The sequence below is a fragment of the Lagopus leucura genome, unplaced genomic scaffold, assembly GCF_019238085.1.
Source record: "Lagopus leucura isolate 7727_CA_CO unplaced genomic scaffold, USGS_WTPT01 Super-Scaffold_100009, whole genome shotgun sequence".
NCBI classification, from domain to species: Eukaryota; Metazoa; Chordata; class Aves; order Galliformes; family Phasianidae; genus Lagopus; species Lagopus leucura.
In genome coordinates, this window is record NW_024962266.1 from 27,935,855 (window position 1) to 27,996,802 (window position 60,948).

The 60,948-nt window shown below is 50.2% G+C and overlaps 4 protein-coding genes across 7 annotated transcripts in view; 2 read left to right on the forward strand and 2 right to left on the reverse strand.

The window, feature by feature from the left end:
• LOC122181270 (interleukin-12 receptor subunit beta-2-like) overlaps positions 1–12,074 on the forward strand; it is a 14,082-nt gene extending 2,008 nt beyond the window's left edge. The window contains exons 5-15 of the mRNA XM_042873668.1: positions 66–202; positions 743–887; positions 3,555–3,634; positions 6,009–6,228; positions 6,719–6,919; positions 7,723–7,824; positions 7,909–8,064; positions 8,873–9,010; positions 9,365–9,449; positions 10,266–10,365; positions 10,661–12,074. Of these exons, the coding sequence (XP_042729602.1) occupies positions 66–202; positions 743–887; positions 3,555–3,634; positions 6,009–6,228; positions 6,719–6,919; positions 7,723–7,824; positions 7,909–8,064; positions 8,873–9,010; positions 9,365–9,449; positions 10,266–10,365; positions 10,661–11,173 (1,877 nt within the window). The 3' untranslated portion in view covers positions 11,174–12,074. The remainder of the gene's footprint in view (positions 1–65; positions 203–742; positions 888–3,554; positions 3,635–6,008; positions 6,229–6,718; positions 6,920–7,722; positions 7,825–7,908; positions 8,065–8,872; positions 9,011–9,364; positions 9,450–10,265; positions 10,366–10,660) is intronic.
• A 5,489-nt stretch (positions 12,075–17,563) lies between these two features.
• SERBP1 (SERPINE1 mRNA binding protein 1) lies at positions 17,564–33,534 on the reverse strand. Of its 2 annotated transcripts, XM_042874172.1 has the most exons (10): positions 33,046–33,534; positions 30,135–30,291; positions 28,980–29,117; positions 28,768–28,863; positions 28,146–28,220; positions 25,636–25,813; positions 22,632–22,679; positions 20,101–20,274; positions 19,129–19,167; positions 17,564–17,992 (listed from the first exon to the last, which is right to left on the reverse strand). In XM_042874172.1, the coding sequence occupies exons 1-10, from the start codon at positions 33,425–33,427 to the stop codon at positions 17,936–17,938; spliced, it is 1,344 nt and encodes a 447-aa protein (XP_042730106.1). In that variant the 5' UTR covers positions 33,428–33,534; the 3' UTR covers positions 17,564–17,935. The 2 variants fall into 2 exon arrangements, with proteins under 2 accessions (XP_042730106.1, XP_042730107.1); XM_042874173.1 differs by lacking the exon at positions 22,632–22,679 and having other exon boundaries at positions 28,768–28,839; positions 33,046–33,533.
• Positions 33,535–38,658: 5,124 nt separating this feature from the next.
• Positions 38,659–40,189, forward strand: GADD45A (growth arrest and DNA damage inducible alpha). The gene is made up of 4 exons (XM_042873828.1): positions 38,659–38,765; positions 38,856–38,957; positions 39,049–39,262; positions 39,417–40,189. The coding sequence occupies exons 1-4, from the start codon at positions 38,722–38,724 to the stop codon at positions 39,528–39,530; spliced, it is 474 nt and encodes a 157-aa protein (XP_042729762.1). The 5' UTR covers positions 38,659–38,721; the 3' UTR covers positions 39,531–40,189.
• Positions 40,190–42,137: 1,948 nt separating this feature from the next.
• On the reverse strand, positions 42,138–60,648 carry GNG12 (G protein subunit gamma 12). 3 transcript variants are annotated; one of them, XM_042873615.1, is made up of 5 exons: positions 60,596–60,648; positions 54,190–54,248; positions 53,457–53,556; positions 44,722–44,838; positions 42,138–44,070 (listed from the first exon to the last, which is right to left on the reverse strand). In XM_042873615.1, exons 4-5 carry the CDS (start codon positions 44,815–44,817, stop codon positions 43,945–43,947), a joined length of 222 nt encoding a protein of 73 aa, XP_042729549.1. In that variant the 5' UTR covers positions 44,818–44,838; positions 53,457–53,556; positions 54,190–54,248; positions 60,596–60,648; the 3' UTR covers positions 42,138–43,944. The 3 variants fall into 3 exon arrangements, with proteins under 3 accessions (XP_042729549.1, XP_042729551.1, XP_042729550.1); XM_042873617.1 differs by having other exon boundaries at positions 53,438–53,556; XM_042873616.1 differs by lacking the exon at positions 60,596–60,648 and adding an exon at positions 54,755–54,851.
• Positions 60,649–60,948: the final 300 nt, after the last annotated feature.

The window sequence follows — 60,948 nt, forward strand, 5'->3', positions numbered from 1 at the left end:
CCTTTACTTGCTGTGATGCACATCTGAGTGCTGCTTCTTTGTTTTGTTTCTGTTTTTGCTGCCAGTGAAACCACATCCTCCAAACCTTTTAGTGGAATTTGAAAACTCTGCAACAAACTGCACCTTGTTCTGGCACAGTGAAGTCCGAGGGCAGCACTGCAGAGCGAGATACCGTCCAGTTAGCAGTTCCACCTGGAACATGGTAATCCTCTTCTGAAGAATAAATTAAACTATGATCCTTGGATGCTCCTTTAATATTGTTATTTCTCTCTCAGGTCTGCTCTGTAGCATCTTAATTAAGAAAAACTATTGCCCGCTCCTCTAAGCCTCTACTGCTGGTCTGATACTGCAGGTATCAGATAAGATATCTGATAAGATAACTGATAATGAAGGTGCAACACTTAGCATGAAAAAAAGAAACACAAAACAACCTGCCATATATCAAGTATAAAGCACAACAAATCAGAGCTTATTTTGGCACACCACTACTAAAACATGGTCATTTCTGCTCATTGTAGCTCAAGGCTTTGGGTGCACATTTTCCAAATGCTTGTGTCTTCTTTACTGCTGGTTAGAATCCTTAGCTTGTATTTTAAGTGCTAAAATGAAGGAACTGCTTGAAGTTGAGTAAAATGCATGAACATAGAACTCCTTATTAACTCCTGTAATAACATATAGGAGTTAATATAAACTCCTGTTTCCCTGTGAGCTTAATGTTACATGTCCTTTATCTTCACTGAAGGTTGAAAATTTAGAGACTGAAAAATGCAGCCTTCAAGGTCTGGAGCCTCATACAGAGTATGAATTTCAAGTGAGCTGTAAAATTCATCCTGAGAGGGGACTGTGGAGTAACTGGAGTGCATTCCAATCCCAGACTCCAGAAGCAGGTAATATGATTTGTTATACCAAGCCTATGTAGCTAATGAATCCTAGAATGGCCTGGGTTGCAAAGGAGCACAACGCTCATCAGTTCCAACCCCTGCTGTGTGCAGGTCACCAACCAGCAGCCCAGGCTGCCCAGAGCCACATCCAGCCTGGCCTTGAATGCCTGCAGGGATGGGGCATCCACAGCCTCCTTGGGCAACCTGTGAACAGTGCCTCACCACCCTCTGGGGGAACTCAGAACACTGTTTGCTTTTTGCTCCTGGCTAGAATCTGTAAATCCAGAAGGGAAGTAAACTTCTATAACAGAACAGATCCTTTTTGTGAACGGAAAACAATCAGTTCACGTTTCTGATGAAGCAGGAATTTCAGGAGGTCACTGAGAAGTTCTGAAGGATGTATTCTTTCCACATGATTGAAGGTTGGAGGAATTTTCTGTGCCTTGCGCAGCGGGTTTGCAGCCTGTCACACTGCTGCACATCTGGAAAAGCCAGAGAAATCTGTGCTGCTTAACTGGGAAAAGGAAAACGTTTCGCATTGGTTTCTATCAAAGCATTTGCAGAATTACTGCAGCAATCCCACACAAAAGGCAGCACGGCTGGCAGGGGACACTCAGTCACTGAGGAACATCACGTTTGGGACACACATGTTGGGTTCATGAGCCTGCTGGACACTTTGCTGAGGAGCTGGGCCCAGAAAACTGCTTCTTCTGATTCAGTTCAGTTACAGGTTGTGACAAAATGGTTTAAATCTGCTGATTCATCTTTTCCTGAGTAAAGAAAATATTTTGTTTAGAGAATTGCCAGCTAGCTCTCTCCTCTAAACAGTGCAGTCACTGGAGATCTCTGCAGCCTTAATGGGTGAGGACTTGGCATTTCACAGTGCTACCCCATCACGAATGAGAACATGAGAGCACAGCATTTCTGCTTGGTGACACTGCACAGCAGAGTCCAGGGGACGCAGCACAGACACGAGCTCAATTCTCCTCTTTTACACCAATTCTAACACCAGAAGCCTTCGGTCAGATGCAGGTCCTCATCTGCACACCCAACTCCTGCATGTTCTTATGGAAGAAGAAAGCTTCTCAAGAAGAATCTCAGCGCAGATGCGTTGCCTTCTTTGGCATCCCCTCCTTTCATCTCATGGTTGGCTTTCATTGCTCTTTTCTTGTGAATTACTACCAGCTCTCCAGGCTCCTCCATCTATTACTCATGCTGTTTACCACTTCTGCCAGCAACAGTTTCTGTAAGAAGCATTGATTGATGCAAAAGGTGCGAACTTCTTCCCTCCCCCACCTTCCTCTCAACAGTTTTCTTAACCTTTTCAATGCACTCAGCGTTGCTATGGTGTCTGTGGTCATCACCCCTCTTTCCCCAGCCAGTGCTGCAGAATAAGACTCTCCTCAACGGCTCAGGGAATGTTTCTGATGAGGGAGGTGAGGCTGCAGATGATGAGCAAAACGTACATAATTCTTTCTCTTCTTCAAAATAGCTGAAGTTTTCACACTCCTTTGGCCTCCAGTGAATTCAAGACTGCACCTTTTATACTTAGAAGCTGGTTTTTTTTCCCATGTTTTCCAGGCCACAAAACTTGCTTTCTGCAGACACTTCAGTGACGTGAGCCTTTCTTTTCCACCTGATTTCTGTGGTTCATGTGTGAAAAGAGCCTTAAAATCTGGGCTGCCGTTCCACAGATACAATCTGTTTTCTTCCCTCCTGCTTTGAACTTGCCCCCTGCTCACACTGAGTGCATTCTGCTTGCATTTCTTCTGTGCATCCCATGGTTTCATAGAATCATAGAATCAAGGCTGGAAACGACCTGCGAGATCAAGGTTTGTTTTCTGTTGTTTTCTTTCTTTTTTTCTATTTCCACTCACTGTTATAAGCAGGGCAAATAGTTCTTAACATTGCTGGCACTGAGGATTTTTTCTGTCTTTGCATTTAAGAAATAGCAGACAGCCTCAGCCCCAGTCTAAATAGGGCTGTGCATCAGTTGCCTGCTGTTAGGTTATTAGAAACGCTTCTTTGATTTTGATGAGTTGATTGTGCTCAAGGACCTTGAGGAGCCAAGCTTTGTCACACTGCCTTTCTTCGTATCTCTTTATCCAACTCCGAATTGTTGCAGCACGTTGTTTATTAGCTTTTGCAGTCAAAAACAGTAGGGTTCAGTGAGTATCATTTTAAACATCGAGGGATTTCAGGAAGCATCTTCCTTGCACCTTCATCCACCTCAACTTTTGTGCAAAGATGAGAGCTAATACTGTCCCTTTGATTTATAGGCTTTCTTGGAAGTCAGTGGTTCCTAAGTGCAGAATAAAGGCTCAGGCAGACCAGAACCCCTCTTACTGAGATGGTTTCTTCTTTGTGACTACGGCCATTGGGCAGTCAGCACTGCAGCTGAACTCCAGCTGTAATAGCAAATATAAGCTCAAAATACAAAACGATGCTTTTAGGACTACAGCACTTGCATGATCTCTGAGGTTCCAAATCACAGAATCACAGCATCACAGAATTGTAGGGGTTGGAAGGGACCTCCAGAGATCATCGAGTCCAACCCCCTGCCAAAGCAGTTCCCTACAGCAGGTCGCACAGGTCGGCATTTTGTGGACTATTTGATGTCTTGTTTGCTTCGAAACACCGTCATTAATTCTGTTTCTTTTCTTTCCCAACCAGTGCCTACTGGGCTCTTAGATGTCTGGTACAAAAAGCAGGATATAGACTCTCAAATGCAGAACATTTCTCTTTTTTGGAAGGTAAGTTAAGGGAAACTTGGCATATGCAGAAATAATGAGCAGCTTTGGAGGGGGAACCATATGTAATGTGTTTGCAGGAAAAGACTTAAACCAGGGCACAGCAGTGCTTTGTCCAGAGCTATGTAATTACTCAGAATAACTCTACTACCCGAGACCTTCCTCATTTTCTACCTTATTGTATACAGTCAGAACACAAATCATTGGAGGAAAGGGGGATGCTGTGCCCCATGTGATCAGTAGGCAGCTACTTCACATGCGTGCCTTGGACTATGAACTCCTTTTAGAGGAGCTTCTGCTCTGAGATGAAAAGCAGGGTGATGAAGAACGGGGGAGACAGAGGAGCTGAGTCATTCTAACTGGCTCTCCCTTAAGGTAACCAAATTCTGTACAGCTTTTAAAAGGCTGGATATAGCCTGGGTGATTTCAACTGCTCTGTCCACATTGGTGCTTTGCCCGTGGTCAGCTGAATCCCTTGTTATACTGCAGAAGCAGACAGAAAACATGTCTCTGTACAGGTGTGAAGCAGGAGATGGGCACACACAGAATAGTTGGCCAATGATACAGCTGTAGATCTGAAACTGGACAAGCTCAGAGCAAGTGTTTCCATACAGAAAGGGCAGAGCTTTCAGAAAGATGGTGAATGAGGCCCTAAAAGAAAGTGACTTTTTCCTTATCATAAAACCATAGAATGGATTGGGTTGGAAGGGACCCCAAGGATCATCAAGTTTCAGCCCCCCCCCGCCATGCAGGGCCACCAACCTCCACATTTCACAGCAGCCCAGGCTGCCCAGGGCCCCATCCAACCTGGCCTTGAACACCTCCAGGGATGGACGGGGCATCACAGCCTCTCTGGGCAGCTGTTCCACCACCTCACTGCTTTCATAGCAAACAACTTCCCCCTGACATCCAACCTACATCTTCCCTCCTTCAACTTCAAACCATTTCCCCATATCCAACCTAAATCTCCCCTCTTTAAGTTTGGAACCATTTCCCCTCGTCCTATCAGCACAGACCCTGCTGCAGTGAAAGTAAGTTTGTTTTTAGGCAGCAAGGAGCTGAAGAGCTTCACTAGACTGGAATTACACAGGAAAAATCAGAAATAAGAAATAGATATGCAACCTCTAGAAGGAATCTCAGCTAAAATGTATGCTCTTGTCACTACCATTAGGGAATTAATTCACTTCAGTTACAATTTTGCTTTAAAACAAACAAAACCAGCAATCAAATATGAAGACATCTGACACTACATAGAAGAAGGTAATAGATTTAATGAGGGAGAGACTGCAAGGGTCCTTCTTTCTGAGAGCTGCAGCTGGTTGTGGGGAACTCCATTTAGCAGCTGAACACTACGAAATGGGAAACATCTTTGTGCAAGCACCAAGTTGTTGGAAAGCCATGTTTCTTTCCACTTTTAAGAGAGGAGAAAGTAAAAACCAATTGTTTGTTACCAAAGAACATTAGCTGGTATTTGCTATTGTCCAGCAAGTGATGCTGTCGCTGTAAGGAATTTCTTTACTATGATGGGAACAAAAAGGGAGGAATAAATACCTTCAAGTGAAAGCTCCTCTCTTAAGGTGGGTAGCTTGAGCATTCGAACTAGGGAGGAGCTTTGAAGCCACCATCTGCCACGAGCCTGTATATTAAAGGGCTGATAGGGGCAGACTGATGGTAGCACAGAGCTGGTAGCAAATCTGGTGATCTTTCTGACTTTTTAATGATGATCACCAGCTCCTAGGAGGCACTGAAACCTTACTTTGGACTTAATCTTTCCTGGAAAGGAAAAAAAAACATGTTGATTCATTCATGCCAGGAAATAACAAGCGTCCCAACCGCCTTCACGGCAGGTTCTGAAATGAGGCTTTGCCTCCTTCATCGCCTCACGTGGAAAAGGCTCTGCAGTTGTTGCTCGTTGGGAATCTCACAATGAATGGGCAAAAAAAAAAAACCATCCGCAGGCAGATGTGTGTGAGCTCCTCCTTGCTCCGGAGGGTCTGTAAGTGTAATAGAAATCTCTCTTCTGAGAGAAGGCCTGGTTCTAAGCGGATGGAGGATTTGGTTCCTGGTGGCCAAATCAGCTGAACGAACCACTCACTGTCGGTGCCTGAAGAGAAGCCTTTTGTTTTCCTGCACTTAACCCCCATGTGGAACGCTGATACTGCAGCTATGTGACACACGTTCGTCCTGCAGAGAGGCAGCAAACCTGGAACAGCTGGCTGGCTGAGCACAGGAAGCCAAACCAGTGCCTCCTTCCCTGAGCAGCTTTAAAACATCAGTCTGGTACCATCAGAATTTTCTGCAGAACGATCCATGTAAATCCATACAATTCCAGGCTTTTCCCTTGACTAAAAATGTACCAAGCACATCTTCTTTGCAGGCTTTGCAGAAGTCAGAGGCAAGAGGAAAAATCCTGCGTTACACAGTGACCTTTGAAGCACTAAGCCATGGGGAGCCCAAAGCAACAGAAACAAATGTGACCACAGAAACCAGTTATACCAAAGCTGCTCCAAGGATGGACTACAAGATAACAGTCACTGCTGATAACTCGAGGGGAAGCTCACCTCCTGCATCCATCCTGACCAACCTGAGCATCCAAGGTAAAGCCTTCCACTGTTCTCAGCCACTGGAAATCACCTCAGCTCTGCTTTGCACTGCTCACAGTTACGTACCACAAAAGCATTCAGATTCTGCCACTTGGTGCTCCTTCGTGTTGATCTGCACACATCTCCAGGGATCCACAGTGACCGCAGTTCAGATCCACTCACAAACGTGGTCAAGGACTGCAGTGTGGTTTCCTGATGAGCCAAGTTGCCCTGGATCAGCACTGCCATAACTTTAACCCCTCCTGCTGACAGTGCAAGCCACCCAGGCGCCTGACAAAGCAGACATCTAACTATGAAAAAAAAGAAGAGTATTGGCTTCTTTTCATTTGTTTTGTGTGAGGGAAGGCAGAACTGAAGGGAGCGTGATGGTAAGGGGTGAAACGTGGTAAAAACCAGGTATCAAACTTACCACGTCACCTTAAGGCTGAGGCAAATCTGTGCTGATGGTGTGGTTTCTGTTTGGCTGTTCTCTCTCCCATGACAGATTTACCCTCTCCTCGGAACGTCTCTGCTGTGGCGATGGGAAATAACAGCATCTTGGTCAGCTGGAAACCTCCCATTAAATCCACTGCATCCATCAATGGGTATGTTGTGGAATGGATAAACACCCACAGGAAGAGCAGCCTGGAGCCCCATCCAAGCTGGATAAGACTTGTTGCATCCAACCTGTCTATAGTGATACCAGGTGAGCAGCACAGACAAGCAGGATATTGTTGATGTACTATTTTAATTGTGAAAGCCTTTTAAGGAACAAGTCAGACTCTAATTGTTACTAATTCAGCATAAGAGACTGTCACGTTTAAAGCCTGTTACATGGGAGGAAAAAAACGAGTGGTTTGGCAGTCCCTCAAATGAGATTTGCCTGGTAAGTGGAATGCCTCAGAAAAAAATAAATAAAATCAGTCCTTCTGAAACGCAGTAAGACAAAGAACAGAGATTTAAGAAGAGAATCATAGAACGGCTTGGGTTGGAAGGGACCTCAAGGATCAAGAGCATTCCCATCTCCTAGTTTTCATAGAATCACAGCATGGCCTGGGTTGCAAAGGAGCACAACGCTCATCAGTTCCAACCCCCTGCTGTGTGCAGGTCGCCAACCAGCAGCCCAGGCTGCCCAGAGCCACATCCAGCCTGGCCTTGGATGCCTCCCATTGTTGGTCACTGACCCAAACGGAACTACAGCAGCAATATTCTTTATCCTAGATGGCTTCAAAGTTACAATTAGAGTGCTGCTGCTATTCCAGTTAGTCCTTCCTATGTTGTGTTGGTGCTGTGCCTCCCAGGGTTTTAAATCCCTGCTCTCAAGCAAGCAGGAAAAAAATAACACATTCATGCCATTACTTTGTACCCTGCTTTAAGAAAGGGAAACATTAATTACTGTCGCTCTTCCATAACCCACGTTAAGGCCTGGGGACAGATCTGAGCAGGTGAATATTTTAGCCCTAACTGTGAGTATTTTAATGGGATAATTATTTCTGTTTCTCCATGTAGAGCACATAGAAGATAACGTGTGCTATCACATTAGTGTGTTTGCGCTGTATCAGGACAGAGCTGGGCAAGTCAAATCAGTGAGGGGATACTCGAGAGAAAAAGGTAATGCAGTAATTCTCTTTCACGTCGTTTAAAGCCAGCTTAAACTGCTCAGCATTAAAAGTTGCACGTTATGTTGTTTTGTAGCACCATCAGCTGGGCCACAAGTGTCCACAAAGCCTCAGACAAACGGCGTCTTGGTTTGGTGGGAAGAAATCCCTTCCCACCAGCAGATGGGCTGCATCACACAGTACAATATATACCTGCAAAAAAAGAACAGTAACGTGGATCCTTATGTCTACGGTAGGAACCTGGTGAAAACAACGTGATGTGCAAGTGCTGTGTATTGAGGGGAGAGGGGTGGTGAAGAAAGAGGCTGCAGGAAGGAGCCCCAGGCAGCTCACCTGGCAGCAAGATCCAGTTCTCTGCTACAGCTGCTCATGAACAAGGCTGCATTTTCATGCTCATACATTAAGGTAGACAATTCTCAGTTATTCTGAATGAAAAAAATTCTCCCCCCCCTTTTTTTTTTTTCTTTTTGTTATTTTCATAAGTCAGAGCGCTGTAATTATCAGCAGGGTGCAAATAACAGACTTGCTAAGAGCTGTATTCAACAAACATCAGCACGGTGAGACACAGCAGGTAACAGGCACTGCCTTCCTGCACTTGGATGCCCTCCCTGTGCACGGCTTTTTTCTCCACATGTGTAACTCCTATGCTTCCCTCCAGGACAAGGAATGCTTTTTCTTCTCTTATTCAGGAGTTGCACAGCAGCTTTTAATGGATGTTTTGTAGTTCCACCATGCAAACCTCATTTTAGATTTGGACACTGATTTACCAAACTACAATAATCCAAGGACAGGGCAGCCAGTGCTGTGCAGCATCTGTTCTACTGTGTGCAGTGGGACAGGTCTCAGAACAGCCCCAATGGCCTGAGCTCTCTATAGCCCCTCCTACAGCCCTTCCAAGGACTCAGTGACAGACAAGGAGGTTACTTACAGCAATAGAGAACTTCTGCACGTTCCGCCTTCTGGAAACACAATTCTTAGAGCTAAATGCAGTAAGAACACATGCTAGGATTTTTATTTGCTTTTCCCTTTTTCTCTTTCAGCCATTTGTAATACGACATCCCAGCATTCGTTTTACATCACAGACCTACAGCGTGGGGAGTGTTATGTCCTGTGGATGACAGCACTGACAGATGCTGGAGAAAGCCCCTGGGGAAACAGCGAGCTGGTCTGCTTGGAAAGTAAGGAGCCTGCTGGGGGAGAGGGACCAACAGAGTCCTGCGTGTGGTCCCTGCTTCTGCGCTGCCCAGGGGCTGCAAAAACAAATCTGTGCCCTGTGTCAGTGGGAGGTGCAGTTCTAGAAGGTCAGCAATCACGTATTTTGGATTATGCACTGCCTACCTCAACAGTTGTAGACATTCTAACGTTATAAAGTACTGTTGTGCTCAAATGTCAGCGCTTCATTCAGATCCCTGATTTAAAACCTAAAACTTCTGGTATTCTTTACAAGCTCAAGCTATGAGTGCTGTCCAGACTGAACTAGAATAAACTTTTCCTCATTAAAACAAGGTTAAAATGTCTGTTCCTTGTTCCAGGTGCGGTGGACTGGATTATTGTGCTCACCTGCAGCTTCTTCATACTCTCAGCCTGTATTTGCTCCCTGCGCCCTGCAAGAAAACTGTGAGTGGATCGATGCATTGCATTCCAGTAACACGTGGGAGTTTTGCTAGAGGGCACATTAACGTGCTCTGGGGACATTTTGGGGAACAGGGAGGATTGTTTTGAACAAAGGTTTTGGATAATGAGAGTGGTAACAACACCACACTGTGTTAGGAGATAGCTATAGATAGCTATAGTTCACATCATGAGTTTGTAACAGAGATCTTAAGGCCAGCTTCCACTGAACCCGAGCTGGTACAAACCTTGGTCACTTCCTGAGAAGGAAGTCAGAGCCTGTGACAAAAAGCCCTTTTTCTTTAAAGCAACATAAACACGTCCCCAACCCGATTTTCCAGTGCTGAGTTCATGGCCGTGCTGAGCACGCTCTGCTGTTAGTCATGCACACCTAATGAGGGCTGGCTGCAGGACGATGCTGTGCTGCACTGGTTTTTGCTAAGTCAGTACTTGCTCAGTGTTACCTCACTGCTGGCTTTGCACCTGGAAATATTAGCATCTGGAACAGCCAAAACCAAACACGCTGGAGACTACAGACCAGTGGGCAACAATATGTGCTCATAAGTGGAGTCCTGGCCAGAAGCATTTGAAAAAGTGGAAACTCGACGATGCGCAGTCTCCAATCAGCCAAAATTGCTGCGTCCTCAGAAACTTGGGCAGGCTCTGCCAGTCCCACCCAGCCTGAGTTTCTGCTATTCTGTAGCAACGCAGACTCATTACGCAGAATCTTCAGTAATTGCACTCACAAACAGCACATTCCAGCTCAGCAGAACTCGCAGGTATTGGCATTTGTGCTTTTAACTTCACTTGTTCCATCCGCAGATTACTCTTGCTCTTTTCTGCCGCTGTACCTCAGTGGTACAACAAAGCCATTCCAGATCCAGCTAACGCTACATGGGCTAAGAACGACAAGTCTAGGAAGGTAAATCAGACCTTTTTTTTTTTCCTTCTAACCCCATCATCTTCGGCAGAAAAAGCAGTCAGAGCTATGCAAATCAGTCACCTCTTAACAGAGCAAGTCCTGCACTTTCTGGCACGGAAGCAGCTCCATTCTGTATTGTGTTACACGTAGTGTGCATCACACACAGACTGCAGAACTGTGCAGGGCTATTTGCTGCTTAGCAGTGGTGGAGATGCCTGCATTTCGGGGCTGGGTGGGAGGGCACAAGGCACCGAGTGCAGGATTAATGAGTGCTGCTGTATGCGTGCCCCCCCAGCAGGGTGAGCTGAGCGTGCCTTCCAGTCTGCTCTTACACAACACCAGCAGCTTTGAAGAGCCTGAAACAACAGAAGTAGAGGAAAGCTTTGTGCAGACAGACTGCCAGGTTTTCCAGGACAGGCTCATCTTCAGCAGCAGCAGCAATCGTGACTGGCAAATGAAAAGCAGCTTTGAGAAGCAGGAGTCGGAGTACAGGCCTCTACCCAGCACCACAGATGGAGATGGTTATGAGCATCAGCTTCCCGACTTGTACAAGAAGATGGTGCTGGAAGTGACAGAGCAAACACAACCCATTTCTGAGTACATTGCTACTACAGTTACTGACAGAGCTACAGCCTACCTGCCCTCAGCCATCTCACCACTGGTCACAGACACTATTGAAGAAGACCCTGAACTTGAGTATAATCCCATCTCTGTCTTCCCAACAACTTTTTTGCCACCAGAATTTTCCTACGGAGGGAAACTGAATTTGGATACGGTGAGACTGAACTGCAGCTCTTTCACAAGGTAGGCTGTCAGGGTGGCACATCAGCCTGGCCTGGATGTTTGCACTTTAGCCAAGTACTGCAGTGTGTTTCGTTGCAGCTAGGACAGCAACTTGCACGTCACACCTTCAGGTAACACAACCCAACTCACAAACCTTTCACAGTGCAGCAGCTCTTCACACAGAGCACGCTCAAGGTAGAATTAAAGACAAAAATCCAAATTGCTGGGGCTGTCAGCAGGTTTCTCGAGATTAATTGCTCAGGCTGCCTGCAGAGAGCTAGAGCTGCCTCAGGTTCCTGCCCCCCTGCCTGAACACAAGGCTGGTTTGAACTCCACCAGACAAGCTAAAAATCATCCAAAATATTGCTCGTCCAGGAACAGCAAGGATGTATTTCAGTAAGGTCAGACCTCAGCAGCTGACCAGGTCATGGTTGCACTGCGCTCCAGCTGCACACAGCAGGTCAGAAACGCGACATCTGAGCATCTTTTGCCAAGCCGACATGCTCAGTACCCAGCAGACAGCATTCCTCACTACTGCCTTCATACAGACACACCTTTCAGCCCCACTGACAATGGTGCTACAGCCCCACAGGGGCACTGAAGGATCCCTAACTCGATTGAACTTTGCAGCCCTGCTGCAAAACCAGTCAGAGCAAACCTGCCTTCAGGGCTCAGCACAGAAGGGATCCTCACCAGAAATAAAGAAGCAGGCACCATGTGCACACAGTAAGTCAGATGGGCTGCTGAGAATTTTAATGATTTATTGAAGTATTCTAATTACAGGCTTGAAGTATGTGTTACACATTTAATGACTCTGTTTACTACGTGCGTATATTATTTATAAATAGAATGTTGGAAACGTGAAATTTGGTTGTTGTTGTTTTCTATGGTCAAGCTCAAGTGCTAGGCTGCAGGCAGGCACAGAATAAAGCACCTTTAATGACAAAGCTGGGGGTTTGTGGCTGGAGAAGGTTGTCCAGATTTGAGCTCATCTGGAGCAGAACGCTTTGCCTCCTCCCATGAGGATTCAGGTGGCTGCTCCCACCCACAGCTGGCTGGCTGAACAAGCTGTTAAGCAGTGGCATAGACTCAGCACAAAAGCCTTGCATGACACTCAGTGCACCTGTACTAAAAGAGCCATGAGGTGACCCTTAGCTGCAAGCATCACCCTTCTAAACTGCAACACAAACATACCTGCATCTCGAGGCTGCTGCTTCGAGACCACATCCTTTCCCACTGCATTTCACTTGAAATAAAAAAGTAAACTGAAGCATTAGGGAGATCTCTACTTGCTGTTTTCTACAGGGGGTCCACAAACTCCTGTGATCCAAATCCAAACATTCAGCACGATACCACTGTGATTTTTTAACACCTGAACACACTGCCTTCTAGCTTGGTGCCAAAACACAAAAGCTTATTAACACCACTACATTATGGCGTTCTCTGCCTGTGTACTGCAGCAGTAGCTCTGCAGCAGGGCACCCACAAAAAGGCAGCGCATGTGCCCAGCACCTGCACTGTGCCAGAGAAACAAGCATTGCATCACAGTGCTGCCCTGGAAAGTGGCTTGATGATAAGAAACTGAGGAGTAAGGAAACGCTGAACAAAATTCCTGCTCACGGAGCTTCCCAAAGCAAAGTGCTTTGGAGAGCCCAAGAAGTAACACCGCAGGTACTAGCAACAGGACAAGCTGCATGAGCACCAGCATGCTGCCCTCCAGCACCTTGTGCTGCTTCAGGGCTCCTCTATAGCACTGAGACCAATTTTGAAGTGCTCCTGGCAGTGTTCGCCTGGTCTGCCTGTGCTCAGTGTGTGCTGCTGCCTCTCAGCACTATGCTCACCTGCAGCAGGATGCAGCCAAGCCCCTTTGCAGACAAGGCAAGGGATTGCTCTCACTATGGGCCATTCTTCCCATCAATGACCTCAGCAGTCCTCTGTGGATGGGAATACTTACCTTTGCTGTCCAACCATGTGACACGGGCTCACCACGCTCATGGCAGGCGCTGTGCATTGAAAAAGTGATTTCCAGAGGTAGCAACAGATGCTCACAGCCAGGCCTCTTGTCCAGGAGCAGCACGCACACATCTCTGTCAGGACAGCCCCCCAAGTCTGCCCCACCGCAGCACCAACACAAGGTGCTCCCACAATTTCCATAGGGGTGCCAGAACAGGATTTGTTGATGTGCAGACTTGCAAATCAGATACAAGGAAGCTTCACAGCAGCTCCTGCAGTGCAGCCCATGTCACAGGATTACCAGAGGGTCAGCTCTGAGCTGTATTTCAGAATGGCGTTTCCTCTTTGGTACTTGCTCATAGCTCACTCCTGCCTCCCTGCTGGCCAGGAGCTCTGGGCTCAGCTGCTCACGGCCACACTCACACAGCACAGCAGAGGGAAGATGCATTTCCATAGGAAAAATGGCTTTCAGCAGCGGCCCAGAAGCAATCTGCAGATCAGCTGCCTCCACTTGGCATCTTCATCCCAAACCAGCAAACGTGCACTGCCATCCATTACTAAACAAAACGGCTGCACGCAGGCAGCAATGGCTGTTCCATCCAGCCCTGCACTGCTGCCACCCCCCAGCAGGCTGCAGCCTGTATCACACACCCTCATCACCAAGCCGGACCTTCAGCCGCTGCTTTTTCAGAGAATAGAAGCAACGCTTCTACTTGCTCTCCATGCAAGACAGCAGGAATCTATTTCCTCACCTCTAACTCAGTGCTGTGGCTCAGAGCCAAGACCAAGCAGCCTGCTCAGCAGGATCTACAGATCCCTTCTCACACTGTTATGCAGAACTCCTGCCTGCAGAACGGAGCAGCCTCATCTCACGCCTATCTGTCCATAGCTGAGCACCAGCACTGCCCAGCTCCACTCCTGCAGCATGCCCAGCATCACCAGCTCACAGGGCCACAGCCCAACAGCCATCAGAACAGACACTGTAGGTACCAACCGTACCACCGAGCAGGAGGCAGCTTTATCAGCAAGAGCTTAGCAGAAAGGGAGAACAGCTGTGGTGCTCCACATCCTCCTCATTCTTCGCTATCAGGTATTTCACCTATGAAGATAATAAGCAAGGTGGGCAAGGAAACCACACGCAGAAAGGCCTCCACCAAGGCAACAAAGCACAGCTGCCCAGCTCTGCACAATGCTGCTCACCTGGGAAGCATGCAGAGTTTTATCTTTTTTTTTTGTGGCACTTTACCAACTCCACAATTACACTTCTGGGGTCTGGCAGCTCGTTCCAAGTCCTGGTCCCCAGCCTGGTGCCCACATATCTCCCACCTGGGAAGGCTGCCTGTGTGCCAGCCAGGAGCACACTGCTAGTCCTTGGGTCACACCTCAGCACCAGAGCAGCACTGCGATGCTCTCCATACTCCATCAGCAGCAACCTTTGCAAACACACTCGGGTGCCCATCACAGCAGACTGCTATCTCCAGACAGTTGCACAAAAGCACAACAGATAACCAGAACCAAAAGAAGCTGTTTTTAAAAGCCACTATCTTATCACTCACCTCATCTGCACCCTCAGACACAGCCAGCTGATTCTCACATTTATCAATCACAAACTGAACACCAGGATTCATTTTCTTCCTTCTTAAAGTAGATAACTCGACATGGGGCTCCCTGGGAAGACCTGGTCCAGTTGGAGACAAGCATTTACCAGCAGCAGGGACTGAACCTGAGCTGCCCCCCCTGCAGCCTCCTCAGGTGAGGCCACACACCATCAGCTTTCCCCATCAGCTTCAAGCTCCCCAGCAAAGCAGCACGATGGGCTTTTGCAGCCCCAAACACGATACGCCGAATGTCCTAGGGCACTCAGCCCCAGCTTGGGTGTATGGAAGGCCTAGCAGAGCAGAGGCTCACGAAACAAAGGCAACAAGGTCCTCACGAGGACAGTAGAAAAGAAGCAGGTTAGCAAATGCTGCAAGTGTCAGCTTCAGGCACACGTCCTGCATTTATTAAAACAAGAGGTGAAGCTATGCAAACCAATCTCAATGGGCAAAACCGTTACAGTTAAGAGTGGTCTCAGCTCTTCCCACTGCAGGCACCACCGTATATTCACACATTCTGATGTTTCATTTTCCTCCAAAATTGCCCGTTCCCACACGGCTAACACTTGCATTTATTGATCAGTCTCCCTTCCTCCCAGCATCGATCCATAAGATGAACTTTCATGCTCAAACCTCGCCATCGTTACATTCACAAGCCAATTTGCACCACGTGCTTTTCTCCCTCTCCAGCTTTTTCTGCTGGCCACCTGTTGAGAAACTGCTCAGATTTCAACAGGTTTAGTCCTCTGGATTTGGTGTGACAGCAAAAGTGGCAAGCAAGAGGATAGAAGTCAGATATTAGTCACTACAGAGCAAGCTCACTCATCAGAAATGAACTGCTCAACTCAGAGGGAGATGTTTTCCCAAAGCAAAGTCTGATCCCAGCAATGGAAGTGGCACCATCACCATAGGAAGATCTGGACCACCTGGGGCAGAACCTAGATGAGACACTAATCTCAGCAGTTTCATCTCCATGGGTTCTCATGACATTTTTAAAAGAGCATGAAAATAAACCTTTATTTCAGTTAACACCCACCAATATTAAAGATATATGTTCACAGTTTTAGTTCTTGACACGAATGGACTGAAAGAGGCAAATTTACATCTATCAGAACAGCAGACAGACCAATGTTAAGTACAAGCTGTCTCAAGCACCGCACGTGACGTGCTGTTCCAGGAGCTGCTCTATTCTCTAAAGCAGAAGGGAAAGCTTCCGGCCAGCCTGGCCCCAAATGACCAACTGGACAGCCCAGAAGGCATCTGGAAAAAAGCAGAGTGACAACTGAAACAGCAGATACACAGTCTGGAGATGGGGAAGGCTTATGTTACAGAGAAAGCTTTTCTGTAAGCGTTTCTGCACGTCAAGGCAATTAGTTGTATTACTCAAGGCGTCCCAAAACTGAAACTGCAGCACATTCTACCAACTCACAGCGGGAGACGGAAGAGAAACAGTGCTGGAAGGATTGCAGCCCCTGCACCGAGCACCTGCCTGCCTGCTCAGTCGGGGGAAACGAACCAAGAGCCATCGCCATCCACCAGCTGAAAACTCACCTCCTCCTCCCAGCCCGGTGCTTCCAAGTGGCAGGTGAGAACACTAGCAAGTCTGATCTGATGGTATTAACAGTGGTTCACAACAAACACATCTGTAGAAAATAGTTCAGGGAAATCAAGCCAGCCAACGCCACGGTTAAGGAGTTCGGGGTTACATAGTCAAAGGTCTCCCATTCTTTTTGCCTGTCCTGTACAGCTTTTAAAAAAATAGGGCATTACCATTTGTTTTCTATCTACCTAGTTAAGAAACTACAAATGTTTTAAGCTGTCCAAAGTGTAAAACATAAAATAAAATGAGAATCCTGCTTCTAGTCTCCTACTAAATGCTGCAGATAAAAACCCTACGAAACCCTCCTTATTCGTCATTCTCTGAACTGTTTTTGGGTGCTGAAGTGGTGAGGTCCCCACTGGCAGGGGTTAAATTAAACCTACAAGTGACTACAGGGGTACGAAGGATTTCTTACAATCGCTCTCTGGAAAACATTCATTTGTCAACCAGCAGTCCAACCTCAAGCAGCACGCAGATGCAGAACAAGGTTTAGACTAAAGGTGAAGCGCTGGGGTTCTGCTCTGCACCTTTCTGCATCACACACAGACTGCAGTGCCCCGTTCCTCCTGCTGCCTCTTCAGCAGGGCTGTGGGTGCGTGCTGTGAGCACATGGGATCCCGCCGTCCTGGGGCACTGTGCCACAGCCCTGGAGGAGCACCAGAGCTGCAGCTGCCACCTCCCCCCCAGCTCTGCACAGGAGGAGAGGTGGCTCAGCTACAGGGCACCCTCCCATGGGAGAAACAGAGGTGATTTAAAAGCTTTTTTTTTTTTTTTCTTTCTTCCTTTTTGCCAACAAAGCTTCTTGTTCTGTTGAAGGAGGGAATAAAAAGGTAAGAAGGGTGAATGAAAAGTGTCACACTAATTTTAAAACCTGTTCAGACCAAAGATCCACGTATCGCTGCTGGATACACGGCTACGGAACCAGAACCCAATGTGCTTTGAGTATTTTTCAAGTATCTGGTAACAATTCTGTATAAAGCTTTTGTGTAAACGAACTACCAAGCAGATGAAAAATGACTGTTCTTCCAAGTTTGAAATTAAGCATTAAAACCAAAGTAACTCCAGGAGTTGGTATTTCAGACAGCGCTCAGTCTGCCAAATTAAAATGCCACATATCCCAGAAGAGCACGGGCCGATAAAAACCTGCTAAGCAGGAGCTAAGGGAACACAAGTAGTGTGCAAGGATTCAAATCCAGCTCGCAGTTGGGGGAAAATCTCTAAAATCCTGAATTAAAAAAAAAAAAAAAAACACAAATGAAGTGAAAGCTTTTAACTGGTACACACTGTTCACACCTATATTTCAAGTTTGGAAACGCATATTTTCAAGCAGCAATACAAAAAAGTATCCATGAAGAATGCATAATCTCTGAAAAAATTATGAAAACATCCCTGCTACCATTACATCTCTAAATACAAAACTGACTACCATATTGTTGCTTCTGTGTAGCGAGAGAAGTTCATTTTCGAAACAGATAAAATTCAGTCTTTAGGTGTGAATGGTATGAATGACAGTCTCCTCTTTTTTTTTTTTTTTTTTTTTTTTTTTTTTTTTAAATTTCTTAGTTGTTTAGGATCCTTAAGCATGCAAGCCTCGGAGAGGAAGGCCCGACGAGGGCAGGGTTGGCTTATGACATCCAGTTTAGGACAGAGCTGGGAAAGCCTCTGGGTCATCTACATCAGGAGCAGAAGCACTTGACTGAAAGAGAAACATCAGAAAGTTATCACCTCCAGCAGCACCCAGCCCCCCCGTTCCCACCCCATCCATCATCAGGCACATGACACAACTGTGCCGTGGCACCATGGGTACAGGGCAAGGCCAAGCCCTGCACAGGGAACCTGGGTGCCACCCCAGCAGCAGGGCACAGTGGGACTCCCACCTTCTTTCTTTCTATAAGCTGTGCTGAACCCTACTTGGTACGTTCTACCCCACAGAGCTCTGAGCTTCAAAGAGGCAAGAAGCTCAGCAGCCTTCAGCAGTTCAGTACTGGAAGAATTATTACTACAAAAGCAACTGCTCATCTTCCCCCATGATGGGCAATAAGTTTTGGTTGGTCCCCCTTGCCCTGGGGTCTAGGCAGCTTCCTCAATGACTTCTTACAGTAACACTACCTTTGGAGGCACCAGAGGCATTAAGCACACCAGAGCTGCACACGCCTAGAGCAGTGGCTTACAGCTTCTTTCCATTCTTAATCAGAGTGCACTCCACGTGGCTGCTGCTGTTGCAGCAACACAGAGCCACCAGCTCTCCACAAGGGAATGACCGAAGCACTACAGAACACTGTTACTGGTTCAGAGCACAGCTCAACCTTCCTTTAACCTCCCCTGTTCACAAATTGTTTGTTAATAAAAAAATAAAGACAAGACATCGTGCCAATCTATGCCTAAGTCAGACACATCAGCAAAAAGCCTCTTCAGTCCTCACAGAGTATTTTTTCCCCCAAAAGCTCTCCACTGTGCCTAAAAAAGCACTGCAATGAAATCCAAAAAGAAGGGACTTTGGAGTAGCCTTCACTTTCTGCATGAGAAGCGTGGTGGGGAAAAAGAGTAGAAAGCATCTCCAGACAGGAACTGTGGAAGTTCCTGCAAGCATCTACATGTATCAAGGAGGAAGTGAAACGTAAAACCATTCCAATAAGAGCTGCAGCAACATCTGCAGGTCAGACAGACACTGCAGAATTGCCCGTGCCACAAACTAGAGTTAAGAAATAATAACAGGGCCTTCTGCATTCAGCCAACACATCTGCAGGTACTGAAGCACAAAGCAGGAGGGCAGGCAGGATGGGAGGGGAGCTGCCCACTCTGGGGAAGGCAGAGGCTGCAAAGATCACCCACCTGGTTGGGCGTGTGGATCACATCAAACTCCTTAACCAACTGGAAGGAAACAGAAAGTCAGCATCAAACAAGCTGCAGATCTCAAAGTACTTCCCCACCTCTTGGCAGCATTCTTCTAGACGTCCTATTAGTGAAGCGACTCATAGCAAAATCCACCATAATTTTTATATCAATTCCTTATCATTTTTCTTACATTGCTGCCAGGAAAGAATTTTCCAACTAACAAACCTAAGCATTTAAAAAGATGCAGTGAAAAGAGAAAGTCGGCATCCCACAAAGGGAAGAACGAGCCAGACCAGTTTACACGACAAGAAGTCACACCACAGCCCAAACTCATCTGCTAGCAATCTGGGTACGTCTATGGCAAAAAAGTGACCTGTATTAAGTCAAACTTTGCTACGGCTACACAACTGTGCGTCAGCTTCACACCTCTGCCCCAGGCAGTGCTTTTGCCAATTATTTCCTTAGGGCTTCAGTGCTACCGGTGGAAAAATAATTCCTGCACACCAAGAAAAAATCATGCTTTATTTCCATATGAATCCCCCCAAATCCCCCAAACTGAAGAGGCACCACGCAGCCACAAACTCGTTTTCATTCCCTCCCAGAGGTAACAGTGCAGATATTCTGTCCTTGCAGACTGACAGTACATTTGGATCTGTCCAAGGAGTCATTTTTCAAGCTTAGGTACAGTTGAAAAGAACTGGTTTTTGTTGTTTTGGTTTTTTGTTCCAATAGTAACCTACTTCTTACCTCTGGTTTAGTGCCTAGTTAGAACGCTGCTGAACACTCAATCCCTTTGTCCTAACAATACCCTAATTCTAAAGCACACCTTCAAGAACAGACCTTCCACTTGGCTTTAAATGAACAATTCCCCCCAGAACACGAGTGTACGGAAGGGAAAGCTGGAGCACCACAAGCCCGGCTGCCTCACAGCCGAGAGCTCCGGCTGCTCACCTTGTCAGACCCGCTCACCTTGTCAGTCCTGCCCCCACGGCTGGCCCTGCCTCCACGTCCTCGGCCACCCCGGCCCCCTCGACCACCGCGTCCGGGGCGGCCAAGGTCTCCAAAGTTGATCTCCAGCTGGGATGTGATGTCGTTGGCAGGCTTACGGAAGTGATGATCCATTACCGAGTCCTCAGCGTGGGCCTGAAACAAACCATTTTTTCCTGAGTAATCAGATGAGCACAGAAGCGTTCTCATCTGCAGTTGCACTCTTAGTAACACAGCTCCTGAGCTCACCTCCAAACGCACACCTGAGCGTGAGATACAGCAGGAACCGCAGTGAATCAACTGCACCACTTCTGCAGACACTACGCAGAGAGCAAACACTGACTGCTGGCATCTTAACTTCGTTCAGGCGCTGGAACTTATTGTGTATCCCCCAGACAATTCTGAGAAGCTCTGGCATTCTGTCCCATGAACAAGTCTAAGCTTACCTGGGCCCCAACCATTCCAATACAGAACTTTGCTTTCCAGCGTTTCACTTCCTCTCGTTTCATACCTGAGGAACCTTAAAGTTCTATTCATTCATTCACTCAAGTCTTGTGCAAAATGCACTCAAGAAGTCATCTTTATTTTGCTCCATGAGTGCTTTGCATGTCCTCGTTTGCTTCATTTCGTGTTAAGCACTTCAAGCACTGGAAACCAAAAGAATCCCACCTTGGTATTCAGCCATAGCAAACAGTGGAAGAGGCACAAGCACAGTTCAGTCAGAATGTAACTAAGGTAACTAACACAATTCAGGCTAAAAGAGAACCCACCTCACAAATTCCACTGAGGAACGACTCCTACCAGCACTGCCATGACAAAACAATCTCTCACACCTTGCTGGTGCATTCAGTGAGAAATCTCAAGACTTAACGCCCTGCATCCTACTGTGCAGAACAGACCAAGCATTTCAAGTCATTATACATCAAACATAACAAACAACAGGTGTTTTTGTTTCCCCTACTCAGCATAATTAATTTTCTACTTAAGCAACCCATTTTAGGCACCAACAATGATGTGCAGAATGTAGAATTGACCACAGTGGATCAGACCAGTGCTGTCTCTTAAAAAGCCCAACCGTGGTATTTTGGAAACATGACCATCCATGACTCTCTAACACCCCAATTCTGGCTGAGCAACTGTTTGCTTTCTTCCCTACGTGTAGGTGCCACACGCAAGCTTAGGCATTCTGACCGTAAGTTACTTTTCTTGTGGTGTAGTTACACAATATACTGACTTTCTGACTTTCAAAGGCACCATACTGTGCAATTAAGTGCAACACCTCCTAATTATCTGTTGTGCATCCTTCACAGAGCAGCCAATGGATACATAGAGGGCTGAAGTCAAAGGGCAGAAAGTTGCTTCTGGGGATGCCTCGAGTCAATCACAAGCACAGAGCCACCAAGAGTGCTCCCCCCACCCTAATGACCCCTTCCAGGCCCAGCTGGACGTGTGGCCTCCACAGCACCCACAGCTTAATTAGGCACACTGAGAAGTATTGCCCCATGCTGGTTTACTCCAAACGTGTTTCACTGGGATGTGTTCTGTGCAGCAGCTGCTCCCTAAGAGACTTCTGGTTTAGTGATCTGAACTGAAGCTCTCTCATCCCTCAGATCTCTTCTCTGTGCTCCTGAAGGTGGCTTCAGCAGATATTTTTGGACAAGAGTCATTCCAGGTCTCTACCTGACAGCACAAGCAGAACGACAATACTAAAGCAGAAGTATACCAGTGATTCCAATAGGAAGCAGCGCCTCCCATTATGGTTTAGATTCCTTTCCTACTGATGGTGATTCACCTACTGTTTCAATCATTGCAGGGTATGGAGATGTTGTTTCCAACTTTCTGGCAGCCAAGAGACTCTCTTCCAAGAGGCAGAAGCAGTTCTGTGCATCTGCTTCCCTGCGCTGCTACTGCTTAAAAAAGAAACTCTACAGTCTACCAAAATACTGCATTTTTCCCAACTGAACCACTAAAGCCAGCAAGTAGCAAGTCCTGTGTATAACCTGAGGATTTCTTTACCCAAAATAACTCTAGCTAATTTAAAACACCAATAAAAGACTTGGCACATTCTTCTCCTGTGGTAGAAGACATACCACACAGATTGTCTGCTCCGAATCATCTTTGGAAGCACTTCATTTGTATGTACTGGCAACTCTTGAGAGCGCTCTGATCTAAGATAGCTGCTTGAAGGCACTGCTACACTTGTGGATCTTGGGAAAGGCTGTCCAAAGCTTTAAGAACAAGTCACTAACGGGAAGTGAGCCAAAGCAGACAGCAAGATGCAGAAAAACAGCAACAGAAAATAAGAGACTCATGATGGAAGTGTTTATGGGATGATCAAGAAGGAGAAAAGGCACTAATTATGGAGAGCCCTACACTGTGCAGTGAGACAACAGGCACAGACAGAAAAGCTCCGTATTCTCTGCGTCTGTTGTTCCTTTATGTCAAAGCCCTTCATTTCAGAAGGGGCTCAGGTCAAAAACATGTATCACCAGTTAGATAGAAAGGATCAGTACCTCATTTGACTCCAGCAGACTCCCCTGCATTTCTGTCATCGCCTTTGTCTGATGAAAGTTGCGTGTCCACACCAAAGTGACAAAGGGAACAAAGGGAGAAAACAAAAGGAAGAAATGAGACTCAACTACATATAGAAACAACACGTAATAAGGTCACATGAACTTGCTGGATACAGATGGCACTGAGCACACGAAGCAGCAAAAGGATGGGAGCAGAAGTCGTGCAAGCATCCAGAAGGAGCAGAGGATGGATTTATCCCAGGAGGCAAAGAGAAAGGATTGGAAGAAAGAAGTTGTTTAATATGAGCTGTTGGGAACTCCACATGCAGACTGATCTGCATCTCACTGTACTGAGCACACAGACCTGTACAAATAGATGGCACAGCTTGAGGGTGGTTTCAAGTAATTACTCTTAATGAAAAAAGAGTTTCTGCAGAGTCTGGATTCGAGTGATTCCTACACACTTTGTAAAGATGATTGACTGTGTTCCAATACTTGCTTCTCAGTCTTCCATTGTGATCTCCTCTCTAAGAAAGTGATGAGAATGCAAGAAAAGTTTAAAGGCACAAGGAAGAGGCACAGCACAACAGATATGATGAGCAGGAACTCATTCACTGGTGGATGAAACTCTCCCGGAGCTGCTCTGAACAACTGGAACAAGTCTTAAGATTTCTTCACAACTCAACTTCCCATTATGTGTTCAGCAGGACTTGAAGTACCCAATCACAAAGTCAGTTGCAGGGAAGGAAAAGGATCTCTTTTGGCACAACCCAGCCTTCTGGAAAGACTCCCATCAGACGAGGGCTGCCAATACATGTGGATTTCATATTAAACCAGCAAGAATCCGAGACAGTACGAAGAGTTCATTGTACAGCACATGGGACAGATGGGAAAGACCTGAGATACAGCCAAGCACTTCAGTCTTCTGTGAAGAACACGAGGAGGAGGAGAGCCTTGTGAAGGAGATAGGGCAGATGAGCAGCACTGGGTCCTCACACTCCTCCTTTACCAAAGGTTCCTAGGACACCCCCAGGAGTTCTGAGAAGGTGGCCCTTGTGACACTTTAACTTCTCAGAAAAATCTGCACGTGCACATTGTCATTATTCAGCCCTAAGGGTTAGGAAGATGTGGGTCTGAAACCCAGAATTTACCTATAACCAAGTCACTTCCACACACCACCACTCTCATTACCCAGCACAGAAACCTTCCACCAGCCTCGTGACTCAGAAGAATGTCCAAGACAACAGAGAGAACAGCAGGTGGTGAGCAGCTCTGCTCACAACTCCTACTTATTCTACCTTCTCTACCGTTCACAAAGGAACTGCAGAGAAAGCTTGCCCAACACCTGTGTTTTAGGAACAGTTCTGCTGTAAAACTTAGGAAAAGAAAAACACTTTCTCAAGAGACCAGCAAACAATGAAAAAACAAATGAGACATTTGCTGGACAAGTTTAGAAGAGTCTGTTCACAGCAGTTTTGTTCATATCTCCCTTCTGTGCTCATACAGCAGGGAATGGTTACCTCAGAAGTATCTGATTTGTTTACTTCAAGAGCAATCAGCTAAACACAGCTCAGAAAGAGCAATCCGCTCACGTCAGCAGTTCCATGAGAGAATTCTGATGTAAGAAAGAAGTTTAGAAAGTAGAATAAACTACTGCTTCACTTTTCAGAAGGAAAATAAGAGCAAAGAGCTTTCCAGCTTCTTAATTACTCAGGAACACAACCATCTCATCACACTACCATACGTTCAGATATGTCTGGGGAAGAAATATTCCATCTACCACTGACACCCAGTCACGTATCTTTGCTCTGTGGAGGTTGGAGTGGGGAGGAAGATGTCCAGACAAGCTCAATGACTACAGGTGTGTTACATCTACATATCTTGCTTGGTACATCTCTTCAACATTACTCCTCTAAGCAATTCTTAGTCTAACTTCAGTTCTGTTTCCTATGCAAGCTAGGGAAAGTAGCAGAGTAGGAAAACTTCAAACACTGAGCAGCTTAAGGAAAATAAAAAGCACAAATCCACTTCACACAGCAGAAAAAGAAATGGCATGATTGTGTCTTAAACTCATTCCAAGTTCAGTGGATTAGAAATGGAGTTCTCATGGTAAGGGATGAACAGTGTTCCCCAGCTGTACGGCACCTCCCATCTCACAAGAGATAAAAGGACAAGGTGTGAAAAGCAGGAACACACAGAGATCAAACAGCACATTGCACACTACTGCATCACTTCAAAAGGAGTCGGAACCATCTGCTGCACAGGGCTGAAGGCCTCTGATTAACAGTGTCAAAACCAAAGATTTAATGGTCCTGTCAGTTTCTGAAACTGAATCCAGCTGCTAGAGCCCAGCCTTAGGAAACAAAGCTCTCTGCACCGTTCTCCTCCCTAAAGTGGGACAATGTGTTTCTCTCTGCCACACTCACCCCTTTAAAAGAAGTTGGTGTTATTACAAAGTATTTGAGAAATTACAATTTTCAAGTGATTCTAGGGAACTGTGTTGACACATGCAAGCTCAATTCACCTGGTTTCTGAAAAACATCAGAGGCATTGGCTGGGTAACTCCACAGAATTACAAGTTACCAGGTTACCACTTCTGACCAGGTGCAGGCATAACCCACCTTTTTTCAGTTCTACACAGAATTTAGCAAGACCAGCACAGTGATACAATAACTCCTACTTTATAAAAATGGAAAAAACGTTCAGGTTCCCACCAAGAGACAATCCTTACAAAGCTCCCTGCCCAGCTGCAGTATTCCAGTCTTCTCTCTCCATGGTCAGGATACAACACAGCATATGTCAGCGTAAGAAAACTAACCGCAGGAAGAACAGCAACTGACACTACTGTACAGCTGCAGTTTTCTGTAAGAGAAGTTGTTCTGGCTTTATGAACTTGCACAGAAAGGTCAGCCTGCCAAAGAACAGAGCTCACACTCCAAGAAGTGCATATCATTAGAAAAACCTATACAATCTGGACACTAGCAAATATCAAAAATCACTTTACCTCCTCGCTCTTTGACTTGTGAAGAACAAATCCTTTTTTCCATTGCCCATCAGCACCCTCATTTGGTTTACGGATGTTGAACTCAACCTTTGCACGATCCTTACTTTGAATAGCTTTCCATTCGTCCAGGGTCATTTCCTTAGGACCTTCCTCCTTAACTTCTTCAACCTCATTTTCCCTGTAGTAAATTCATGGATATTACTTACGATCATGGCTTAGAACCCGTTCCCTATACACAGTGAATTCAAAAACAGCTCTAATCAGCACCAGATTATAATAAACATTATATATATATACACACACACATTGCAATGCTATTATTTTGTTTCAGATTTATGTATTAAAAACTCAATTCCAACACTCAACAAGCACACACAAAAATTTATCTCCTTTAGCTAAATGAAAACTGCTAAAAAATCACACAGCCAGACACCTTTTAAAACATAAATGGTGACCACAGCAACGTTTTAAAATTAACACTGATCCTTGCTGTCTGTTCTCACTAGTAATGGCAATTGTCCTTGCAAATATAAAAGCCTACTCTTCCATGAGACCTGTTTGGAGCTGTTCTCCCCTCCTCCAAGAGACCTGCCTCCCTGTGTGCCCAGCTGGGCAGTGAGATGGCACTCACCCTTACCGTAATCCTCAAGATTCTGTTGTTGATTTGCACAGCCTGCTTCTTTTACTTGATTAAAAGCAGCTATTAGCATACCAGGGAACCAAACAATTTCTACTTCTGGCCAACTTGAAAAAACAACTGCATAAAAACGTAGTTCCTTGGTCGATGCATCACCTATTGTAAAGTCCTGGCACCCCAGCTTCTGCCAAAGAGCTATTTTTAAGTAAAATGCACAACCACTATGTTCAGTAACAGATCATATTCCAGCTACTCAGGCAGTCAATCTTCCAGCCATTCTTTGGTGTGTTTATGCAACTCTATTTGATTTATGAGCTACTCTGACATTATAAAAAAGCAGTGCCATGTATGTGCAGCAAAAACATCGTGAATGCATCAACTCAAAAGAAAAGGTCTTTCCTGCAGACCCCAGTTGATGTAATAATGCAGAGGTTTATGTCAAAATCGGTGTATTTCATTTTACTCAACATAGGAGAAAATGACTTTGTGATACCTGCAGAGCCATGCTTACTGCTCACTGCAAAGCCACTGCCCCCTGGCATTCTCCTTATTCTGTAAAGCATCCTACAGCTTCACTGAAACATTTGGAGATCCAAAACAGCCAACTTGGAAGCAAAGACATGTAAGGATGCTTCCTTGGAAAGATGACTGATGGACTGCAACAAGAGCTGTATATTCAAAGCAGAATACATCTTCTGGAGACTTCCAGAAGAAAACCACCCACACAGACAGCCTGCAGAATGCTGCAGATACTGACCACCCTTGTGCAGATCAGTGACCTGGTCAAGCAGCAGGCACCACTTCTAATGAAGAGCCAGGAAATACTGCACACCACAAAATCTCATAGTCATACAATGGCATGGGTTGAAAGAGACTCTGAAGAAGACCCAGTCCCAACACCCCTGATGTGGGCACAGAGATCTGCACTTCCCTCCAACAGGAGCTATGTGCATTTTCTGACCACTGCTACAGCTCTAATTCCTTAAAACTGCTCTGGCTCTTTCTATTCACAAGGCAACTTTAACCACAGGCATCTACAACCTTGCAGGAGTGATGGCACTTAGCAAGCAGTTAAAGCACATCCCTGCCTTACTCTCCACTCAGTCACTGTTTCACCTGTAACCAAAGCTACTAGTGAGAAAATGGAGCCACAGAGGATTCCACCTTAGAAATCTTTGGCAAACGAGCATTTTAAAGAGATGCTTTCTATTGTTTGCCATTTTCTTTTGAATCCATCAGAGAACATGCACTCATTAAGATACTGCATTTTCATAAAAACCTGCATCCCTCCAAATCAACTCCAAGTAACAGCTGTGGGAATTATTCCATTCACTGACTAGTTGCTTTACTTCCCCTTAACAGTGTCCCAGAGAAAACCGAAGCAATGGAGAAACAGAAGCAATGGAGCTAACTTCTTTGAGAACTGCACACATGCACAAAAGATGGAAAGAGTGAGAGACAACCTTTCTTCTGCAGGCCAGCCACACAGCCTCAGCCATTCTGAGAAACTAAGTGCCTCCCATTGGCAGAACATTCCATCCCCTGGTTGTTCTGGGTAGTTATGAGCGTGGTTGCTTTTGGATTTGGTACTTACAGCTGTAATCCTGAGATTACACACACTACACCAGGTTATTAATAAGTAAACGTGAAAGCGACCTAAGAGCTTGCAATACACTAACTAATAGCTTACAACTTGACATCTAGAAGTTATCTTTAAAGAGTTCTTCAGCAGCATCGTCACTGATGTGGTATCCACTGAAGGACATACAAAGTGAAGATGGCAAAACAGAAGTAGAAAAACTGTCAGGGAGTAAAAGCAAAGCAGTGATACCTTTGAGGCAACCAGAGAACTCGACAGAAGGGACACACTCACTTGTTTTCAGAATCAGCAGGCGGATGTTCCTCTCCCTCTGGCGTTTCCTCAGTTACAGCAGACTGATCCAATTCGCTGTAATTACAGTTGGGTTTTGTTTGTTTTGCTGCTTAAGTTCATGCCTATTTAAAACTATGCAAGATGAATGCCTAAGTTCTATAGCACGTTTACACAGCTTACTGTTCTTTAAAAAGAACTACTTCACTAAGAATTGGTGCTCCCCCTGCCTTTTAAAACTGAGCCTTCCTTCTTCCCAACACTGAGTCATACCCATTCTGAATGTCTCCCAGCAAAGCTTGAGACAAAACACATCTGGATGTTAAAAATGCTAAAAAGCCTGCTTAGTTTGATCAACATTAAACCTGTTTAATTTTTAGTAAAATAAGGCTTGTTCAAAGAACAGCAGAAAACAGTTCCCCGTTTTAAACTTCCCCACAATTCTAGTTTTAGAAATGGAAGCCATCTCATCTATCTGTAATTCACTACGTTCTGAAGTCACTGGCTTCTTTCACAGCATACCACAAGTCCCCAAAATCTACAGGAGAAAAGACCACCAAATCTCTACTCTGTGAGAGCTAGGATTTCACATTCTGATAGATCTGAGCAATCAGTGATTACTAACGTGAGTTCGTCTTTGACGGTTCCCCAGTTGTGCGATCCACTGCCACCTCGCTTGTCCTCATGCTTCAGACCGCTGAAATGCGAATGTGAAACAGAACTAACAAAACTGAGTTAACATTATAGTGTCCAGATACAGAAATTCAAAGACATTTTGAGCCATATATTAATAGTAAAGAATAGCTGAGGAAGCTCTAGGAAAAGCTAAAGACTTACGATCTATCGCTGCCACTATGTCTGTCAAATTCACGTTTGCCACGAGAGTCAAACCCATCTCCTCTGCCCATCCCACGGCCACGGCCACGGCCTCTTCCAAGTCCACCACGTCCACGCATCGGTCGGTCCAGGATGGGTCTACAAGAAAAGGTCACACTTCAGTATTCAGGCCCCCAAGCTTTCAACACAGCTTTCAAGTTTTTCTTATCATGAGCGTGGCTCGCTTTTCCTTTCATTATCTTGACCACAAGGGAGGCCAAACACTGGCACAGGCTTCTGAGCAAGGTGCTTAGCACCCACTCTTCTCAGCACTCCAAGAGCACCAGAACAACACCCCAGTTAAAGTTCTGTTTTTGGCTAGCCCTGCAGCCACACACCTGGATTCCAGGATCTCTGCCGGTCTCTCACTTTCAACTGAACTAATTCTGACTATTTGCAGTCTAATTTCAATGCTGAACTATAGGACTGGAGAAAAACCATACGTAATGCTGCTCTCCACATTTCAGGAACTGAACAAATGCTTTGTTTGCATCTCCTGCCCACCATTCCCAAATTTAGCCTTTCTGCTGCATTATGTCACTTGCTGATGCTACAATCTCACATTCAGCTGCCTTACTTTTACAAGCATTTCAACACTGACCATTAAAACGCTAACATTTGAAGATTGTTTTCAAAACTCTTGAATTCTGGACCCAGTGTGACACTTGGTTCCCTTCAGCCATGAGCTGGCTTCGTTACTTCCACATATGAAGCCACTGGAGCCAAGGAAGCACGAACACCTCCATGGACAAACCCACACTGGCTTGAGGTTAACTGTACAAGTGAAGCAACAGCTGTAACAGCAAACGGATCTCATCCTGCAGGCAAGAGCTACACTTCAGTTCCTCTTCTGACCTCTGTGTTGTGGATGTTCAGAAATACACCCAGGATCTTCCTGATTTACACCACGCTTTTTGTCAAACTAACGAACTGCTCACATTGTGTGATTCCTGGTAAAAACTTGAGCCACATTTGTAAACGAAATCACACAATGGGAAAGTACTCTATGCTGACACAGGTGAGTCTCTGCTTGGCTTTTAAGCTTAGGAGCAGAAGAAAGGACAGCTCCACTCCAGGGTGTCACCACATTCCGCATCACGCAAGGCACATTCTTACTTATCAACAGAGAATTCTCCTCCTTCGCCCTTCTCATCGGCAGGTTTATCAAATCGGCGCTCACGAGGAGGTCGTCTCTCAGGTCTCCTGTCAATGGGTTTGCCTTCACCCTGCTGCTGCTGCTGCTGATCAGGCCTCCTGCCAATGCGCCTTATCCCTGCAACAGGAGCAAAACACACCAACGGAATGCAGAGCTGCTCCGGGACAGATACTGCTGGCAGCACTGTCAAACAAAGATGAACGTGAGCTGGAATTCAGGCTTTTCTCCTAACTTTGTGACCACACAATCTTAGAAACAATATCTTTATAAGAAGGTCACTGCAGACCATTTGATTCTAATTGACGTTTTTACGCAGCCTTTCAATCAAGCTGCATTTTGTCCAAGCACGTGCTCTTACACTGCTGTGGGAAACAAGACCTGTCAGAGCGCACAAACACCGCAGATCCATGTTCAAACGATCGGCTTTCAAAGAAGGATCAAGATAAGCAAGTTCTGTGTTCTTTCTCCAAAGGGCATTTTTCAGGTAGAACATGTGCTTTCTATTTGATGTGCACCGAAACAAGGCCAGCAGCTCCCCCAGAACCAAGCCCCCACGACAGCCACCGTTTCATCCTACCACGCTCTGCCTGGAAGCATTTAATCAGACTCAGCACCCGGGGTTGTGCTGTTCACAAAGCCCACCCCCAGTCCGATGGCACCCACACCCCACGAGCCAGGCAGCACAGCAGGCACAGCTCAGTGCCTGATGACTCGACGTGCTGCTGCTCACAGCCCCGCGTGCTGGCGGACAAAGGCTCAGCCAGCAGTGAGCTGCGCACAGCCCGAGAGCTGCGCTGCTGAACCGACGGCGATCCTGCCTCCATTTCTACACCTTCTGAAATCGCCCAGAATAAACCACTCCCCGTACTGTCTTCCCCACTACGACATCTGAAGGGTCTTAAGTACTTTTTCCCATTCATCTTTACTACTTCTTAGGAAGACCCGTGCAAACTCCTTCACGTGCAGTGACGCCACCATCTTCCCAAAACACACAGGGAACAAAACCCTCAGCAAACCACCATCCCCAGGGCTGCCTCCAAAACGAAGCTGCTACTTGAAAAAGCCAGCTTTTAATATTCCCAAAGACAGCAGTTCCTGCCAAACAAGCAGTGCTGCACCTGGGTGGGGCCCAGAAGTTACAGCTGTAATGATATCCACGCCAACACGCCCAGACTAACAACGCCTCCTTACCTGACACGCTGTGCTGAGCGCACACGCTCGCATGACAGACACTGCTTGCTCAGTAAGGCTCACTCCCTGCAGAAACACAGCGGCCTCAACCCCTACTCGCCCCCAGGAGAGCCACTTGGTTGCAGCGGCACAGCAGACCCGGCCATGCCATGCTGAGGCACGCTGCAGGGCTGCAACACACGATCCAATGTCAAGTGTAGCAACTTGTGCTCAGCATGGGGCTCCCAGGAGCCAAACTGACAAGGCACGGCATTATACTGCAGAACCCACAACCAGTAACACACCAAACAACTGCACCTTGCAGAGCACTGCTGCAACAGCAGGCCGGGGTGTCTGTTTCATTGCTATAATAAGCCACAAAAGACTCCTTGTCACAACAAAGCACTGCACGTTCTTGAAAGTCAACGCGAGAACCGGGAGGGGACTGTTCCCAAGCTGTCCCCCACGGACCCAGGCCCTGTGTGCTGGCCAAGCACGCTGCCACATCTCATTGCATGGGCTCCCACTGCCAGCCCACAGCTGACCCACACCCATGGGGGATACGAGCTCCAGGAACCACCACTCAGGACAAGGTACCACACTCCGCCTCAGGAAAATAATCCCTGGCATCACACTGGGAAACACAAAACATCCACAGGCAAAAAGCGCTGCAATAGCTCCCAGGTGCTGCCCGGTGTTTTCTCGCTATTCGGCAGGCGCACCTTCTAGTATCATATATTAACTTCTTTCTTAAAGCCCAGTGTAACCCAAACCCCCACACGGGGTGCTGCACGGCCACCTGCGTGCACAAAGCTGCTGCTTGTCACACGGCTCTCTGTCACACCGACCCCTCTGTCACAGCTTATTTGTTCAGCCTGTGTGCACTTTCAACAGCCAGAACGCCCTGGTGAGTTGGCTCCGGGGTCGCACAGACATGACGGAAGATACAAGTTATTAACCAAGCATGCGTTGTTCCTACCGACTCAGTTATCACTGCTGCACAAAAATGAGTGACTTCTGCTGAGAGCGTGACACACACCTGCACCCACTGACCGTCCGGAGCTCACGTGGAGGTTTTCCTAATTCCTGCTGCTTCCATCACAGAACCCCAGGATCCCAGCATGGCGGGGCTGGAAGGGCCCTCACCCCAGGGCTGAGTGCCCCCACCAGCTCCGGCTGTCCAGGACCCATCGGTGGCTTCAGGCACCTCCAGGGTTGGGACAGCAGCTCTGGTCAGCGGTGCCAGGGCCTCACTGCCTTCAGAGAACGAACTTCCCCCCTATGTCTAGAACTAAATCTCCCCTCTTTTAGCTGAAAGCCATTCTCTCCCGTCCCATCGCCACCTGCCCGTGCAGAAGTCGCTCATGAGTTTACCAGCTCCCTGCAGTACCAAAGGACCCCCAACCCCTTCCCTCGCCTACGCCAAACCCACCCACGGGGACACCCGGGACACCCCACGCGCTCCTCCATTTTGGGGCCGCGGCCACGTGCGGTTCCGCGGGACTCTCCGTGGCCGCCCCCCCGCGCCACGCGGCCCCGCTCCCGCCACGTGCGCGACGCGGGCAGGGGGCCGCTCCCTCCTTCCCTCCCTTCCTCCCTCCCTTCTTCGCCGCCCGCTTCCCTCCCTCCCTCCCTCCCGGCCGGGCCCGTCGCTTCCCGCCGCCGCCTTTGTGCGTTCCCGCGGAACCCGCCGGCGCTCACCCTCCTTCCGCAGCGGCGCTCCGGGCTGCCCGCCGCCCTCCTCCCGGCGCTCTCCCCCGGCGGAGGCGGCAAAGGGCGGCAGCGGGTTCTTGCGCTCCTTCTGGGACTCCCTGCGCAGCTGCTTGGCCGCGCTTCCCGCTCCGCCGCCTGATCCCGCCTGGCCCGGCCCTCCGCCGCCGGCACCGCCCGAGGAGTTGCTCTGCGCCCCCGCCGGGCCTCCTCGGGCCCCGCCGCCCCCCTGGGCCCCGCCGCCGCCGCCGCTCTCTTTCCGCCGACTCTCGGCCGCCCGCAGCACCTCGAAGGGGTCGGACTCGTCATCAAAGAGCTGGTCGAAGCGGTTGGTGACGACGCAGCCGAAGCCCTCCTGCAGGTGTCCGGGCATGATGGGCCCCCGTCGGCGGGATCCTGCTCCGATGCTGCCGGGCCCCCCCGCGCCCTGCTCGCTGCCGCACAAGATGGCCGGCCGCGAAGAGACCCGCTTCTCTTCCGGCGCCGGGCACATCCGGGCACCTCACCCCGCGCGAGGCGCGCCGGGACTTGGAGGCGGCCCGCGCCCAACGCCGCGCGCGCGGGCGGCGACCTACAACTCCCGGCATGCTCCGCGCCGCCATTGTGTGGGGCCGCGGGCGGGCGGGCGGGGGCCGCCATGGCTGCGGCGTGGGCGGGCGGCGCGGCTCCGGGCTGGGCGGGAGCGCAGCGAGTAGTGCGCGCGAAAACAAACCCACCTCCACACGAGTAAACGCACAGGCGCTCTGAAACATTGTGCCTTTAAAATGCCTCAAGCCATAAACCCGAGTTAAGGAATCAATCGAGCTGGCTGCGACAGCTTGTGCTCGGCTACACGGCGCTTCAGAGCAGCGCACCCAAGCGGAGCCGTGATCCCGCCGCGATCCCCCTCAGCGCTGCCGTGCGGGGCTGAGATGTGCCGTGGAAGTCACCGTTACCTCGAGCTCTGAGGCGGAATACTTCCTAGCTAGAATACTTCCATTACGGCTCGTACTCAAATAATTACCACATACACACCCTTAGAAGACGATATCGAGTGGGCCACAAATATTTGCAGTACTCATTAGCCCTGCTGATAGCCAGTGGAAATGATAAATGTGCTGAGAATTAAAACGTACTTCACTGGCGCGTATTTGACATTTCTTCCTGAAATATCACTAAATACGCGTCAGACCCTCCTGGCACACGCTGCTGTAATTACAGCAGTAATTGTGAGGTTATTTCTGATGTTCGCCCTAAGCCTGAGCGCTTAGACCACGATTCAACAATTGCTTCAGAAAATCATTTTAAGTCATTTATTTCCAGTTCCTGAGCATGCACGGCTCGTGGAACCCACACAGCACCGGGCTGCGTGCAGTGCTCCACAGCAGCAGTGCTTTGCAGAGGCCTCTGGGAAGCCTCCCTCGAAGAGATGGATCTCCCACATAGGAGCACACGTGTGCAGGGCGGCTCTGCTCTGCAGCCCTTCCTCAGCTGTGCATCACCCCCAGCAGCTGGGAGCTTTTTGCTGTTGCTCCATGGGGCTGAAATGGCTGCTCTCTGCATGCCTGCAACATACAGCTCTGCGATTTCTGAGCGCTGCCAGCAGCTGTCAGCTTACTAAGCAAGAAGAGGAAACATAGCAGGCTGGAGGTGTTGGTTTAGGTCCTCACTCCGCTCCTCAGGTGTATTTTTCCTAATTTCTAACTAAAGAAGCACACGGTGCTGGTTCTCTCCCAATGTGTGTGCCACCTCGCTGCCAGAGCATGCAGCAGACCCACCAGGAGGCAGCTGCTCAGGTGCTCTTTGACAGCACACTGACTTCTTGCACATGGAACGCGACATTTGCTACTGAATGAAGTACAGCCATGGCTTTGGAGCAGCGAGGGAAGCTCCACCTTGTCATGGCACACTGCAAAGCAGCTTCAGCAACTTTCTGCTCAGCTTTCTGGCAGCTGTTCTCAGTGGATTCCCAATGTGCTGCCTGGAGATAGCACTCAGAGCATGGTGCTCAGGGCTGCAATTAGATGCAGGGAATGCAGCAGCAGCAGCAGCCAGAACACAGCGTGCTTTGTGCTGAGCTCTTTGCACTGAGCATTCCTGGTGTGTGGGCTCCTGAAAGGAAGCAGTTCTGGAGCTGAGCAGTGCTGGCAGTGGGGCAGCAGCAGTGGGCAGACGTCCTGCAGGACTCCTGCTTACCCTGCTTATTTCAGCGTGGGTTTTCCAGAGCGGGAAACCCTGCAGTGCCGTTAACAGGAGGGCTGTAAACACGTGAGCAACAGCACTGCTTCCTCAGAAGGTACGTGCATTGGAAAGCAAAAAAGCACAGCACTGCTCTGCACAAGGAGATGTGCAACAGAAAAGTGAAGCAAAGTGTGCAGCCACAGAACTTGAGTTAACTCAGGCTAATTGAGCCCTGCCTGTTTCTTCTTCGCCTGAATCCCAAGCAACTTGCAAGGTGAGTGCTGCTCCTTCCCAGCAGTGGGACAGCAGGTATTTCCAGCTGACAGAGGCAGCGCCAGAGCCTCGGGAAGCAGACAGCTGGTCCTGAGCTCTGCCCTTACCAAACCCCTCTGCAGCATCCATCTGCTCTCAGTGGGCTCTGCTGGAAAGAGGAAAAGAGAAGAAATAAAGCATTTTCCCCCCAGAAGGACTGGGGGAGCGGGCACAACAGCAGCACTGCAAAGGCTGGGATGAGTGAAGCGCATGCAGTGCTGCCAGCAGTGCTGCTCTGTGCCACCACACCCTGTGGAGATGTATCTGTGGCCCAGCTGGCTGCAAAAGAGCAAACACATCTCCTTTTAATGAATTCATTCATTTTTGTGGCCCATGCCATGGCTTTTCAGCTGGATCAGCTCTCTGGCTCGGTGTTGCTCCCTGAGACTTTTGGGGTGCTTTGCACATTTTCCCCACGGTCAGACCTACGTTCCAAGGCCGACCCTGCAGCCAGGGATGGAGCAGCGTGGTGGTGCTGTGTCCCTGGATGATGCTGGGGCTGCAGAAGACCTCGGCGTGCTGAACGTGCTGGCAGCAGGCGTGCTCAGACCACGTGTGCTGGGGTGCGCAGGCAGCAGCAGCCGGCAGGGGAACGCGGGCAGGCGAGATCAAACGGCCTGAAAGCAGGTCACGGCATCACTCTGCTGCAGACAGCATGGCAACTGCTCATTAGGGTGATTACAGGCAGAGGAGCTGCCCCGGCTCTCTGCTAATGAGCAGCATGGGCTGCCTGACCGGTGCGGCACAAGCAAAGCCTGCGGCTCTTGGTGCACGTTCAGCTCCCGCGGTTTTCTTGTGCTGCTGTTCTCTCCTGTCCATGTTTCTGTCTCATCCCCCGCTCCTGTTCTCCCCAGCCCTGTCCCGAGCAGTGCAGCACAGCCCCGGCCCATTGCTGGAATCTGACATGACTGTGCAGAGCATCCCATGCCTTCCTCTGCCTTCCTCTGGCTGCTCTGAGAATCAGAAATAATGCATAGAATGAGAAGCTGGATTCGGTATGATCAATGTATTTACATTCTTTTGTATTCCGTCTTCTTCACAACATAATGTTATACACCATATATAATTATTGGCAGTTGAAACTGGATTATCTTTAAGGTCTGCTCCAACCCAAGCCATGCTATAATTCTATGACTGTGTAAATATTCGATGTATATATAATTTATGTTATATATATATAAAGGTATCTCTCTAAACATCTCCACACGGGCAGCAGCTCCCAGGCGTACCGCTGTCCCATCACCCAGCTGGGACAGACCCAATGTGCAACTGGCACATTGAAAATCAGAGCCCACGGCCTGAGCCGGGTGCTGCCTGGGCAATGCATGGCAGCCTGAAAAGAAAAGAAAGAAGGTGACAAGGGATTCAGAGTGCAAGGATTCAGCCTGCGCAGCTCTGTGGATACTCGCACCCCCAGGACTCTCCGGTGGCCCCCCAGGACATTTTTGCCGGCTGAGGCAGGCAGGACGCAGCTCGCACTGCTGCATTCTTCTGCTTGTTCTGTTCCCTCTCATTTCCCTTAGGACCGGGGCTGAGCCTGGGGCCATGCTGCCAGCACCGGGTGGGGGCGAGGATGGTGGGAGCTGCGTGCTCATCTTGGAGCAGGGGAGGCATAGGGGAATCCTTCTCATACTTGCTGATCCCTGCAGGGAGCTGCAGCAGGAAAATGAAGGGGCTGCCTGCAGTGTGTGAGTTGCTGTTTGCTTCGCAGGGAGCAACCACTGCCTCTGCAGCTGGGCGGATGAGGAGGGCAGCGAGGCTCACTGGGGACAGGGCTGCAGGGGGCACATGGGGTGTGGGACCCGGGCAGGAGAAGGCTGGAACTGGAATGTGAATGTGAGGGTGAGCAATGAGGAACTGGCAGCAAACGAGCCTGATTTCCTCACCCTGGTATTTGGCATCATTGGGGCATCAGCCCCACAAACGTTGGCAGCAAGGACGTTAACAATGCATTCAAAAATAATTCAGCAATTAATATTTTCTGATTGAAAATGGCTTCTCCCCAACAGCCCCAGTGGGGCCAACACGGGCACATCTTGCACGTCCCACGCAGGAGCTCCCAGCTGCACCCTGTCCCAGCACAGCAGCCAGTGCGGCTCTGCACGCAGCCAGCACTCCGTCCTGCAGCTCTGCACAGCGCTGCACGCCCTCGGCAGGCACTGCTGCTCTGTGTGAGGGCAAACTGCTCCTGGGTGGGAAATGGGGAAGAGCCCCGAAGCCCCAACAAATAAAGCCCTAAAGCTGCCAGCGAGGAGCGAGAGGGGCTGCTACCAGGGCACAGTCAGTAAGGCAGCCCGGCTGCTCGCAGGCACGCCCAGATGATTGGAGCTCAGAGCGGCCCCGGCTCCAACTGTAATCCCATCCCTACACTGGGGCTGCGATTCCGGCTGCTAATGAGGCGAAGTTAATTGGGACCCGCGCACAATGCGCCCACCTGTTGTGCCGGGCCGCACCATCTGCCGCCCACCTGAGGCCTCGCCGATGCCCGGGGCTGGGCCGCGTCCCCTGGTCGGGGCGCCGGGAGCCGCCCACGAAGCGGCGCGCCCTTCGGCCGCCGTCCCCGCAATTCAGCCCCACGGAGCGCACCGGGACCCGTCCCCGAGGAAGCCCCCCGCTCGTGGCTTACCGCGAAGGAGCGCGTGGCCCCCACGCACGTGGCCGCGAGCATTGCCCGGGGCCGCTCCCTCCCACCCGGGAGCGAAGTTCTCCCGTCCCCGCGCCGTGACTCAGCGCCCGCATCAATCATTGACCCCGCGCACGCTGCGCGGCCACGCGGGGCAGCACCGCGCGGGGAAAGGAGACGCGGCCGGCCACGCCCCTTTCCGTCAGGCCACGCCCCTAAGACGCAGACCACACCCCCTTCCTCGAGCCACGCCCTCTCGTTTCCCCCCTCAGCCAATCAGCGGCCGCCGCCCCGCCGGTTCCCGTGGCAGCGCTGCCCGGTGGCGGAGTTCGGCGCCGGGCGGCGAGAAGCCGAGAGCTCATTTGCATGAACCAATAGAACGCGCGTATGCAAATGTAGGCAGTGCGGGTTGGCTGGGAGCGGGCCGGATAACGACGGTGGGGGCGCCTTTGTCCCGCAGAGGCGGCGGCGAGAAGGGAGCGGAGCGGCGGCGGCGGCGGCCGGGAGCGGCTGGGAAGCGGAGCGGGGCCGGGCCGTGCGGTGGCAGCGCTCCTCTTCCGCGCGGCCGCACTATGACTTTGGAGGAGCTGCCTGGCGACCAGCGCACCGCCGGCAGGTAGGGAGCGGGGGGGTTGCGAGCAACTTGGGTGGCGAGGAGAGGGGACGGCCGAACGCCCGGGTGCTGATGAGCTGCGTGCGTGTGCAGGATGGAGCAGGCGGGGGACGCGCTGGAGGAGGTGCTGAGCAAGGCGCTGAGCCAGCGGAGCCTCACCCTGGGTGTCTACGAGGCGGCCAAGCTGCTCAACGTGTGAGTGAACCGCTCTCGGTGTCCCCCACCCAGTGCCCGGTCCCCCTCCGATCCCCCCCAGTGCTGACTCCGCTGCCTCCTACCCCCCCAGTGACCCCGACAACGTGGTTTTGTGCCTCTTGGCCGCCGACGAGGAAGAAGAAGGAGACGCGGCGCTGCAAATCCACTTCACCTTAATCCAAGCTTTCTGCTGCGAGAACGACATCAACATCCTGCGGGTCAGCAACCCGGCTCGCTTGGCCCAGTTGTTGCTTCCCGACGGCGGTCCTGAACCACCCACTGATCTCCATTGCGTCTTGGTCACGGTGAGTCCATCGGTGATGACTCAATGCCAACGTCCCGGGGAGGTTCCTGAGGCCGAGCCGTCAGCAAAAGCCTCGGCAACCTCCCCGGGACCAAATGTGCTGTTATTTAAGTGGATTTCTTGCTCAACCAGCATTTTTCCCACCTTTTATCCAGAATCCCCACGCCTCCCAATGGAAGGATCCAGCGCTGAGTCAGCTGATGTGCTTCTGCCGGGAGAGTCGCTACATGGATCAGTGGGTGCCGGTGATCAACCTCCCCGAGCGGTGACCGCGTCCCAAACATCACCAAATCATTTTTTCAACCCGTTGCTCAGGAATTGATCGACCTCCACCCCGATAAAAGGAAGAACAGGAGGGAGGGGAGGGAAACAAAACAAACAAACAAAAAAAAAACAACAAAAAAACAAAACAAACAAAAAAAATTGGGAAGAAAAACAACCAAACAAAGGATTTAATAATAATTAAGCTGTTATCACGTTGACCGCCGAGGTGTTGGAGAGGAGCACGGAAGCGGAGCTGGAAGAGCCAACCCCCATCCCCAGAGTGGGGACACCGCGATGCCGACCGGCCCTTGGGCTGGTTTTTCTTTGTCAAGTGCAACTTCACAGTTTCTGGTTGAAATCTCTTTAAAAGGAGCTCCAAAAAGGTTGAATCGGAACGCTTCGCAAACGATTTTATTGTATTTTTTGGGATGTTGATTCTCAAGTTTTTAATGCTAAGATATATAATAAGTTATTTTATGATATTGATGGAAAAAAAATTATTTATACTCTTGAGGTTTGAGAACCGGACTACCCTCGAGCAGTTGGTCCACAGCCGCACGTCTTTTAGCTGCTGCTGCAAGCAGCCACGGTGATGTAATTGTTGGAAATGGGACGGCGCTTTGTTTTTTTGGGGTTTGTTTTTTGAAATAAAGTTTTGACTCTGCTCCTCGCTGCTGGGTTTTGCTTTGCCGCGCGCAGTCCCCGGGCTCAGCTCCTGTTGCGCTGCTCCTGTAATGGCACCTGGGCTCCCTCCCAGCCCCTCCCAACCCAGCAAATGGAACAGCAGCTGCCGTGCTGCAGGAAATGTGATTTATTTTTCTTGAGCGCCGCCGCTTTGCAGAGTAGTTCAAACATGAGGAAGCGTTTCAGCTGCCCTAACAGCTCCCACGGAGCCTGGGGCTTGTTCCAAGTCGGGGAAACCCCACTGCTTTGTGCAGGAACCCCTTTCCCAACGCTCCCTTTGCAGCCCCGGTGCCTGAGCACTGCACTGTGCAGCCGTTTGCACTGTGCAGCCGTTTCCCCCCCCCGGCTTTGCTCCCTGTGCCTCTCGGAGCCGGGCAGGGGGGAGCAGCAGGGCCCACGAGCAGCTGCATGCGTTGTTGTTGCTGCACACAAAGCGGGCAGCGTTCCCTCCCCTGCCCCCAAAGAGCAGCCCCCCCTTCCAGGCCCCGCTTCTGCTGTGGGGAGCTGTGAGCATCGCCCACTCTGTGCCCCCAATTTCTGCATCCCCACTGCAGCCCAGCCTGGGGCTGCCCAACGCGGGAGCTTCCCAAACATGTTATTTTTAGCTCTGTGATTACAGCCTGTGGCCAGCGTCAGCATTTCTAAAGCGAACGCGGCCCCGGCGCTGATCCCGTGCCGCCTCCTCCCTTTGCATTCAAAATGCCTCATTCTGGCGCACGGTGCTTTGGGAGCGCAGATGTCACGGACCCAGCAAAGCCCGAGCGCAGCTGACCCCAAACACGTGCCAGCGCAGCTCGCTTCTTTCATCCCACATTGGGCCCCACAGGCTGCTGCTCACCCAGGGGCTGCGGCAGAGCGTGCTTTAGGCCTGGCTCCCACAAGCCCAGCGCGCAGCGAGGGCAGCCTGCAGCACCCCATCCATCTCCGTGTACGGATGGTACACGCGTACGTGTGAAGCTAAAAGCCTTTCGCTTGGGAACAGCCTCCCTTCCCAGGCTGCGAACCAACACGGGACCTTTGACTCAAAACCAAAGTATGTCGAGATGAGAACAACAAGTCCGAGTACAGTCAATTTTGGCAAAGCAAACCAGCAAAATGGAAAGAGAGAAAAATCAAACAAACTCCCCCTCCTCCCGCACAACAGAACCATGGCTTTACCAAGGGTCTGCAGAACACCCGAACTTTTTTTTCCCCCTTTGAATCAAGCAGCAGCAAAATCACGCTTGCAGAGAAGCAGAGCTGCACACCAAGCTGGCTCCTGGGATGGTGGGGAAGGGAGACCCAACGCACACGGCAGCAGTGCCAGCCATGAAGCAGGCTCAGGTGGGGGCACCGAAGCAGTTCCCACCCTGCCCCCAAGTATCCCATGGTTTCGCTTCTCCTTTTTCATTCTTCTGTAGAGACCATGTTCCTGTACCACTGAGAATACAGGTCCTGTGCTTTTGCTGCTGCATTTATAGTGAAAGAGCAAAGGTGCACACAGAAAAGTAGCTGCTGGAGCCCACACATGACCCTGTACACTGCATGCACCAACACACAGCTGACCTGCAAAGCTGTGTGATGACGCCAGCATCTGCATCTCACTGTCACTCTCAGGTGCTCTGTCTGAGCTGAGAAACAAGGGAAGAGAACTGGCACGGTGTTTTCAATCACACAAAGGCACACTGTGCCCACACACAACCCTTTTGCTCTTTGAAGTACAAGCGGCAGTGAAGGAGATGCTGATGTGAATCTTTGCCCCGGTGCTTCGAGGATGTCAGCACTGCGTGAAAATGTGGGAAAATGCACTCAGTGTGCAGAGAATCAGACGCAGCAGTGAGAAGGTCTGAAGGAAAGGATTTCCCTTTACCCTGTGGCACACACAGCCCCACTGCAGCGGGGGGAGCGCCCAGAGGTTCCACGCGAGCAGAAAGTGAGCAGCCAGGAGCTCCGTGCCAGGACTTCTTTATTAGAAAGTACAAAGGTAAGCATCCTGTGTGCTGGGGGGGATGGCAGTACGAGTGGGAAGGATGAGAGGCGGCAGAGCTCCAGCCTACAGGAGCAGCAGGACCTCGTGTCCGGGCTCACAAACAGCACAGGGACAAAGCTGGACCTGAGGCTGGCTCTGCACATACAACCCTGCATCACAGAACCATTCTGGTTGGAAAAGACCTCCATCAACCAGTGCAGCTGCCAAACCACAACCTCAGGCTACCTCTGGTGGGGCGAGGAGCTCTAACCAGCACTGATGGCTCCTGGAAGGAGCAATATTTGGGCTACAGCATGAGCCCCTGCACCTCTGCATGCCCCTGCTGGCCTCCCCAGCTCAGCTACTGACAGTGCCTAACTAGATGTGTTATAAAATGGGACTCAAAGATAGTAAAAAAGATAAAGTAAGCATGGATCTACGTTATTATTTGGAAATCATCGCTAGAAAAATAGTCTAATTATAAAAATAATTTGAATGTAAGCACAGAGGAAGCAGTACAGTTTTCTTATTGCCAGCCTCGCGTTCAGATTTTTGAGCTGTTTGTTAAAGAGCCTCGTTAAACAAATATATAATTTCTCAATATATTATCAACAGTGCGTATATAATTTAATATAGAAATGACAAATAGGCAACGTAAGACAGTAAATTACAAGTGGTTAATAAGTCCTGTAAGCACCCTCGCAGGAACGCGCAGCGATGGCCGCTCACAGCTCCAGCCCTGGACCACAGCTACAGAGAAAGGCAGAATTGTTACAAGTCCCCTGGAAGTCTGCTGTTAATACGCAATGTTTGTATAAATATCCTGTTAAAGTTTATGTATTTATATATTTATATACACACACGCAAGGACTTTTTTATGATGTATATATATCAAATGACTTCCTTGATGGAAAGGCTCCCTGTTACACCTGCACAACCACAATCTGGATGCAGTTTGGCATTTTTTCCCCTTCAAGAGGGGGATTTCGGGAAGAGCCAAATTCTGAGTGCCTGCACAAATCACAAATGAGACCTCGAGTGGCAGAACCACACCTCTAACTCCACCACAAAGACAGCAACTATGAGCCTGTCGCCTCTGATTCTTTGGACAGCTTTTCTTTTTTGTAATAACAACACAGATTTTTGATGAGAGACATGAGAAAACCAGGATTAAAACTGAAAGCTGCTTTTTCAACTCCTCTTGAAGGCTAGGAAGTAAACCCTCGGCTACCTGACTCTCCACACATTAGGTTTGACGTGACAAAAGCCCTGCCAAGAGGAATGAGCACACCGAGGGCCTCAGCAGGAGCCTGGAGCTCTGCAGCAGCCACTACCATCATTTCTCAAGGTAGCTGTTGCTCGATAATGCACTTCTAAGTGTGCACGTGCACAAATGCACATCTGAACGCTGCAGAGGGAGGCCCTGCTCTGCATGCACTTGATTTCAACAAGAGTGACACCGCCGATGTTTCATAATGGGGATTCCAACTCTTAGCCCAGCTGTGTTCTGCAGCAAAGCCGGGCAGCTTTGGTCTGTGTGTGTGAGGCCGCAGCAGGAGCGCAATCAGAGCCATGGCTCTGCAAAGGGACCCCACTCCTCTGGCCAAGGGAAAAGTGGTTGAGCGTGAAATCTCGCTTCCTACCGGAGACTGGGAGCAGAAGAAACGCTTCAGAAAGCCTAAGAGATGGTTTCTACACGTGAGAAGAGGACAGTGAATACCGGGTACCTTACAGGTTGTTTGCCTACACATCTGCCTGCAGGGAGCTGCGGAGGCACTGCTGTGCCCCTATAACAAAATGCACGTCTTCTTGTCCTTGAATGGGTTTTCAGAAGCAGGAATGCCCATCAGCAATGGATCTTTCTTGGCGTGTTCTTCGCAATAGAGCATTAGGTCTGCTGATGCCTTCGACACCTGCAGAAGACAGAAGATACCATGGCCACTATTTCCCCATAACCAGCAATAGGAGCGGATGTGACCCTGTGTGAAGGGAGGGATGCTGGGCCATCAGCACCTCATAGGCCCACACCCTGTTTCCTGCAAGAGACAGAGCCCTGTGCCTCACCCTGGGGCCAGCCCTGTCCACACAGGGGAGCTCCTCCAGCTGCTCTGGCACTGGTTTGTGACACGAGGCAATAGGATGGCTCTGCTTATACGAGGCTTCTGCAGAAGACCAAAAACAAACAGGAAGGGCTCAAAATCGTGCAGCAGGTTTGTAATAAGGAACTTATTGTCTGTAACGCTGGGGACAATAAACAGAAGTGTCCTCAGATGACTTAACACTTTCTAGAACACTAAATATGGTCTTTCCTTGCATAACCCTGCACCAAGAAAGAGTACCTTGCTGTGTGTGTTCCTGAGTTTGCACTGCTGGCACCTCCAGGGATGGGGCACCCATCACAGGGTGTGCAATTAAGAACGACTTACTACCATGCAGGTTTTCCAGGTTGAAATGCAAACACCGAGTTCCAAGATGAGGGAAAATCCGCCCCCGTGTCCCCTTTGCACATGTCCTGTCTGGGGAAACCAGGAGGAAAGAGGGGCTGGGGAAGGCCGTGCTCTCACCTTTATTCTCTCTATTGAGGCTTCTATTCTCAGCTGCTGGACAGTCCTGCGGGCCTGAGCTATGCTGTTGGTGGTGCTGGCTGTTTTACCCGACATTTTCAGCGAGCCGGCGATGCTCTGTTGGGAAAAACAACCGGTTATTTTTCCAAAGGTGGCACAGCACGTTGAGCTGCTTCTCTACAAAGACACAACAAGCTGCAAGAAGCATTATTGTATTTTTCTTATTTTACACAACAGGTCTGTCGGCTGAGCGGCACCAAACACCCTCAGAAAAACTGCACTGAGCTCCAGCGTACGGCGGCGCTTCTGCCGTCCCCCCACCCCAGCCGCCCCAGGTCTGTGGCAGCTTTACAACATCCCAGGGAAAAAAAACAACAGCCAAAGTTCACAGAAATACTCCCAGCTGCTGTCTGCTCCCATATGGCCATATATGGAGTCATAGCAGGAAAAAAAAAAAAGCACAGCCCCGGGACTTGGCTGCTCTGGGTAAGGAGGCAAAGCAGGGACCCCACTGCGGGCGGCGTTTGGCTGCTATCCAGCAGGGCAGGAGGATGCTGCTGCTGTCACTGCTCACAGCTGCCAGCCCTGCACAGCTTGAGCTCAGCCAGGCAGGGCCACGGAGTGCTGAGACTCTGCGGCAGAGGAGCTCAATGGGGGTGGTGCAGCCCTTCCTGCCCCCAACGCTGCACCGAGGGACTGGGACAGTGTTTTGGGGAACGCTGGTAACCAGGTCCTGGCCAAAATGTGTCACAGAGCCCCCTGTAAGTACAGCTGGGAGCAGGCAGCCAGCAGTCAGAGCTGCTTTCAGGCAGTGCTGCCCTGTCAGACCCGTCTGTGCAGCAGCACGCGAGCACTAGCAATGCACAGACTCCAGTGTTTGTTTTATACAGATCCTCCAGAATAATTGGCTCCGTGGTGCTGTGCTTAAATCATTTACAGCACTACAGGGGCTCGAGCTGAAGGCAGCTGGATGTGACCTTCCTGGGGCCGCACACAGCCTCTCCTCGCAGGCCTCTGTTACCCACACGCTGGCCAGGGCAGCAGTGCTGTTTTTCCTCCCACTGCTCTGTGTGCTGAGAACAGCATTTCTGTGCACCGAGCCCCTGGTTTGGCACAGCCCACATTTCCAAACTTCCCGTCCCTCCTGCGGGGCCCTGCTGCGTTAATGCCCAGCTTGCCCTTAACAGCAGCGCTTTCTGCCAACGAGGATGTGATGCCATCAGCACCCAGCACCCTCCACACCAACATCTTCCAGCATTTTCCCCTATTAACAACTCACTGCACCATGCAGCAATGCTCCTGCTTACCCTAATACGCCTGTGAGCTGCGTGCTGAGGACGTGGGACTTGGTCCCACTGCTGCTTGCCTCAATCACTGCACAAAGCCAAGAACTCCCACAAGAAGGTGCTGCCTCAGTGAAGTTCAGTGAGCCCCTTCCTACCCAACTCAGGCACATTCTGAAGCAGGAGGGGCTGCAACCTGCACCAACAGTCCTGGCAGGCAGCACACTGCCTGGGGCATCACTTATGTGCAAAAAATGAGTCCGTAGTGCAGCTGGGACAACATTGGCTGGCTTGGAGAAAATATAATTTCAACCCCATATCCATTAAAAACGTCTTTAAATTATTAACAAAGCTAAGGCGATTAACTTTTTCTTAAGCATCTTATGATCTACTGGTGAGAAACCCTGCGAGTGCTGTCCTAACAGGTATTTCGTGCTTGGCCACTTGCAGCTGACTCCTGCTGCTCCTCAAAACCCCCCGCGGTGACTCACAAGCAGAGAGAGCTGCTGTTCTCCCTGCTGAACCCCCGAAGCCCAGTGACCACAGGCTGGGGCTGCTTGCAGCATCCAGCAGCTGAGAAACTGCTTTGCTGGGCAGGGAGCAGGCAGCAGCAGGGTGCAGGAGGCTGTCCCATCCAGCAGCCTGTTACTGCAAATGGGCAAGCGATGCCTCCTGCTCACACGCAGGTAGGAGGGATCTAATAATTGGTACTGGGCAGCATTAGAAACTTACTTCCTGGAAGAGATATTGAAAACATAGTCACGAATCTCTCTGATGTGCACACAGCCACGTGGCCATGGAGCAGGCAGCTCCTGGGCTCCCCAGCCTGCTTTGCAGGTGTGTGGCTGGGAGGAGACAGGCATGAGACAGAACTGGTTCAAATGCTGCTTGTGCTCCAAGTGACCCAATCCAGGGTAAACGTGGAAGGTCTCTGAGTTCAGAGTCTTTAAATTCGTGCCAGTGCAAAGATCACAGCACCAAGCAGTGCTTGGCAGCATGCAGGGCTCTTGGTTGCTGCATTTGCAGCACAAACCATGCACACTCCTCTAAATACTTCCATCCCAGGTTCCTGTGTGCAGTTAGCTGGACGAAAGCTGGAACAAAGCTCCTGAAACTGGAGCACAGGACACCTTGGCGACTGCAGGGAAGGGAGGAAGCAGCTGGGCTGTGCAGCCCTACCTGTGCCTGCTGCCCACGCTGCCAGTCCCCAAGCAAAACTCCCAAAGGTGTGGGAACACAGCTCCTGGAGGAGGCCGCAACCCATGCAGCAGTGTTGAAGTTGCTCCTGGTGTCTGCAAAGTTGCAGTAATTGCATGAGGCTACAGATCACAACCAGCCCCTCCTCAGCGGTGCACGCAGGCTGAAAGCTGCTGGGGGAGGAGGGAAGGCAGGGTGCTCTGCACGACAGCAACTCGCCCTGCAGCACTGCAAGCCTGTTCCAGCCTGAACCCAAGGCATGCAGGGAGGCAGCAGGTGGCAGAGCTGGATGGTGAGTCAGCTTGGGCAGCAGGGCGGGCACGGCGCTCCGGGATCAGCTCTGCAGCTAAGTGTGTGTGCTGCAGCTGTAAGGAGGGATGCATGGGAGTCCAAAACGCTGCGCACGAACAGCACGACAAATGCAGTCACCGATTCAGATAGGCTCCATGTAACACCATACTGCAGACAAGTTGCTGTTAATCACAGAGATGCAGTACCCCACAGCGTCCTGCATCACTGATACTGGCGTCACTCAAATATTAAAGTGCATTTTGATGGCGTGGTTGGTGATTCAACCTGCAAATTACTCAAGAGAAATGGGAAAGCTGACGGACATAAGCACATTTGTCTGGAAATAGTCACCATCTGTTTGCAAAGGTTCACATTCAGATCATTTGCTGTATTGCTGGGAAAGAGAGAGTACCACAAAGAAAAGGTAACAAATCTGAGACCATCTGCTGCTTTGGAACCTGCTCTGCAAAGAATACAGCATGAAATCGGAAGACCCTTCTCCTTCTGGAGGTGCCATTTCCACCAGGATGGAAGCACAGTGCAGGAGCAGAGCACTGCCCCCACCCAGCTCTCCCTGCCTCCCGCAACACCAAACGTGTCAAAACAGCCCTTCAGGATCTGTCAGGGATGGCCCAGGAGGCTGGGATCACACAACAGGTTAAACCAGACCATGCACAGCTATCACTGTACCTCCACCAGGCAGACCCAAGCACTCGGTTCCAGTGCTGCCAGGTTGGGATGTGCAGCAGCAGCAGAACTCCATCGCACCCACACGTGGCTTCTCTGGAAACGTGTCAGCTCTCACCGGTTTTCTTTTCCTCTGCTCCGGAGCTGTTTTCTTTTACATCAGGTTAACTAAGTTGTGCAGCCTGTGGGCCAGTTAGTAGCCCAGCTTTTCTGCTACAGAATAACCATGCAGAGGATGGCCGTGGCTCAGAGCTTCCCGCTGCCCAACACTCACATTTTAGAGAAAAAAAAGAAGCTTCCAGCAGGGCCTCTCATTCATGCTGCTGGATCTGATAAGCAGCACACCTGCTGCACTGATAACAAGCTCTGCTGGCACACTGCAAAGTCAACACAGAAACATCATCGTTTTGGAACAGAAAGGTGCTGCTTCGTATGGATACAGACACAGCACTGATCTGCTACAACCTGAGCCCTAACTCAGACCCCAGCCTCCACAGTTTTCCTTTCTTCTCCTGAAAAACCATGGAGTGGAAAGAAAAAGCAAACAAGCAAGCAAGACCTTGATTTTCTCCCAAAGTAATGGTTGCATCCCTGAGAAGTACGATAGTTCAACATCTGCCAATTGCTCTGATTTCCGTATTTCCTTTTCTAAACACACACACACACAAAATTAAACACCAATCACTGTGGAATTAAAACAGAATACGTCCCCCCTTCATTTTGTTGCAGTGGGGGCAGGCTGGCTTTGCCCTGCCTTTGTCTCCTATGGCCATGACTCCTTTTGGCACTGGAGTGGGTGGAGCCTCCCCAGAACCCTGTCCTGTCCTCAAGCAGTGACCTCGTTAGGGAAGTTGCAGGGCTTATTTTCCCAATTGACTTGCTTTGGTAATAAATCAGATCCCTAAAAAACAAAAACATGACATTAGAAAATTAAATTGCCACCTTTCCTCATCTCCAAACAAACAGAAGCAGCATTACTTTAATGGTCCTCCTAAGATTACCAAATCTCTTCTGCACGGAGCTTCGTATACAAGTAGGTCATCTCCCAACACTGTTTTCCCTCTGAGTTCCTGGCAACTACCCTGATAAACGAGCTGCTGCAAACATCTCATCTGTCTGTATCCATGCTCAAACTGGGTGATCTCCTCTGGGGTGCATTTGCCTGAAGGTACGTGTAACAGATTGCAGGAAGGGCAGCACAGACTGCCCTGCAACCACCCAAGCAAGGACACAAGGTGCTCGCGGTGGCATCTCTTGCAGCCTCGTGGCAGTGCCCAAACATGGCTGAGGACCCACTGTGCTTGCTGCTGCAAGGAGGACGTGCGTGAGGTGACAGCCCTGGTCCCCAAAGTGCCCACGCGCAGCCATGCAGAACCAGGACCCAGCAGGACCAGGGTTAGGGATGAGGGAAACCTGCAGCACTGAAGCCACGGTGCAACTCCCCGCTGTCTGACTCACAAGCTAAAAAGAGACCAAATTATCAGTCCCATCAACAGCCTTTTCCCAGCAATGCTACCCAAGACCAAAGCATTTCCACAGAAGTGCTCTGAAAACATGCACAGCTATGTCTGAAAACAGATGGGGTTTATTTTTTCCAGCTATTGCTGCTCTAATAAAAGAAGTGAGCTCCCGTGCCCGTGCTCCACACCCGCTGGGGAAGGTTTGCCTGCAGCTCGCCCTCTGCACAGGGCTCACCACAGCACAGCATTTACTGCACCATAGGGACGAGCTTCTCTTTGCTTCCAGCCTCCAGCACACCACACAGCTTTGATTTTCTCCTTCGTAATAATAGAGCCTGCAGGAGCAGAAGGGTGCAACAGCTTCCACTGCAGGAACCAGCAGGGCTCCCAGCCTCCAGCAGGCAGAGCCCACCTCCAAAGCAAGCACCACGGGATGCCCTGCCGTGCGCTCACGGTCACCTTGTGCCCTGTCCATCCACTGTCCCTACCCTTGCTCTGGGTTTTATCGCTTCTCCACTCCTCCATTGTGAAAGGGTGAAATCAGCTGCTGCAGGAAAACATTTTTCAGTACGTGCCTTGCTCCAGAGGGGCACGGCCAGGCACTCTGTGTACAGAAATGCTGAAAATTCTTCTCGGCACGCAGCAGTGGGAAGGATCGAGCAGGGACGTGGGGAAGCCCAGCACAGCAGGAGGGTTTCACCAGGCTCAGGCAGCAGCTCACAGCTTCCAACAGCACCCGCCGCTCCCCCTTTGTCACATAAACCCTTCCTTTCAGTAGTAAAAAAACATATTTTTGTTTGAAGGTTGTCAGCAGTGGAAAGAATTATTATGGGAAAGGTGCAAACGACAGCAGGCACGAGAAGACTGCGTGCCCTCTCCAGACACTCGCAGCAGCACACGCAGGCCAAGACTCCTGCATTAGCAGCAGAGTCAACAAACGAGTGGAGCCAAACAGGCCAGTGGGAAGGCTTAGCTCATCTTCTGGGGAAAACACCTTTTTCCGTGGAAAACTGAGGACTTTGGTTTGTTTAAATAACGATCTTTTAAAAAAAAGAAAAAAGAAAAAGGATGCTCACCAGCCACTCTTGGCCATGGGAAGGTTTAGCTACAAAAACACACGAACCATCCAGAGCACATGTCACACAGAGCATATGCTCGTGTTTTTAACAAATAAGAACAGAAATAGCCACAGCCAGGCAAAGCTGACCCCATTCCCTACAAGAACCTGTTTTTAAGACTTTGCCCTACTTCTTTCCACAGGCTGCAAGGAAGGAGGTTAAAATACAGCAGGCGCTCAGAACAACGGCCTCAGCAGGTACGAGGCAGGCACTGCAGCTGGGCTCCAGCTGGGATAATTAAAGACCAATCTATCTTCTTTACTCTTTTGGATCTAGGAGTGCTGGGCCACCTGCTGAGTGAGATGTAATTAAAGCAGCACTGCTGGAGCTCGGCCGGGCATGGCAGCTCTGTGCTGCACAGCTGCTCTGTTCTGCACAGCTCGGGCTTCATGCGTTATTTGAAGGCAGCTCTAGGCTACAGCAGCTGCAGAAGGGTTCAGCCTGGCGCCCTGTTAGTATTTCTTTCAAAACAAGATACCTTTTAAGTTGAATATCTCAAAACTGTAGGTGAATAAAGCAGCCCAGAGCCGGGGTCAGCGTGAACCTGACATTAAAGCTGATCTGCACGTGCAAGCTTCCAGCATGTCTCCTTTTTACAGCGACAAAAGCCATGCGTGGGGCTGATAGAGGCCACGTGCTGGGAGCTGGAACACAGAACCATTTTCCTTTTATACTCACTGGGATGGAGGAACTATTAGACAGGTCTAGGAGCAGGTGTGGGTGCAGTTCTCCGGTGTGCCAATCACAAGTGCTTGGCCAAAGGCAGCACTTCTGCTCCAAGAATGATTGCAAAGTGGCACGGTGGGATCATTGTTTATGTTTTTGGTGATTCCACAGCAAACACTGCAGGCTTACAAGTGAAACTATGCCCTGTCCTGCAGTCTCCCCAGGCATTTCACAAAGCCTGAAGCTGGTCCCTTCTTGCACGTCACCACCGACCACAAAGGCTCCACCAGCCCAAGCAAACTACCCTAACCCTGCTCCTCCCCAGCTCTGCCCTCAAGACCTTTCTGCAGCAACCCTACCAGCAGCACCCTTTTACCCCACCAGGGCTTTTCTCCCACCTCTGAGGGCAGCGATTTTGCTTACTACTCTGTGACACCTGAGATAGCTGCCGTGCAGTGCTGCATGCCCTGCTGCCTGCCTTGCAGCGCCAAGGATTCACCAGTTTCTGCAGGCTCCCTGAGTGCTGCGAGCACTTCAGCATGTGTGGTTTGCCCAGGCACCTGCGTGGGAGCAAGGAAGCTGCAGGCTGGGCTGGGACTTGAATGCTGCAGTTGGTTTTCCTGTGGGAAGTCACGGCTGCTCCACGCTGGGTTTGTTCCGACTTGCAGAACCCAAAGCAATGTGAGTGCATGCCAAGAGTTAAACACTGTGGCTGGGCACTGAAATAACCTTCAAAGCAAGCGCTGCAGAAGCTAACTGTGGCGATATTTCTACTATAGGGACCTCTCTGTCCTAAGGGTAATGTTAATCAGAAAGCACACAAATAAGGATATAACCAGCACCCCCCCATCAGCCGGCTGCCCTGCTGGGCAGAAGCAGGCAGCACACACAGCCTGCAATGGCCCAGCTGCACGGATGGACAGACAGCGCTGCACGGGGCCGCACTGACACCCAGTGGAAGGCAGGGTGAGATGCCTGGCGAGGGAACACGTGGCTGAGTGCTAAACGCAGTGGGAAATGAGATCTGGCAAGCAGGGAAATGCCTGAATTCCACCCTACAGTCGCAGTGCAAGCGTTCGATACAGACTAGAAACAATTGGGTTTTGTTAAAAGAAAGGAAGACAGTTTGTACAAAGAAAAGGTAAGAAATCAATCACCTGCAGCACGCAGCACATAGTGCTCCCCATGAAGATGTCGACTCCTGGGGATTTACCCCACAAATTGCAATGCAGTGCCCCAGAAGACCCAACATCTTTTTTTTTTCTTTTTCTTGCTGGGCACAGAAGGTTCTGTTCTGTGCAGGCTGTCTTTTTGTACAGTCTGCACAAGTGCCTATTGAAATGTGAGCCACAGAACACACAGAGCAGAGAGGTCCCTAAAACAGGGAACACAGCGCTTTGGTGCTTGCTTCTTCACATGAGCTATACTTGAGATTGTTCTCAACTGAAAATCCTCAGAATGTTCTTTTCTTTTTTTTTTTTTGTAACTGCAAACAATACTGCCAGTCTCTTCATTAGCCCATCTTTCTGACATGCATAAAAATCCCCAACAAAAATCCAATCTGTCCTTCTGGGTACCCCGGTAAGGATGTGCTCCTTTACCACCAGCTCTGTTTCACCAGGACAGCTCTGCTGGCTGAGCCTGCACTACAGCTATGTTTCATTTCAAAGCCAGCCTCCAAACACATGATTCTGTCAAACCCAATTTACTTGCTGGGAAATGAATAGCGGAAAAACCTGCTTTCATTTTACTCTGTATTTTCACTGACTGGACTTTTTCTATCTTTAGTATAAATGAAAGTCAAAAGCTGACTTCTATATCAAGGTTACTTTGAAAAACATCTGAGCAGTGTTGTTTTAAAACCTTCAGGTTGATACTGTCAATAAAGGCAATCTGCATGCCTTACCAACCTGGGGTACCTCTTCCCCCAGGAAGCAACCTGCTCTTCTACACAGCACTCCCCAGTTGCTTAAAAGAGAAAAAGACACAAACTACAGAAAGACTCAGGGTGTACCAAAATTTGTTGATCTTACTGCATGTAAAGCAGGAGCAGTCAGCAATCAAAGCACCAGACTGGGAGTCACAAGACGCTGCTCGGCCTCAGGTTCCGTGGCCTTCAGCAAATTCCTTTGTCTGAAAAAGATAAAATCGTGAGTGCTGGGAGGAAATCTCTGCTAAGAGCTCCCTGGTTCCTGGGTCAGAGCCACTACAGGGCTGCAAAGCTGAGGAGGCTCAGGCAGGACCTTATTGCTCTCTGCAACTCTCTGAAAGGAGGTTGTAGCGAGGTGGGGGTCAGTTTCAGCAATAGGATGAGAGGAAATGGCCTCACATTGTATCAGAGATGGATACGGGGAGAATCTTTTCTCCACAGAGCACTCAGCACTGCACAGCTGCCCAGAGGTCACCCCTGGGGGTGCTCCAGAGCCGTGGGGATGTGGCACTGAAGGACGTGGGCACGAAGTGGGCTTGAGGAGCTGAGAGAGCTTTTCCAACCTTAATGACTGTACGGCTCTATGACTATGCAGGTATGGCTACAAGAATTTATCACATTATTTATTTCAAGAAAAGGGAGAATATAGGAACAAGGATTTGCACTCTGTCACAGTCAGACAATAATTACAAACGTATCCCAGCAAATGCAGACATTTATGGAGGCTTCCACGGTACCTCTTGCTAACTGATGTAGCCAACGAGGAACAGCCTGACTTATGTGGGAGAGGCAACTCCCTTCCAACAGCATATCTGCCCCCAGTGCTGGAAACTCACCTACATAGGGCAGTGCCGTAACTCGTCCGCCTTGCTTTGCTTTTATTTGTGCAATGACCCTGAAACAAAGTCAGATAAAAACGTTAAGTACTTCATAGTGCAAGAAAGTCAAAGCAAAAAGGGGTGACGACTCGTGGTTTAATCCTGATCACAAAGACTATTTCAGTTTGAGTACAGCTTCACAGAATGCTGCCTCAGGCTGCCCTCTGCCCAGCTCACTCCCTTCCCGAGGACACAGCCTTGGCTCTCTGGCTGCCCCCCCCCAACAGAAGCCTCCCCACACCCCATTCTCCCTTCCAGTACGATTCAAGGAACCAACACACGGCTACCAGATTTTGATATGGGTTAACAGGAAGAAACAGAATGAGATCAACGTACCACGAAGCTCGTTTGGCATTAGAGTCAAATAAATACAAGAACCTCAGCTGGTCATTTTTTACCACAGGGGGCCCTCTGTGCAGCAGGCATGCACCCACCTGAGTCAGGCAGCCAGGGGTAGGAGACGCCCCCCCCCCCCCCCCCGGCCTCCCAGCGCAGCACCCAGCCAGGGGCAGCTGCCTCTCACCTGTGTTGCAACTGCAGCTGCAGGCAAATTGCGTCCCTCCCTTTCTGGGAAGGAAACAGCAAAGTCCTGGGCACGCTGCAAAGCTGTGCTGCTGGAGCCTCTACTGGCATCCCAGCAGCCATGCTAAGCAGCAGGAGAAACAACCCTGAGAGCCCTGATTGGAGCCCAACCCCAGCTCACCACCGCCACATCCCTCAGTGCCACATCCCCACAGCTCTGGAGCATCCACCACTTCCAGGGCAGCCCGTGCCAGTGCCCAGCCACTCTTTGAAGACATTTCTCCTAATATCTGACCTACACGAAGCCTGTGGGTGTGCGGGCTGAGTGCAACACACCCAGAGGTACACTCTAGGAGGTACACTCGAGGGTGTGCAGTACATGCTATAAGTCGTAAAACCAGCAATTACTGATCTAATACTCATTAGTATTCGGTGTATTAACCTTTCCTATCATTTACAGTGCAAAGTTCTACGACTGTATCTCTGCAGAGACATCACCTTGCAGGTACGCTGCAAACCGCTGACCACACGCAAGGGCATTACTAAGCTGAGGAAGCAGCTGGGACACCGATAACTCATTAACCAAGGCACGGCAGGATCCAGGATCACCGCTTACACTTTTTGGATGAGAAACCAGCACTGTCTGCCAGTGGCAGGGTGCCCTGGCCCAGAGCCCTGCATGGAGCAGCGGGTGGCTGGGTGCAGGGCAGGCACCCTTCAGTGCGCCGGCCTCAGCAGCAGCCGCTCTGCAAGCTGCAGAGAAAGGGGACACACAGGTGGGTTCTGCCAATAAATGCCACACTGGAAACGGCACCCAGACCTCCATAGCTGCTGTTAGAACCCCTGTGCAGAGTGGAAGAACGAGTTACATTAAAGCAGACACAGCCCAGCTGCAGGCGGTCCCTGCTTATCCCTGCTTTGAACTTGTGCTTCTCACACACAGCAAGGAAATAAAACAAGCAGCATGCAACCCTCCTGCACATACCTGTGACGGCCGTACCGTGCAAAATGAGTTGCTAATGAAAACCAGCTTCTGCTTGCTTACACAATGGCCAGCTCTGGTCCTACAGCCATTACAGAAAAGTAAGGAAAGTTGTAATCTACCCACCTCCACTTCCCGAGAGAGGACAAATCAAGGTCTAGAAGCACCCTGCAAATAATTAGGACTCGTAAATCACGGGCCACTTTCTGCTATGGAGCCACAAGGCGTCAGTTCTCGGGCCCACAAAAGCTCCTGTTGGGAGGAAGGGCAGCCCTGTGCTGGGAGGCTGGGAGCCCACACGGCCCTGGGCTCAGCAGCAGCCACAGGCTGGGATATAAAAAGTGAAGAGAGAGGAGGAGTCTTCTTTCCACTCCAAAAGCTGCTCTGAAAGGAGGAAGTTCTGGGAGTGCTCCCGCAGGAGCAGCGCTGCTGGGGATGAAGCCCCTGGGTTTCGCAGCAGCACAAGGCAGGCTCAGCAGGACCACACAGCCCACCAGCCCACCCGCCTGCTCAGCCCAACCCCCGACTTCTTCTTGGCTCTGCAAACCTCCCTGCTGCACTCAGCAGCACCGAGAGGCACACACGTCTCCTGACAAACTGAACTGGAGATTCTTTGCTTTGCTACTCGGAAATGAGCATCTCCTGGACGCCTGCCCCACCACCGCACGGCTGCAGACCCAGCCCTCACGCTGCCCTGCACTCCCCAGGCCTTCCCATGCAGCTCTGTTCGCAGGAACAGCGTCCTGCAGCTCAGGGGAGCAGGGAGAGAAACGCTGTGGTTTTTACGTGAACTGATGTGCTGCTGCCTGACATTTCAGGACGTGCATTTTTCTTCCTTCTAAGGTTTAATTCTCATGCTGCTAGATACCAGCGAGGATTTTACGAGCTCAGTAATAAACTGAATTTACACACAAACAAAATCTTTCCCACTCCTGCGATGCACCGGCCTGTCTAAACCACGCTGGTCTGAAGCTGATGCTCTGTTGTAAAGCAGAGGAGAAGCAGGTAGCTCTGTCCTGTCTGACTCCTCATTTCCTATCAAATAATAATTATTCACAAAGCAAGCATGTGAGTAGCAACAACAGCTCCGATCAGGCAAGGTTCCATACCCAAAGCACTGGCTCTCTGTCCCTCCACAGCCAGCAGAGGCAGACATGCCAGCAGCATCCCACCGTGCCAGCAGCAGCCTTGGGCAGCACAGGGAGAGCTACACAGCACCTTTCACCAGAGCTTCACTTTCCTAATGCAAACCAGAGCCAGCCACCCCAGGACAGAACTCCTCACGCACCGCTGTAAGATGGCAGTGAGTGTAAATGCCTTCTGTATCTGCCCGCTTTCATTTTTGAAAACAGAAAGGAAACTTTCTTCTGGAAACACTTCTGGCCATTCCCTGCAATGATTAATGACATCGCAAAGAACCTTTTTCTCTTTTATTAACTTAAAAGGTATACACAGACACATCACATATCTTAGAACTGTAGGCTGCACCAACTGCTGAGAAAACATAGGCAGAAAGACCTAACAAAACAGGACAGAAATCCAAACATGTCCAATTAGGGACAGACAGCCCAGGAAAAGCCTTTCTGCAGACAGACTTCCTACGCTATAATTGCTTTTAAGTTGAAGCTCACATTGATAAACAATTAAAACATCTGTTTCTGCCAAATACACCCATGTTATACATACATATATCTGTACATCAGCATGTGCACATCACACACAAGCGCGATGATGCTGTGAAAGCTCTGCTGGGATACAGAGCACAGAAGTAGTGATGCTTTTGGGATGACTGTGGGCCAAAGGATTTCTTTTTTCACAGCCAGAGTCTGTACTCAATAATGCAGATACTACTGACGGAGGAACCAAGTGTGGCAGTGCTGCCCACCTCCAGCTGGCTGCTGGTGCCGTCCCGAGACACAGGAGGGAGGAAAGCCCAGGGAAGGCAGCACCAAAACATGCCAGAAGCACGGGAGATGCATGGCCCCAAAGCACATCACACAGATGGCCAATGCTGCATCCACTTCTACACCCTTCTGTCAGGGCAGAGCCATTGCTTGTGAGGCTCTCCCACCCACCCAGCAGTGCTGCTGAAGCTATTCCTGCTCTGCAAGCCAGACTCGCAACAACAGGTTTCTCTGATCCTCAGCCCACATCTTCCCTCTCCAGCGATATCCACTGGTTCCTGATGAGAAGAACCCTGAGGCTGACGTGTGCCCACCCTGCTGAGCCCCTACTCAGGGCTGCACCCATGGCCAGGGTGAGCAGCAGCCCGGACCCTGCTGCAAAACCCCGTCCCACGCTGCCCACCTCATTGCACCCTGTCCACCCCACCACATCCCACCCCACCCCACCCCATCTTGCACCATCCCAGGACATGTTTTGTTCTCCTCATCCTGAAGCAACCAAAACCCACTGATTTCTTCCCCATACTCAATTCTACATGGACACCTACTCTCCAAGCACCCCGCTGATACCAAGACACTTAAAGCTCAGTTCCCACTCATGGGTAAAGCACCTTTGGAACTGTGACGGTGTAAATGGCTCAGTTCTCATCCCAGCAAGGAGAAAAGGCCGTTCCACCCACCAACACCCCAGCAGCCACAGGCACACAGCCTGCCCTCCATCATTCAGCACATCCAGGCGCTCCGATTCTTGCTCAAACTCCATCACATGCCAAGATGCTGACACGGACACAGGAAGCCGAACATAAACACGCCGCCTGCTTTACTGAACATTCAAAGAAACAAAGCTAAAAATATGGATTTGTTGGAGTCTCTGGACAGAGGGAAAACAGAGAGTTCTACCAGAGCTCCGAGGGCTTCTGCCATCACCTCTGCTCTTTGCAGTATTCTCAAACAACATACGGAGTGAAAACTTCTCCTTCATGACTTTCGGATTTTCTCTTCTCCCTCCCTTCCATAGTCCTCAACAGCTTATTGTGGAGAATAGAAATAAGGGGATTCCAGAGGGGACCACAGTGCCGAGTGCAGTACAAACACTCAGGTTTGGAAAAACTGGGTCTCATTGTGCAACATGACAAAATGCAGAAAACAGCTGCATGACTCCAGCAGTGATTAACTCAGAGCAAATCCCGAGAGCCATCAAACATCTGCAGCTTCAATTTCCCAAGAAATGGCGAGTCTGCAACTACTTTCCAGATCTGGGGGAACTCGCTTTCTGCTTTCATTAAAGCCAATGAAAGCTTTACTACTGATCCTATCTCAGCACGATAAGGGCTTTTCTACGCAAGGCCACGAGAGCCAAGAGCCCCACTCATTTCTGCATTGTTGGTAAGCACAGATGACCATTTAATTTGCAGAAACACAATCCTTCTAAGAACGCAGCTAAATCTTTTGACCAATATTATCACAGCAAGCTGATTACACACTGTTTAGCAAGTACCTCTTTTTTCTGCCCCAAGAAGATGCTCGTGCCATAACCCTTGCTCCAGCTCAGGGATGAATTGAGAAGGCAGGCAGTGATGATTTCTGGGGCCGCACCAAGTGCTTCCAGAGCAATTAGAGCTTGCTTTTGTAACGGAGCCTAATCAGAAGATGCTGCATCAGGACCAGGGCAGGAAGCTCATTCCCACTTGGAAGAGCTACGGCGTGGGGCAGCTCCCTGGTGGGCTCAGTGCTTCCAGAGCTATTGTGGGCCTGCATTTCCCACAGCTCCATTCTACAGAGCAGCTTCTCATGACCTGGGCTGAAATATTCTGAGCATTGTGAGGAACACAGACCGAGAAATGCACCTTCAGTGCTCATGAAAGTAAAGCTGCTACATAGCCACAGAGGCACGTATTTGAAACACAGTACCTGAAACACAACACAACACCATGCTCACTTTTACATACAGGTGGAGAGATGGTTCCTCTCTTAACCCACGGCTTTGTTAGCAGGTAAATCATAGAATCATTGAATGGCCTGGGTTGAAAAAGACACAATGATCATCAAATGATCATGACCAACCCCCTGCTGTGTGCAGGGTCACCAACCACACATAAAGGTGTTGCTGTGCCATGACACGAGCCGGCTCCACGACACAACTCCAGCCTCACCAGCTGCTGTCCACTGGAATTCATTCGCCACTTTGGCACTGGATTAAAGATCCCTAAATTACCGCCATACATCCAACGCAAGGCTGAAATACGGGATCGGGAAGTCATTAACTGCATCCTAATCCTTTAATCGCGCGCGGGGCTACCGGAGCAGCACAGCATCCTACCGCCGTCCCATTACTTACTCGCCTCATTTTACTCCTAAACGAATTCTTAACCCAGACAGCAGCCAACAAGCAACTTACGACCACCCGGCAGCCCTCAACCGGCGGAGATGCCGGCTGCGAAGCGCCCCGCGCTCAGCGCCGGCCGGAGAGGCGCGCAGCCCGCCTCGTGCCGCCGTCCCGGCGCAGGATCCTCCGCGGCCTCGCGCAGCCGCCGCGCCGCGCTCCCCCCGCCCCGCGTCGCGCTCCGGGCACCGCACGGCGCCGGGCCGAGGCCGCGTCCCGCAGCGCCACGTGCCGGGCCGCCCCGCACCACCCGCGCAGGCCGCGAGGCGCCGCCCGCAGGGAGCGGCTCTGTTTCTCCTCCGCCGGGAGCGGGCAGCCGCGGCTCGGCGGAGTTTAGAAGCCGAAGAAGCGATCCGGCTGCCGGGGAGGCCCCGCCGCCCCTCGGCCCGTCCCGCCCCGATGCGCCCCGCGGCCCCGCCGCGCGGAACGGCGCTCCGGAGGAAAGGGAGGAAAAATAACAATAGAAAAAAAACCACCCCGACCCAACGACGGCCAAACGACTCCAAACTCGGCCCCGAGCGCTGCGACCACCGCCGCGGCCCGACCCACCCGCAGCCCCCGACCCGCGCTCACCGCCGCCGTCCTCCGCCCGCTGCCGTCTCCAGGGGCGACCGCCCCGCGCTCCGCCCTCCTCCGCCCGCGCTCGCCCCGCCCGGCCCCGACCCGGCCCGGCCCTGCGCTGCCCCGAGGCCCCCGCGGAGCGCGGCGCGGAGCTGTGGGCTGCAGCCGGTCCCTCGTGGGAAGGAGAGCTTTCGTGTTCGAAAACAACCCTTTTCACCCCCCCCCCCCCGCCTTTTTTTTTTTCCCGTCGCGTTGCTGTCGGGAGGAAGGTCGATGTTCCTGGGGACAGAAATGCCGCTGTATCAGAGGGCGGGCAGGTTGGGTATGAGGAGAAATGGCTTCTCCTGAAGAGCTCCCAGCGCTGT

What these genes read in the sequence shown, in the direction of transcription:
- SERBP1 (XM_042874172.1), bottom strand. Translation starts at nt 33,427, where the DNA reads ATGCCCGGACACCTGCAGGAGGGCTTCGGCTGCGTCGTCACCAACCGC. An exon ending in GGAGAATTCTCTGTTGATAA is followed by an intron (nt 29,118 to 30,134) that starts GTAAGAATGTGC and finishes CTTTTCTTGTAG; the next exon opens with ACCCATCCTGGACCGACCGA. An exon ending in GTGGGGGCAGGACTGACAAG is followed by an intron (nt 19,168 to 20,100) that starts GTGAGCGGGTCT and finishes GTTTCCTTCCAG; the next exon opens with TTGGTTAAGGAGTTTGATGT.
- GADD45A (XM_042873828.1), top strand. Translation starts at nt 38,722, where the DNA reads ATGACTTTGGAGGAGCTGCCTGGCGACCAGCGCACCGCCGGCAG. An exon ending in GCGGCCAAGCTGCTCAACGT is followed by an intron (nt 38,958 to 39,048) that starts GTGAGTGAACCG and finishes CTACCCCCCCAG; the next exon opens with TGACCCCGACAACGTGGTTT. An exon ending in TCCATTGCGTCTTGGTCACG is followed by an intron (nt 39,263 to 39,416) that starts GTGAGTCCATCG and finishes CCTTTTATCCAG; the next exon opens with AATCCCCACGCCTCCCAATG.
- GNG12 (XM_042873615.1), bottom strand. Translation starts at nt 44,817, where the DNA reads ATGTCGGGTAAAACAGCCAGCACCACCAACAGCATAGCTCAGGCCCGC. An exon ending in CCTCAATAGAGAGAATAAAG is followed by an intron (nt 44,071 to 44,721) that starts GTGAGAGCACGG and finishes TGTCTTCTGCAG; the next exon opens with GTGTCGAAGGCATCAGCAGA.